The following is a 54,281-nucleotide window of genomic DNA, read 5'->3' on the forward strand; positions in this document are numbered from 1 at the left end:
CTCCATCCATATCGTTGATATCATTCATGTATATCTCCTGCCTCTGCCTCCAGAATTCTGGCTCTGGAAGTATACACCACCATGTCTATCTTCAGGGGCTCTTATTAGGAAAGCTTCGAGTTTTCCAGAACTGTCTTACCAGTTCTCAGACAGTATCTTATTGTCCAGTACTGAATCATGTAAGATGCAGGGAGACAGCCTGCTTTGGCTTCACAGTAGGAAACGTGAGAGAGAAAGGAGGCAGAAGATGGGTGCTGTTCAGGCCAAGCAGCAGGTCTGATTTGTGTCCTCTACAGGTCACCGTCCCTACTCAGGAGAAGCTCTAGCACCATCAGCTTTGAAAGGCAGGCAGCCTGGGAGCTCGTGCCATCTGCCTCAAGAGTGTACAGCCTGCCTTCTGAACTTCCCTATGGCACTAAGCCATGGCATGGGTTGGGTGGCCCCTGGGGTAGGGACAGTGGCTCAATGCTCCAGAGATGGATTGAATCTACGGGTGGTTACGTTCCCCCTTCCTCTTGGCAGACTCTGTAGATGGTTCCTCAACACGGAAGCAATTGGGTAAGTCAGACAATGCAGCCTGGCTTCTGAAATGCCAGGGGCTTAACTAGGATTAGAAGCACTGATAGCATGTGGTATTATAAGCATGGCTCAATGCAGCTGGCACAGCTTGGCATTTAGGATCACTTTCATCCAAGGGGTGTTTGTTGTTCTGCAGTGGAGGCTGGGAATGAGTCGTCTTTGACAATGACAAGCAGCTGGGACTCAACATTCACTTTCGGTTGGAATCTACTGTTCACTTTTTCTTCTAGGGTGTATGGGGAGGGACGGGGCTTTGAAAAACATCTTGTCACTTAGAGCCAAGACTCTACAGGACTGTGCTGTGGGCCTAACATGAGTGCAAAGTAAACTGCTCTCAGAGAATGCCTTGGTTCTCAGCTTTCATTTGGTTGTTGAGATATCACAAGAAGCCTGAAGCCTTGAGCTTGGATTAAGGGAATTTCGGATAACCAGTTCCCCTAGATGCCGACCAGAGCAAATGAAGATCTTACCTGGAAGGAGATGCTATCTTAGGTCTCAAATAAGTTCTACAGATAAAGTTTCAAGTCTGATGTCCAATCACAATAAAAGTATGCAAATGAGGAGAAGAAGGACACAAATGAATATGAGCCAGCATGCACAAGAGGCACGAGTGCTCCTCCTCCTCCCCCCTCTTCTTCCTCTTCTTCCTCCTTTCCCTCTTCCTCTTTCTTTTCCTCTTCTTCTTATTTCTCTTTGAATTAATCATTATATCTTCACATTGCCTATACTGCACATGGATTGTATTTCCTCCCCAAATTCCCTCCTCCCTCCTCAAATAATATCCCATTAACATTAATATTTGATATACCAAGTATATATTGTGATATCAAGATAGGTCACTAAAGAACGCAGGTATATGAAATCCCACCAAGGTGGTATATGTGAAAGTATATGTAGAACTCTCTGTGTTCCTCTCTACAGTCTTGTCTCCTGGGAGATACTCTTCTCATAACTATTTAAATTTATTTCTGACTGGTTATGAATCCTGCCTCTGCCACTTTCATGTCTTCCTATTCTGCTTCCCGTGTGTCTACTTGGTTCCTTTATCCTCTGGAGCCTTAGTGGGCTAACTCACTCAGGATGGCAACAGTTGTTTTAACTTGGGATTGTACCACAGTTACCTTTTGTATCTTCTGAAGGCGCATCACACCACCTCACATGGGGAGACACTAGGTAATTTTTACAGAAATAAGTAATTACAGAAAGCAAGTTAGTACCAATGAGCTATTTAAGTCATGAAAATGACTTAGATGATACCTAGTCTACCATAGCTCATAGGGTTACAGAGAGGTTCAGATGGGCTCACAGATCTGAGGGAACTTAAATTATGTAATTAACTGGAAAGAATGACTGGAAATGAGAAGCAGAGATGGCTCAAGTGGCCACTGGGGACTGAGAGCATGAAGAACACTCGCTCAATGATCAAGGATTTAGAAAGGTTCATTGACTTACAACAATGGTCAGTTATGTGGGCACCAGCTTAGTGAGATTCCAGTGTCAATTCACCAATAAATACCTAGTTTTTCTGATGGGATTATTTAGTTCAATTGTTTGTAAGCTTGAACATGTAAGGCTCGTCAAAAGACACACTGCTCACCCAGCTAGGATGCCCATGAACCACATCAATGTCCACCATCACAGAATAATCCTATGGCGTGCAGTAGTGGCACACATCTTGGTAGTAACCAATGGCTCTGTAATTGGACTTAAGACCCACTCAATAAGATTTCTGGTACTGGAAAGCTAGTTAACTATTCAGTGCTGGTGAAATTTTGGGTATTGAAGGAAAATCTACAACCACTAATTTACTAAACCAGGATAATTCCTAGCAACAACCAGTAAACCTTTGTTGTTTTATCCACAGATAAGTGTAGTCTTCACCGAACTTCATTAAGGAAACTTCTTTCTGCATGATGAAGACCATTATAGGAAACCACAACCAATCAAAATGCAGAGTTTTGCAGCCCAGTCCCAGTAAATGCATCTACAAAACACTCCTATGCCTCAGACTCAGGGAGCATTGCAGAAGACATGGTAGAACGATTGTAAGACCCAGAGGACTGGAGCCTTTTCTGTGATATGGTGTCTTTTAATAACATTAGAAGCCATAGCTGTGAAGTCTCACCAGTGTGACTGCCCAAACATGAGGAGAACAAGGAAGATGCCAAAGTGAATGGAGAGAAGTCCATGAGACCTCATCCCTAGACAAAGACCCACAGGCAACGGAGAAAAGCTGTGAGTGGAAGAGGTCGCTGTCCCCAGTGAAGAACAACCAATTGGTTGTCCAATGCCAAACTGTTAGCTCTGGAAACCCACATACAAGTAACATTAGGTGGACGAAACAGGTTATCTTTGGGAATATACACGTATATTCAAATACATATAGGCAGTTAGTGAAAAGGGGGCTGTGAATTTGAAGGAGAGCGGAGAGCGGCGTATGGGAGGGTTTGGAGGCAGGAAAGGGAAGGGGAAAATGTTAAAATTAAAATACAATCTCAAAAAACAAACACAAACCACAAGAAGAAGACAGACAGCAGGCTCCTCTCTACCTTTGGCAGGTCTAGGGTTAGCCCTGTAGTTTGCATTTCTAACACATCCTGAGATGGTGTCGCTGTTGCTGGTCTGAGATCCCTTTGAGGGCCACTGCTCCCTTGTCTACTCTCACAGGAAGAGTGGTGTGCACTAACCAAGCCACAGAGCTAACTCGAACAACCAGAGCCACACTGCCCTTTCTTGCTGAGTTGTCTTTTTCTAGACATCTCCACCCCCAGCAAATCTTGGTCTGGCTTTTGCCATCAACAAGGTAGAGACGATATAAATTTACATTAGAAGTCTCTCTCTCTTTTTTTCTTTAAAAAAATTATTAGTCAATTTATTTGTTTACATTTCAAATGTTATCCCCCTTCCCAGTCTCCCTTTCACGAATCCCCCACCCTATCCCCCTCTCCTTTGCCTCGAAGAGGGTGCTCACTCCTGCCTCACCATTCAAGCATCCCCCTTCTCTGGGGGCATCAAGCCTCCACAAGACCAAGGGCCTCACTTCCCACTGATGCCAGATAAGGCCACCTTCTGCTACATATGCAGCTGGAGCCATGGGTCCCTTCATGTGTACTCTTTGGTTGGTGGTTCAGTCCCTGGGAGCTCTGGGGTGTCTGGTTAATTGATACTGTTGATCTTCCTATGGGGTGGCAGTTCCCTTCAGCTCCTTTAACCCTTCCCCTAACTCTTCCATTTGGGTCCCTGGGCTCAGTCAGGCTGTGAGTATCTGCATCTGTTTTAGTCAGGCTCTGGTAGAGCCTCTCAGAGGACAGCCATTCCAGGATACTGTCAGCAAGCACTTCTTGGCATCAGCAATAGTGTCAGGGTTTCTTGTCGGCAGATGGAATGGATTGCATGGTGGGGCAGTCTCTGGACGACCTTTCCTTCAGCCTCTGCTCCACTCTTTGTCCCTGCATTTCCTTTAGACGGGGACAATTCTGGGTTAAAAATTTTTAGATGGGTGAGTGGCTCCATCCTTCCACTGGGGGTCATGTCTATCTACTGGCGGTGGTCTCTTCAGGTTCTAACCCCTTGCTGTTGGGTATTTTGGCAAATGCCATCACCACTGTGTCCTGGAACCTCTTGCATTCTTGGAATCTGGAACTTTCTAGTGGTTCCCCAAGTTGCCCAGAACCCACTGACACTTATGTCTATTCATTCTCCTGGTCCTCTGGACTTCTCTCCTGTCTCTTCCCATACCTGGTCCTGCCTTTCTTTTTCTCACTCCCCTCTCCCGCCTAGATCCCTCCCTTCCTCTATCTTCTGTGACTATTTTGTTCCCCCCTCTAAGTGGGTTTGAAGCATCCACACTTTTCTTAAATCATACACATTCTTAAAGAAGGCAACAGTTTAACCCACCAGAATTTATCTATAAGAGTAAATTTTTATTAATATGTTCTTATGTGTTTGGGTGTTTTGCCTGCCTATATATCTGTGCACCACATGTATGCATCGTGCTCTTGGAGGCAAGAAGGGGACATCCGATATTCTGGCACTGGAGTTACAGATGGTTGTGAACCACCATATGGGTGCTGGGATTGGAATTCAGGTCCTTGAGAAGAGAGGTCAGTGTTCTTATCCTCTAAGTCAATGGTTCCGAACCTGTGGAATGCAACCCCTTTGGGGGTTGAATATCATTTTCACAGGGGTTGGCTGCATATCGGATATCCTGAATATCTGATCTTTACATTATCATTCATAGCAGTAGCAAAATTACAGTTATGAAGTAGCAATGAAAATAATTTCATGGTTGGGGGTCACCACAACTTGAGGAACTATATTAAAGGGTCTTAGCATTAGGAAGGCTGAGAACACTACTCTAAGCCATCTCTTCAGCCCCATGTAAGAGTGAATTTTTAAAACAATAGTAAAAATAGTCTTTGATAAATTCATAAATACATACAATGTACTCTTTACATTGTGTAAGAGTTAGTTTTGTGCAGACAGTGGCTATCTGGCCTTTCACTTCCAGTACGTCAGTGCCTTACCTCTTCTCTTCCCTTGACTTCCTCCTGCCCCGTGTAGAATTCCACACAAAGCCTTCTGGTTGGTCTCAGCCCAACAGCTCTGTCTACCTATAGGGAACCTCAGACTTGCCCAGCGCAAACAGATACAATATCCTGCTGAAGAATGACTTCTTAGGCTTACTGAGTTCTCTGAGACTTTTGGCTTATAGGATATCACTGTATCTCTCTAAGGTAAGTTTCATAATAGTGGGCTGGCCAGTTCAAGTTTCAGCTTGAAACAACCTAGAATCATCAGAGAGGAGGGAGCATCAATTGAGAAAATGCTTTCATAAGATGGGGCTATAGACGAGCTTGTAGAATATTTTCTTAATTAGTGATAGGGGAGGGTCCAGCCCAGTGTAAGTGCTGCCATCTCTGGGCTGGTGGTCCTGGCATCTATAAGAAAACAGGCTGAGTAAGACGTGAGGAGCAAGGCAGTCAGCCCTCCATGGCTTCTGCATCAGCTCCTGCATCCAGGTTCCTGCCCTGCTTGAGTCCCCGCCCTTACTGCTTTTGTTAATAAAACTGTTAAATGGAACTGTGAGTGAACTATTGTAGGTAACTTGCAAATCTTGGTCATGGTGCCTCATCACAGCAGTAGTAACCTAAACAAGACAAATAGCAACTAATATTATTACAGTTAAGAGATGACTGCTGGAGAGATGGCTCAGCGGTTAAGAGCACTGACTGCTCTTCCAGAGGTCCTGAGTTCAATTCCCAGCAACCACATGGTGGCTCACAACCATCTGTAATGCAATTAGATGCCCTTTTCTGGTGTGTCTGAAGACAGCAACAGTGTACTCACATACATTAAATACATACATACATACATACATTCATACATACATATAAAAAAAGAGATGACTGAACGATATGGTTTCCCTTAGCCCATCAAATGATAACCACACATTTTCCATCTATGTTGTACTTGAATTAGCATTGTGGGACATCTACACATGGACAACAGACACTTTCTTCTGTCCAGGAACCTAAAGATAATGTTGGGAAGGGAAGAGAGGCTGAGTGCACAAGCCATTCCACCCCATGGCTTTGGAGCCTATCTAGAAATGATGCAGATGCTGAGCTGTGAAGGTCTGAGGTAAAGTAATTTAAGTGGTCAGTGTCAACTTCAGAAAGGTGGTGTGGTTGGGAGTAGGCAGGTGTCTTAGTCAGGGTTTCTATTCCTGCACCAACATCATGACCAAGAAGCAAGTTGGGGAGGAAAGGGTTTATTCAGCTTACACTTTCGTACTGCTGTTCATCACCAAAGGAAGTCAGGACTGGAACTCAAGCAGGTCAGGAAGCAGGAGCTGATGCAGAGGCCATGGAGGGATGTTACTTACTGGTTTGCTTCCCCTGGCTTGCTCAGCTTGCTCTCTTACAGAACCCAAGACTGCAAGCCCAGGGATGGCACCACCACAAGGGCCCTTCCCCCTTGATCACTAATTGAGAAAATGCCTTACAGTTGGATCTCATGGAGGCATTTCCTCAACTGAAGCTCCTTTCTCTGTGATAACTCCAGCTGTCAAGTTGACACAAAACCAGTCAGTACAGCAGGACTGGGTAGCCATTAGCTCAGTGTTCAGGAGAGACAGAACTGTGTTGGTTGGAAGCAAAAAGGAAGTGAGGTAAAGTAAGATACAGTGATGGTGGGTGGGGAAAAGGCTCCTATGGATGGGAAATGCATGTCTGTAAGTGGCAGCTCATCTCTAGTAGACTCCTATTTTTGTGTGTTGGGTGACAAGTGACCTTGGTAAGGCCACAGGATGTGTGACCTTGCTTCCCGGTTTGGCCCCACCTGAGACCTAGAACAAAGAGAGTAAGAAACCCAAGGACTCCAGCTTTTCTGTTTCCTCCAGAGCCCCTGGAAAATGGCACATGATCTGGGCAGGCACACCCCAGGAAACAGGAAGCTATTTGGGATTTCATAAACAGCTCATAATAGTGGCGTTTGTCTTCTTGGGGTGGTCTTTTTTTTATTAAGGAAGCTGTTGGTACATGGCTAATGGCTTAGTCAACCCGGCTGGGTGGGTGTGAAAGAACTCTTAGTTTTTACCAGTAAGTTCTTTGTTAGTAACCAGAGAGGGGCTGGGAGGGAAGGATGGGGTGTGTTGAGACCATCATAAGAAAGAGCATTTCCACAGGAGGGCTGATGTCTGTGAGACATTCTCAACAACATCTTGTTCAAAGGGAGCTGTTACCATCCCTATTATCAAGCAGCTTACGAGACAAACTTATTATCACAGGAGGATAATACCACTGGATGGCAGCTAGGAAAGTCCTAGTTTAATACAGGATCTTAGTGGGAAGGAGTTGCTTTCAAAACATACTTATTTTCAAAATTGTATGTGTATGAGTGTTTGCCTGCATAGGATGCCTGGTTCCTGAGGAGGCCAGGAGAGAGCATTGGCTCTCCTTGGATGGGGGTTATATAAAGTTGTGAGCCACCAAGTGGGTGCTAGTAATGGAACCAGGGTCATCTGCAACAGCAGCAAGTGCTTCTAGCCACAGAGATGCCTCTCTAGCCCTGAATACATTAATATTTTTTTATTTATTACAGTAAATTTTTTTTGCCCCTGAAATGTAATGAAACATGTAATATCATATCAAAGGAGACAAGTTATTATTGGATTCAGAAGGATAAAATATTAATGAAGACCTTCTTCCGGGGGAAGGGAGTGTGAATGGCTGTCTCACACCTGGTATAAAATTGGTGGTCATCTTTTGGCCTGTATGTGAACATGTGAACTGAAGATGAAGTGGTCAGGATTAGTATGGCACTCTTTCTCAAATGCTGTATTAATGTCTCCCCTCATTTTAGAGGAATTTTAAGATGTACCCTTAGAAAGATACAGATCTTACTGGCCACAAGGCAAGAGTAACAGGAGAGAGAATGGGGGAGGAAGAAGAAGTCTAAGGTCTGGGCATGTTGAGGGAGGGAATGTGAGAGATGACCTACAGGGAGACGATTGATGATGTCAGAGAACCCTAAAGAGCACTGGTGGTTGGGGAGAGCATCAAGGAGAAGTTTGACGGCTGTTCTAGGCCGAGCATGGGTATCTGGCTTTCTGCTGTAGCTTAGCAACCACGCAAACACTCAGTGAGTTGAATCATCAAATATTTTGTTATATTAATGACTGAGAGTTAGGTGGAATTGGAGGTCACCTGCATAGTTCTGAGTGCAGACCTACGAGAGTGATTTCATGGTCTCTGCCCTCTTCTCAGAGGAGGGAGAAAAGAAACCTGCTATGTAAGTTGACAGCACAGGCCCTGGAGTCTGAAGGGCATCTATTTTCCTACCTGCGTGGCCTTACAAGGGTCCTTTAACCTGTGGATGTCAGCTTTCCACACCTGTAGAATAGGAAAACTTCTGTGAGGGTTTTTAATGGGGTTTACATCATATATGCAAGTACTCATTAAATCTATAATGGTTTTTTTTGAAATAATATCTATTTTTGTATGAGGGTGCAAAGATGTAACATATACAGTCCCCGTTGTCAAGCAGCTTAGGAGACAAGCCTAATATTGCAGATGGCTAGTATAATTGCACAGTGGCTGGGATGGGGGCTAGTGCAAGGGAGATGACATGGTCCTGGCCTGGTAGCCTTCATGGTAAGCATGATAACACAGTTAGCTCCCAACTTGATTACATCTAGAACCAATAAAAAATGTAAGATTCTGGACCTGCCTTTGAGGAATATTTTTGATGGGGTTGTTTGAGGAAGGAAGACCCATCCTAAATCAGGACCACACGTCCTGATAATATAAAAGGTGGCTTCCCACATAAAAGACCATGCTAGAAGGAAGGTTTTGCCCTTGCCCTTGCCCTCACTGGCAAATTCATCTACTCTGCTACTAAGGCAGCCCTTCACGGATATTAGAACTTCTTCAATATTCTGATGTCCACTGAAGATTAGCAGTTCTCCCAGAATCCTCTAGGGCTCCAGGGCCATTTTGGGATGGCTGAGACATCCAGCCCTGTTGACTTGATAATTACAGGATTCTTGGCCTTTCCATCACGAGACAGACATTGTTGGGCTGCCAGATCACAGCCTGTAAGCCCATTTAATAAATTTCCCTTCCTTCACAATCCCCACACGAATATACTGCATTCTCGCAGTTCTGTTCTTTTAGAGAACCCAGACTAGTATGCTAGGCAAGTATGTCTTTAACTGAACAGAAGAAGGAAATTCCAAACTGTGGGGAAAGTAAAGAGACTAGGCAGGGAGGATAAACTGGTACGCTAGGGTATTAAGGAGTTTCTGAGGGCCTGGTGATGAGCTGAGCCCAGAGGGCAAGTGGGGCAAAGGAAAAGTTCTGAAATTTCATCCTGAGCCCTTTATCCTGTGGTCTGTATTCTGTTTATACTTTGCTGCTGAAACATTCTAAACCATAGCTGGATAGAAATCCCAGGCTTTATTTCAGAAATTCATGAGGCAGGCTTTTGGTGTGGTATGGTGGTATGGTGGTGTGTGTGTGTATGTGTGTGTGTACGTGTGCTTGTGTGCACACACATGCACACTTACATGCTTTGCTTGGTGATGTCTCCATGATGGCTCTTAATATAAAAGAACTTTGACTACTTACCGTTGGATAAAAGGTCAAGTCCCATATGATACCCTTCAGATTTCATTCTCTCAGGTTCCACATTGCATTGCCACAGTGGGTTTTCTGATCCTGGTACAAGGTATGGTACTGTGTGGACATAGACTGGAGTGAGAACAACAGCTCTCTCTCTCTCTCTCTCTCTCTCTCTCTCTCTCTCTCTCTCTCTCTCTCTCTCTCTCTCTCTCTCTCTCTCTCTCTCTCTCTCTCTCTCTCTCTCTGTGTAGGGGGGTATGTATGGACGGTACAAGCTATGGTATGAGTGCACTCAATACTTTGAAATGAGGGGTCGCTATGAGTGGTGAGGAGATAACTCGTGTTTGCAGATGTGAGATGAGACCTAGTCTGTGTCCTTTTGATCACCCCATAGACTTTCCTCACTGAGAGGATGGGTTGTTGTTATTCAGGCGCCTGCCTTGAGAGTGCACAGGATTTGGATAAAAGAGATAAAGTACAGAAACCATCCAAGAGCGATTGCACCCAACGGAGCCCCAGGAAATAAGAATCGGCCTTCCCAGTGTCTTTTTTCTTTATCTCCACATTTTCCTGCCTTACATCTCCTGCATGACAGAATGGAGTAAAGTATAGATGGATGGAAGGAAGGAAGGAACAAAGGAAGGAAAAAAGGAAAGAAGGAAGAAAGAAAGAAAAGAAGGAAGAAAGAAAAGAAGGAAGAAAGAAAGGAAAGAAGGAAAGAGCAAAGGAAGGAAGAAACAAAGGGAGTAAGGAAGGAAGGAAGGGTTTCAGTCCCCTCTTTCAAACAACATTTCCCCATGTTCCCAAGTCATTTAGCCTCAATTTAGTTTTTGGACCTGTAGACTGGGAAAACTTTGTTTATTGGTGATGAGATTCTCATGCAATCACACACAAGCGATTAACAAATCCAAGCCTTCTGAATTATCCCAAGGGTCTCATATCTTTACATTAATTACCCCCTTATCTAAAGCTACCACATTTTGTTGCACATTTATTAACCAGTGGACATCCAGGCCAATTCTATTTTCTAGATATTGTAAATAGAGCAGCAACATCCATGGATGCACAGTATGTCTGTAGGACAATATGGGGACTTTTGGGTGTGTCCTTGTTGGAGTTGGTGTGGCCTTGTTGGAAGAAGTGTGTCATTGGGTTAGGCTTTGGGGTTTCAAACCCAAGCCAGGCCTGGTGTCTCTCTCTTCCTGCTGTCTACAGATCCAGATGGAGAACTCTTAGCTACTTCTCCAGCATCTGCCTGTGTGCACCATGCTCTCTGCTGTGATGATAATGGACTAAATGGCTGACACTGTAAGCAAGCCCCAGTTAAATGCTTTCATTTATAACAGTTGCCAAGGTTGGATACCTATTCATGGCAAAGGAACATTGACTAAGATAGGGAGGGCAGTCAAAATAAGAGGAGAGAAAGTGGGGCTGCAGAGATGGCTCAATGGTTAAGAGCACTGGATGCTCTTCCAGAGGACCCAGGTTCAATTCCCAGCACCTACATGGTAGTTCTCAACTGTTCTATTGTTCTGTTCCTGGGGATGTGACTCTCACACACATGCAGGTAAAACACGAATGTACATAAAATAGAAGTAATTAAAAAAAAACAGTAGAGAAAGTAATGAAGCAAAATAACATGGGGGATGTTTGAAAAAGTCTTAGGAATCATAGTATTTTCTACTTATTCCAAATTATATATAAATAAATGTTTGTGTATACATATAGAGGTTTTTGGTTTTGTTGTTGTTGTGAGCCTAGCCTTTAAGAACTAAGCCATTTCTCCTGCCCTGTATGTAGTTTAAATGAAGAGAAGTCACTTGGGCTGACAATGCTCCCCCCCCCCCCAACAGGGTCATAGAATATCTGATAAAAACCCAAGCACCAGTCATTGGTGGGGAGTGTGGGGGTTCAAGAGATTCCTAAAATAATTGCTTTTGCCCTTGGTTACCTCCAAGAGGTGGAAAGTAAGTCCCTATTGTTGAAGACATCATGTACTTCAGATGTAGACCCCAGCAGATCCAAGCTGGATGTCAAAGCTTCCTCCATGAGGACTATTTCATAGAACCAGATGATGCTGCACCAGCCACCAGGAGAGCGAGGCAACAGATAGTTTTGGCCAGCTGCGACTCCTGTGAACCACCACAACCATGAGCATGGCGAGATATCCCTAAAGGTGCAGTGGTGGCTGCCACTCATCCTGGCAGTAGCCAATCGCTGTCTGACACAACTTAAGGTCCTCTCAGCTGGAAGGAAATCATGCCCAGTACTGCAAAGCTAACGACACAGGCATAGTGATGGCATGGATCTGAGAGCAGAACCTACTACCACCGCCACTTTACAAAAGCAGCCTGATTCCTAACTGCATTGCAAATATTTATCTTTGTACCCACAGATAAGCGTAGCTCCCAAGCCCTACCAAAGAAGCTCCTCTCTGAAACAGTTGGAGACGGTTAGAGAAAACCACAAGGGCTCAAAATGCAGAGATCAACTCATTGTATGGTATCCAGCTCTGGCAGAAATGTCTACCACACAGCTCCTGTACCTAAGGCTCAGGGAACACTGAGGGAGAGGGGGTAGGAAGACTGTCAGGGGACCAGGAAATCTGATGAGGGGTTGTGACTCCTGTGACTCCTAGAAATGACAGGGAAGCTTTACCTCAACAATATGGCCGCCTAAAGAAGATCTTACCGGAGACACCACCAATAGACATGTGACAGGGGGAGATCTCATGGGACTCTCCCCCTAGATAAAGAGCCACAGTCAACTGAGATAAGCTAAGATCGGGAGTAGTCTTCCCTCATGAAAAAGCCCCTAATTGGCTACCTAATATCAAGTGGTTGGCCCAGAAGTCACATACATGTTACATTGAATAGACTCTGAAGGTTGCAGCTATGTGTCTATATGCATATAGATGTATATATTATGCATAAAGTATAAAAATCAATTATGGATGAGAAGACCAGGAATTTGGGAGGGAAGGGGACATGAGGGAAGCCGGAGGAAGGAAAAGAAATGGATGAAAATGAATATAATTCTATTTTAATAAAAATGTTAATTAAAATAGGCTACCAGTCCCCCCGACAAAGTCCAAATGAAGTAAATTTAAATTATTTCATCTCATTTCGGCGAACCCAAAGTGTTGTTACTTTAACATTTAATCAATTTGAAACTTTGGTTGATATTTTAACCCCTTTTTCCCCATTGAGTGTTTGAAATCCAGTATGTTCTTTGCATTTGAAGTAAATTTCAGCTGAGACTAATTTCTCTTCCAGGTTATCCACATTACTCTCTGCTACTGTAATCCATCAGGTGGAGAAAGCTATGACTGACAGGCCATCCTGAGGAGGGGCTCTGAGATGGAGAAAGACCCCTTTGTTGGCTGGCCAGTGTGGTGTGCTTATTGCTTCAAGATGCACTTGGCCTTTGGGAACCTGACTCATCTCCCAGCTGCCATTGTTTCCTCTGAGATCATTAATTTTAGCCAGGTTCCTGGAACTGCTCCAACTTTCCTCTGTGCCTCATTTCTTCCCTTCAGGTCCTTGCATGCCACAGCGATGTAATTCAAAGCTCTGTCGGGCTGCAATCCAGTGGACCCAACCCAAACAGGAAATGGGATTTCTCATTGTTTATCTGAGACCATGAACCAGAAAATGTCGGACACTTGTTTTTAGTGCTTCGTTGAGCTGGCAATGAAAGGAAATGCAACCATTTCCAAAGGTTTCTTGATGTGGAATGATTTAGATGCTTTGACCATTAGGTCAAGATGGAGGGCCTGTGAGATGGCTCAGTGGGTGAACACTCTTGCTAACAATCCTGAACATCTGAGAGGGGAAGGAGAAAACAGACTCCCCATAAGTTGGTTCTCTCTCTTCTTCCTCTCTCTCGTACACATAAATAAATGAATGCTATTTCTTAAAGGTAACTATTTAGACCATAGTTAGCCCCATGCTTTCCTTATCTGATCATTATGTTTCATCCTTTGCTACAATCTGTTAGTAAGAGAATGCATAATCTTTTGATGAGGCTGCGGCATCCCAACATACTCTGGGAACATTCCAGCAAGCATTCCATAATCAATCCTTTGGTAAATAGGTTTGCTGTAGGCTTCTTCCTCAGATTCCTCTATAAGCTCTGTAATCAGCTCTCTTGTCTGTCACCACACCAGCATGCCTGGCATGGGACATAGGTAACATGGGATGTTGGGGATGGTCAGTTAAGGTACCATATGATGTCCAGCATGGCTATACAGGCACCATGTGATATATGGTGGTACTTTATGCCATCTAACAGACATGTGCTCTGTCTGTCAAATAGTTTTCTGTTTTGATTTTTCTCAGCACGATAGAGCCCACCCATTGCATTGAAAACTGACAATACCACACACAGGCTTTCCTAAACTCTTGTAGCCAGGAGTGGGTAAAAGATATTCTAGATACACATAACTTAAAGCATTAAGGGAAGAAGGGATACAAATCTCATTCTTTTGTTAAAAACCAACTCACGTGGAAACTCACCCCCTCCAGGACATTAATTCATTTGTGAAGATAGAATCTTCATGACTAATCTCTTAGAGGCTCCACCTCTTAACCCTGCTGTGTTGAGGATTAACCTCCTAACACAGTTTGGACAGTTAAGACACTTAAGCCATGGAAGTGTGCGTGTGTGTGTGTGTGTGTGTGTGTGTGTGTGTGGCAAGCAAAGTGATACCTGTAACTTATAAAGGTTTATAGTATTTGGGGTTTCAAAATGTCTCATCTTTTTCTCTCAGATGCAAGGGACATTACATGACAATATCACATTAGAAAAATGTTTTGATACAAGTAGATAGAGATCTTGTTGCAACAGAGGGCATTTTGATGGGGGCCTCCCATGGTGGCTCCTTTAACCTTTTGTGTGGGATTTTGTTATCACTGAAACTTGTTGAGGTGTGTTTCCAGTCTCACTGTGTTTTAGACATGATAACCATAGCCAAAGAAGGAGGAGGAGGAGGAGAGGGGGGGAGGAGGAGGAGGAGGAGGAAGAGGAGGAGGGGGGGAGGAGGAGGAGAGGGGAGGAGAGAGGAGAGGGAGAGAGAGAGAGAGAGAGAGGGGAGAGGGAGAGGGAGAGGGAGAGGGAGAGGGAGAGGGAGAGGGAGAGGGAGAGGGAGAGGGAGAGGGAGAGAGGCACTTCTAGGAACAGAGGCAAGTCTGGATGGAGCAACTCCCCATAATACACATTCTGAGAAGTGGCTTTCTCAGAGGGCTGACCCTAGCTAGGGTTGGCACTGATGGGATGGGGGTACCCTAGACCAATGGCTTTCAGGACACTGACCTCATAGGGTTAGTCAGGAGCACATCCCAAATAAAGCTGCCCCCAACAAATGAATCTCATCCCAGAGTTAGGAGAACAGTGAATAGTTGAGAAGATGGGCAGACCTGTCCATCTGTAACTGAGCAGAGTTTGACCACTTACCCATCTGATTCTGTTACTTGAGATTTTAGGGTCAAGGCCTATGCTCTGGCTGTTTCAGGAAGCTAAGCATGCCATCCAAAGAGACAAGGAGGAGTGGAAGGCATTGCAAGGATCTATAGTTAAAGTAGCCACCCAGGAAGAGGAAGAAAGAGTCTGTCTTAGGGGTACTGACCCGAGGTTAAGGTTTAAATGAAGCTAAGAAGTACATATAAGTAAGCAATCCTGGAGCAGATATGGTTCTTCACGTCATCGCCTGGGCATCAGTCTGTCCTGCAAGGGGAGCCACAAGTTGTGAGAACTGAAATTTCTTCTGGGGAACAAGCTCCTTCTCTGTCTGGCCCCAGGCTTCCCCCTTGCGCTTCCACAGCATCATGTAGGGAAAGGGAAATCTCAATCTTTAGGAGCCCAGACTTTGCTAGCCAAAAGAAGGCCACAGATGTCTCTCTCTTTAGAATATTTTCTTCTTCTTGTCAAGCTAGTTATAATTCTAACTCGGAAAGATAAGAGACACATACTTATACATGTGAATGCTCCTATCTATATGTTCGCATTAATAAGTATAAAGACACATGAGACTGATCTGAGCTGTTAATATAATTTATTCATATGTTTACACAGGAGTCTGTTACACAGACAATAGGGGGGAAAGTACAAATGTCCCCTAAGAGTTTTCTCTTAACTTTATGATAATACTTAGTAACAAAAATACCTTGAAGACACTAATATTACACAAATAAAACAGTGTAGAAGGTTTCGACTTGTTCCTGTTTTTAGGTCTGAGACAATGTTGCCTTAGGTGAGTTAGAGCTTTGTTGCTGGCTGGGGCTCGGTTGTTTTGTAGACGCTTTGGTCCACTCTTCTCCAATCCAGCATCTTCACTTCCCAGTGGGTCTTCGCATGCACATTACTCTTGCTGACCCAACGTTTATTCCGCAAACTCCAAACAGGAAACTTTCAGCTCAAATACTGGAAAGCCAGGCTTTCCATAGGACAACTCAGGAATCCGTGACAGCTGCAAATCCATGGCTTCTAAGGGTTTTGGTCACGAGATTTTAAATTATCACAGATTTCGATTTGTTTCCTGAGAAGAGGGAATGTGGCTGTCCCCTGAAAGTGTCTGCACTACAGTCTGACTTCAGCCGTCCAGCAAGCTGCGGATTGCCTTCTCAGCACTATTTTCTGCTTTTGGTGTTTGAGACAGGGTTTCTCTGTGTAGCCCTGGCTGTCCAGGAACTCTCTCTGTAGACCAGGCTGGCCTTGAACTCAGAGATCAGCTTGCCTCCACTGCCACTGCCTGGTTAACACTGACTATTGAAAGAGGGGGGGACTTGTTTATGTGTTTGTTCGGTTGGGTTTTGGAGATAGGGCCATTAGTGCAGCCCACGCTGGCTGCTCCTAAGTTTGTGCTCCTCCTACCTCAGTCTCCCTAGTGCTGGGATTTGGGGCACAAGCAACATACTTGTCAGGAAAAAGAAAATATTTAGGATTTGAAATTTTCACTTTTCCAACCTCCCAATAATAAATTTCACTGGACAGGCAGCAGGCGGTCAGTGAAGCTTCAGCAAGACTGGATGTAGAAGGTTTGGGGGTTGTTTTGTTTGGTTTTTGGTTTGGTTTTGTTTTGTTTTTTCAAAAACCACAACTTTTACATTAAAAATTTACAAAAGAAACCCAGAGAATTCTCTATCTGTATTTCTGTAAGGTGGTTCCGATACTATTAGTTTGCTAGCCAGAACATTAGTGTGCAGGAAATAATGCCTTAAAAAAAAAGAAATTAAATAAACAAAAGAAAGAAAGAGAGAAAGTAAAGAAAAGAAAAAAAAAAGAATTAAACTAAAGAGCTCTCGTAAACGCTCTGTGAGTGCGGCTTAGTTGCTGGTGTTTAGACGAGATCCTCAGATTCATTCAACTGTGGCTTCAAAAGGCTCTCGAGGTTGATGAAGTTGCCTTATAAGCACTTAAAAACCCAACACACAGCTCCGGTGCTTAGGGAATGGAAACAGGGGATGCTGAGTTCTAGGCTAGCCTGGGCTACATAGACAGCCCTCTGTCAAACACTCCCTCAAAACTAATATATAGTAAAGCAAGTATATAAACCAAAAGCAAGTATGCCAAGTATTTTATGCATTTATGCATTTTATTTACTGTCTAAGAACTGGCTAGCTGCAAACATATATCAGTGGGCAAATGTTTTCATAAAGAATAAATAAACTCTACTAGGTTTTGCAAATTCTGAGTGTGGCAGTGCAAAACTATTTTGGCCAACAAAGTTCTTCCCACAGCTCAGTCAGCTTGGAACAAAAAGCCAACTAACCTTTCTCATTAAGAGAACATCACCACCCTGCTGGAGAGCTGGGGACTAGAGCTCTGGTCAACCTGCCCCACTGCAATGTTGTTATGCGGTTGCTATGAGCACTGATTCTGAAAGGAAAAGGCCTATCCGAGAACCCTGGGCTGCTTTGTTTCTGTGCCCATGGATTCTGCAAGGCTTACATGGTTTACAGAGCTTGACTTTTAATACTGACATCAAAGATAGCTTCAAATAACAATAATTGTTGCTGCTTCCATTCCTTCTGTCTGTTGGAACATTTTGATTCTCTAAATGCAGTCTTAGTGATACTCCCGCCGACCCCCAATGCACAGTGGGGTTTAAATTTCATTCCAGAGAACATCAACTGGACACGGCTCTCATGTGATTGATAATATACAGTCAAAGAGAAAAACAAGGAGCAAGCAAAAGAATGGGTCGCCGAGAGTATGAAAGTTGCTCCCAGGGAAGAAAAGCAATTGCGGAGAGCCTGGAAGTCAACTGGAGCTGCACTTAGAACTGACTCATGACCATGGCTGTTGGGCGGCACTGCTCTTACAGGGGGCTTTCAACCATCCTTTTCTTGTTTTGGAGGTAGAAGATGCGGTTCTCCTCAGAGTAGGTAACTTTGCTGAGGGGCATCCTGTAGATGTTGGGATTTTTCGTGGTCAGCAAGAGAAAGAGTAGTGTGGCCAAACAGAAGGACCAGGTACAAGCTGGCAGGTGAACCTGGGGGAGAAGAGACAGGCCACACAGTTGTTTTTTTTTGAGATTCCATTTTAAATTGAGTCTACACAGCAGACCACCAGAATTTTCACCCCAGAGGATGATTGGTTGGGAGATGGCTCTGGATTCTGCCCACAGAGTTGTATCTAAGATCTTAGGGCACCTACCATTTGAAATGTTTTCACTAGTCTTTTACAGTAATCAGCTTTATCTCTTTCGTAGGTCTGTGTAGTTTCCTCACCTATTCAGACTTCCTGCACATGGTGTGCCAGGATGACACTGGACATACAGGGTGGCAGTAAATTGCTAATATCCCCTGGCTTCTCAGCATACCCACAAAGGCCTTCTCTGATTGGCCAGCCATAGTGACCTCCTGATCTTGACTTCTCCGTGGTCTTGAACTCTCCTTATTTTTATTTCTTTCTATTTTCTCTCCTTAATAGACTTTTCAGTTTGGGGGTAGGTACCATGCCAACTCACATGTCTCTGAGTATATCACATTGGTTAGCTTTAGCCTTTTGTATGGATCTCATAAGTACAATGGGGACCAGGGTACCAAAATCTGACTGAACATCAGAATCACCTGGGGGAGTCTGATAAACAAACAATCTACACAGGATCTACAAATCAAGAGATGGGGCTTAGGGTCCGAAGCTTTCTGGAGTTCCTAGCTAACTCGGGGGTAGAATCAATCTAGTTCTAGTCCCCAGTGCCTTTGTATTTCCTTTGTTGGTTGTGAAGGACTCCACAGAGTTCTCATAACAAGCCTGGGGACTATAGGTTGGACTAGGGTTTCTGTGATGTCCAAAGGTGGGAATGGCTGAGATCTACACATGGAAGAGTTGTCGGTGGTGAGGGTCCGTGACAGATTGTGCAGATATACACTAGAATCTTGTCTTCCTACCACAAAGATGCTACAGAGTGAGTGTAAGGCCAGCCTGGGCTAAGGAGGAAGTATGGCAGGAGAGAGCAAAGATTTGCCTAGAAATAATACAAGTAGGAACTAGGGTTGAAAGGTCTTATTGATATGTAGGTGAGAGTTCAACGAAGACTAGAGATATAAGAAAATTGCCTGGATTTAAAACAATACCTGTTCCTTTAGTCAATTACCCTTGTCTGCTCTTTTCTGGCTCCTCAACTACTCATGGGTGTGCTTTTTGTAATAAGTAAACGATATTCTAAAGTCAACTTCTCGATGCCAGAGTTCCACCGTGGATGTGATAACGTGGTATCGAGTTATTGATAAGGCTATTGTTAAAGTTATTCTTTAAACTGAGCAATCTGACATTTGTAACAAGCCTGGCGAGTATAGTTTGGACCAGAGTTTGCTGTGATGTTAGAGAGTGCGAGTGACTGAGAGCCACCTCATGGGGGAAGCCATGGTGATCATGGTCATGGAGCCTGTCACTGGGTGCTGCCTGGGTAGGCATCAGGGCACTGGCAAGAAGACTCACCACAGCCATCAGGTGTGCCATACAGGCTCCGAAGTAGGCAGTGAACAGGGCTACGGGAAAAGGAGAGGACATCAGTTGGTAGTTGTTCTTTTCATCAGCATCCCAGAGTGTTCCGCATTCTACCAGCCAGCCCACCCCAGTTCCCTAGTCATAAATGTGGATTTAGATTCAGACTTTCTGAGTTCAAATCCCAGCCCATCCCTGCAGAACTCACTGGCCGCATCTCTACGCTCTGTCTCCTTGGCCATGCCGAAGAAGTCCTGAGAGCAGCTCTTTCACAGGGCTGGGTGAGCGTGGAAGAAGTAACATATATGCAGCACCCAGTAAGGGCTCAATAAAAGTACTCTTGTGGTACAGTTTTTTTTCTCTCTCTTTTCATTGTTGTAGTAATGCCATGGTATTTTCTATACCCATGACTTCTCTACAATCTTGTTTGCATCTAAAAAGGGAGCTTGGTGCTTGGAGCTTGGCAAAAGCAGTCTATAGCCCTGAGTCCTCCCTCACAGAAATGCCTTTTCATGTGCTAAAGGTGGGCAGAAAGATTAATTAACAAGCACTGGACATTCTTATTTACTTTGAGAAAAAATAAAAGCTATAAAAGGGCATGTCCACAGGTGTGTCTTTTACATGCAAAGCAACAGAACCAAGGGCTTAACTAGCTAACTATCAGTCTTGGCTGAGGAGGAGGCTGGGCAGAGAATGTCCTCAGGTTTTCCAGAGTCAAACTGAAGGATGACTTTCCTGTGATGTCCACAGAGCCATTTGGCTACTGTTAGCCAGTAACCAAATCAATCGATCAATCAGTCAATCACCTATCAATCACGTGAGCTGTCTTGGTCTTACGGCAGGAACAATGAAAGAAATCTCTGGTCCACATTCTCTAAACTAAAGACTGTCTTGTTTTACTCAGCACTTTGTCCCTGGCACTGTTCCTTCAAGGGTTCAATGTATCCTCCCATGTCCTAGCTTCTCAGGCTAACGAGGGCTCATCTTCAGAAACAGCTCTGCTTTCAGATCCCAGCTCTGCCTTTTCTTCACTGTACAGTGAAATCTCAAATGCCGTCAGAGCACTGGGAACCCGTCCATCTGGGCAGGGTGCAAGGATGCTACTCTGAGAAGAAGGGTGTTCATGGCTGAGGTGGGAAGACTTCTCTTTGTATCTATCAATTCTAGTCATCTTCACGATCTAACCCACCCATTCAGCGTGTATCCCGTGGCCCTCTGCTCAGCACAAGCTGCATTCTGGCCTCCTCGCTCAAGCATTCTCTCTTTAGGCACACCAGGAATTATCATCTCTTATTCCACCACATGTTGGTGTGGAGGTAATTCCCCTGATTGCATTAGAAGAAGGCTCTTAAGCCTCAGAAAGAACCTGGATTTCATGGACAATGCCCCTGTCAGTGTGCTGTCATGGGTGAGTTCTACCATAGTAGCCCAACCATTGACAAGTAGCACAAAATGTGTGTATAGCTTCTTAGCTAACATAGCAAACAAGACTAGTGCTTGGCTGCATGGCTCCTTATCTACAGGTAAGGAGGGCAGCCCTGTCAGATGCCATCATAGGCTCCCAAGTCCTCTTCCTGATAGAGACATACGGAATGAAGAAAGGAGCAGTTCTGTAATCAGTGTCTGCTATTTATTGACCTTGGCAGACACACTTGGACTTTTGTTTGACAGTGACAGGGCAACGTGAGCAAGCTGAAACTTGCTGTGGCTTTTTACACAAGAGGCTTGCTTTGCAAGAGGGGCTGGAGGGCTGTCCCAAGAGTTCATGTGTGGCTATTAAAATGTCAGGTGTGACACAGTGGGGACAGATTCAATACTCTCATACCATCAGGCTCAGAAGGACCTGCTAAAGCTCTCTGGGAATGAACGCCACATCTATGGACATCAGGATTGCCACTCCCTTTGCACCATCAACTTTGCTTTTAGGAATATGTTACAGAAACATTAGTGTAATGTACATTTGGCAAATTATACCAAATGTATTCAGTGGAGCGGTGTCTTTAACCACTCCAAACTAGAAGCCATGTAAGTACCTCTCAGCATCACAAGCTTGCCATATTACCTCTAAAGGATCCATATTACCTCAGCCAGCAGAGGCCGAGCATCCTGAGAGGTGGAGCCACAGTCTTCTGAGAAAGACCTTGGCTTCCAATCCTATTGAGAGTTGTCACTTAAACAGCTGGAACCCATGGTAAACAAGCTCTGGGGCAAGGAAAGGGGCCATCCAAGGAAAGCAAGTGCCAGGAAAGACAGATACAAACGGAGCGGACACTGCAGGTGAAGTTTAATCAAAGCCAGAAGCCAAACCACAAGGGATGACAGGATTAAGCCCAATGAAGAGAGCCAAAAAATGGGAGTTCTTGTGAAGGGATGACACAGAGAAACTACTAAGAAACAAGTCCACAGTGATGGAAAAGCCCACATAGAACTAGCTCACCAGGAGAGGAATATTTGCAGAGGATCATTAGAAAGTCAAAAGCAGACAAGTTCCCAGAATTAAAGAAAGACAGGAGAGATCACACTGAAAGGATTTGATGGGGAACCTTCACAGTTAGTCAGGCAACAGAAAAATATAACTCATATGCGAAGATGCAATTCTAAATGTCCAGAGAGAAAAATAAAACGAACTTTTCACAAGAATTAGGTTTGTTTTAGAAGTTTTCATGGTGGTTTGGGATGGAAAAAGGCATTAGGAGTCTTTGAGGACAATTTTCAAAATGTTAGAAAAGAAAAAAAAATCTTTAAGTCTAGTTTTGTTTTCACTAAGACATAAATCAGGGAGAAAGGAAGCTGTTCTCAGGCACACAGTGCCCTAGAGATTCCCCCAATAAAAAAACGCCTGGAAGAAACACTGTGACAATGTGGTACGAGCTTCAGGGCAGGGGTGAATACACATCACTAAAGGCAACAGTTACTAAACAGAGAAGTGTGAAAGCGCCTGTTTACATGAATCCAAAGTGAGAATTCTTTATAGTAGCAAATTGGTTTCAATGGTAGTTGCGGGTGGGCCTCTCAGAGGAGGCTGAATTGAGCCAAGGTATGTCCACACTCAGAAAGAAGACGAAGATATGGATGATAAAGTTAAGACACTGAGAGGGAATAATAAACAAGGTTAATTCTTAATAATTTATACCAAGCCATCAGGAAAAAAAAAAGCATTTTTCCATGCCTTCAAATACTGCAAATAAGTGCTGGATAACAAGTACGTTTCCAGTTATTTCTGTGCACACTGTTTAATCCTAGACACATCTATGGGACACCTCAACCCCTTTAAATGGGGAATCTTAGGCTCCGAAGGGTTAAGAAGTCTGTTGGAATCAAGTTCCTGGTAGTCTGGAAACAGGGTCAGGATTGGGGTTTTGTTGTTGTTTTCTTGAGTCAGGGTCTTACTGTGTAGCTACTGGCCTTGAACTTATGGTCCTGCTGGCTCACCTCTGAAGTTACAGCCAAGGTAGAGTAAGCATGGCGGCTCCCTACTGGGTCTACATCCTGATCTCCAGAATCCATGATCATGAAAAGGGGCTTAGAACTGTGGTTAGGTGAAAGACTTTCAACAGAAAGATTATCAGGCATGATGTGAGCAGATCCATGGATGGAGGTTACAAACCTGCCGGAGGCAGGCACATGGGAGTATTTCCCTTTCTACCTCCTACGTCTTTCTTTGTACTTTATACGGACTGGACCATGAAACTGTACTATAACTACAAATAAAATAGCAAAGAAAGATTCCCTGTTGGGGGAAACATTTGCAGAAGTCTTAGGTGCCGTCCTTTCGCTAGCCTGCCAGAACCAAATCCACTTTTCATGAACTCAGAATGCTTGCCTGCCTGACTCAGGCTGTCCATGTGCTAACCAGGACCATCGTTTCCACCAAGTGGACTCCTCTCCTGTGCTAGAACTCACAGAAAAGCCACCTTCTCCAGGCAGCACTTCCTGAGAACTAACTATAGACGCCGCCCCGCCAACAGATCCTGTCCTAGAGTTCTTGTTGTTCTGTTACAAACGTTGAAAGTTCCACTCAAGACCCCTCTTAAATCACCTGGTTCCTACTTTCCACTTCCGAGTGCTCTGCTCAGAGTTACAGGGGACCCAAAGCTTCTAACCCTTTGTCTTTCTAAGATATTTCAGGGTACATCACGGATATATAAATACAGTTAATGCATTTGCGGCTACGGCATACACAGAACCGTAAAGTATACGCTCCCAATACAGGAGTGAAGACAATCTCAAAATAAAGGTGGGGGCCTGGGAAGATGAGGGCTCTTGTTCCAGCTAAGTTTCAGAATCTGCCCCACAGCCCTGCCTACTTTGCCCTGAACTTGGCAAAAAGTAACAAATACTGACAGAGCTCAGCTGAGTCCCTACAGACACCATGACAAAAATGACATCTGATAGCGCGCTGCAGCTTGAGATCTGCTAACCTCACCATGGCAGAAACCCAAACTGAGCAGTGCTCCCTACAAACCCCTGGTCACAGCCCACCTCCTCCACTCCAGATCCTGGCCAGCTCATGGTCTACCACTTGGCAACTTCTTAGATAGCCGAGGTTGAGCAGCCTGGTGACAAAATGACTTTAGACATATAGCACATGAGCCTAGAAACAATTTCTCTATAATTGAGGATCCCTTTACCTTTTTGTCCCCATGGGGACTCCTTCCACTCCAGAACTACCGTTAATGTTTTTACCTTCATTGAAGTAGGGATAACAAAGGCTCTGGGTTCCTCCTCCTCAGCAGCACAGAGAACCCACTGGCTTTTCAAGCCCAACGCTCTTGAGGCTGACCTTATGTTAAGGAGGCACCACAGGCTACAGCCAGAAAGCGCCTAGGGTGCAGATATGGCTTCTAGGTTTGGATTTAGTTCTCCACGACTTGACGCACTTCAGCACTTCCTTAACCGAAGTTCAACAAGAAGGGTGGGTTTGAGGGTGCTAGGGTCTAGTCTAGCTCTGCAGGCAGGGTCTACTGGGGATCAGGAAGGGCTCACAAATTAGTTCTCAGCCTGTGGTCTCCAGGCCTCCCCGTCAGAGATGCAAGTTTCTCCCTCTAAGCCTCCATCAGAGGCTAAGGGGAACACCTAGGGGAAGTCTGTGTCTTCACCAGCATTCCAGGTGGTTAGGGTACATGCTCAGGTCAAGCAACATAGTTTGATATTTATTTTTAGTTTGGTGGGCTAAACAAAATCACACACACACACACACACATACACACAAACCCACAGTTCAGGTCATGAATCTATTTCCTCAAATATATATCGAACAGAATGGCTACTGAGAGTCTAGCCTTTTCCTTCATAATAACCAGTGGAGTAGGCAAAGATAACTTTGATTCTCCCAGAGGGGAACATCACTTGCTCTGTTCACACAGTTAGCTAGTGGTAAACTCAAACCCCAATCCTAGTTTGAATTTCTCATATGATCCTTTCCATTCTTTAGGTAATTATTTGCTGCTTGCCCGTGACTTTGATGGAGTCCTCATAGACACCCCTCTTCAACACCGTCTGTAGGATACTCACCGCAGGCAAGAGCCAGGAGGTGGGTCTGCCAGGTGAGTGCCATGAACATCCCTCCAATTGCAATGCAGGCCAGAGAGCTGTTGAAACCCCAGAGCCCAAAGTAGATGTCTTCAAATGGAGCTGCAAGACTGAGTCCTGTTAAAACAAGAGCCGTCAGAGCTCGGGACAATGAGCAGGCTGTTCTGCCATGAGTTGTGGGGTCAGGAGAAACATCCCGAGAGTTCCCGTTGCTCAGAGATCTCCGGAAAGCTCTGTAGTATAGAGGATGCCTGGGACATGCGTGGTGTGGAGAAGACGCTTATATGAGGTTGAAATTCTTATGCTCACCCGCGATGACACCCAGCAACGATCCAATAGCAGCGTGCAGGCACATGAGTGGGGAGGAGAGCAGGATAGCACATAGGAAAATGCCGCCTGTCCATGGATTGTCACAGCCATATATCTGACCGACTCCCACCGGAAGAGACTTCAACAGCTGCAACAGAAAGGGTACAACTGTAGCCACACAAACAACAACTGTAGCCACACAAACAACAGGCAAGAAGCCCACTGTGACCTTATACAATGTGAATTATAGGTGCACATGTGTGAATTTCAGAATTTTTACAATTAGCATATCTTATCCTTCAAGATTTATTAATACAGGTGCGTGCAGAGCAAGGCTCCTCCAAACCTCCTGTGCTCACTAATGTTCTCACTAGCTCTGATACTTGGCCACTGTGAGGCCTCCGGTGTGGTCTCACTACTCCTGCCTCTGAGGACCTGCAGATCTTCTCTAGTGTGGCAGGGACACAGGCCATGCGTCAGGTGCTTCCTGCTGTGTGTCAGCACTGGCTGTCACCCACTGCCCTTCCACAGGCTGTAGAACTGCTATCACAACTGAGTTGGCTGCTCAGACTGAAAGACCAGCGGACTGAACAAGATCAAAGCGAACTGAACCAGGTTATCTCATCCATAATTTAGGAATAATTATAGCCAACTTTAGGAATGAAAAATCACACTGGCACTTCTGATACTAAGGGGAACACGTACCATATAAAAATATCCTTAACTTAATTTAGTTATCAACACTTGTCAATCAGATCTCAAAACACGAGTCAACAGACAAACAAACAAACAAACAAACGCAAACCCAGCGGTGCCTCTTTTGTTGTCTTTGACTTCAAGTGTCTTATTTTCAGAAACATTAAGTGAGGGGCTGAGAGGCACAGTGGTAGAGCATGTGCCTGACACGCACGAAGCTCTATTGCAATCTGTAGACACACATGTGCACACGTATGCCCACATGCATGTACACACACACACACAAATTTCCTCTAGAAATATCAGTGGGACAAGGTGGAATTCAGCCTAGGAGAAGTGGGCTTTTGAAAGCACACACTCTCTCTATGGCTATCTGTAAGGAGATGCACCGTATCTACACCCTGAGACTCAGTGGATCTCACATTCTATCCTCCAGTACAGTTTGGAGGAGTTTGTTGAAACAGGTTCCCAGGCCCCGCTACACCTTGAGAACTCTGAGTTACGGTTTGTATTCTGGACTGAGCCAGAACAGCAGGTTCTGCATAGCCCAAAAAGTACAACATCCTGTTCTGACTGGGGGATGCAGATCTCGAAAGCGCTAACCCCAAGGGAGAGACCTCCATCCTGGAGGGTGGTCCCACCCACCCAAGCAAGGGCTGAGCTTCCCACAGCAGCCGATTTCCAGTGCGTGGTTTTACCTCCAGGGCGCTGAGCTCAGACCACGTGATGTTGGGCACGGAGCTGACTGGTGTGAAGAGTTTACTTGGGAAAAACGTATTGTAGTGTCCTGTGGCTGACAGGTACATCGACAACGCCATGTTGAAAGGGAGAGTGAAGACGGGCAGGTCCCACTTGCTGAGCACGGAGCTCAACGCGCTCGAGAAAACCGGGCTAAAGGAACAGAAACCCCAGAATGAGAATCCATGAGGAGCAGCCATACTGAGCACCCCACCCTCCAGCCCCTCCACGGGGGAGAGGGGTGTCTGTCCTGCTGCAGTTGCTAACATGCTCTGAAATTGTACTAGCAAATCTCCCATGGGGTGGGTGGAGGGTTGGGGAAGCCATGGTTGATTTCATCGCAGAGACAACTCTCATACGCCACAATGCCAACTCTTGACTTTTGAGAAAACAAAACACACACACACACACACACACACACACACGCGCACGCACGCATGCACCACCCTGAGATGGCTCAAAGTGAGTTATAATCAAGGTTCTAAAAACATTTTTGAGGGGCTGGAGAGATGGCTCAGTGGCTAAGAGCACTGACTGCTCTTCCAGAGGTTCTGAGTTCAAATCCCAGCAACCACATGGTGGCTCACAACCATCTGTTATGGGATCCAATGCCCTCTTCTGGTGTGTCTGAAGACAGCTACAGTGTACTCATACACATTAAATAAATAAATCTTAAAAACAAAAACACATGTTCGGAGCTCTTAATAAAGTGAACTCGTATCTACAGAGTTCCTGGGGTCCTGGGGTCCTGGGGTCCTGGGATCCTTCCTCCCCACCACAGTCACTGCCATCCTGAATTTGGAAGACATTACTCTGCATGTCTTCCATATGTATATCTGTTTTGGAGAAGAAAAGAGAACAACTTAGGATTCAGTTGGTGCAGGCTGGAAAAAGGCGCCTTACAAAGGGTCACTCTCAGTTGTTGACCCAATGAAGAAGCATCCTTGTAGGATCAGAACAGATCCCTAGTTGGGGGAGTGTGGGTCACCCGATGGCCATGGATCCTGTCCCATTCAGAGGAGCCCCCAACCTCCTGGGGGGAGGCTGGCACCTAAGGGAGCAACCAGGGTGGAGGCCTTCTGCAGGCAGGGCCTGCAGTATGCTCCTTAAGTTCCTCTGTGAGCATATTAGTGCTTTATTCTTTAGATATGATAAGGAAAGACAAATTTGTTTCTAGAAAAAGGAACTAAGGTGTTGTCAGTATAGAAGCTAGCTTTGAAGGTCCAGGTTTTGTAAAGATGGGATTGAAGTTAAAGATCTTTTTTAAAAATTTATTTATTTCATATATGTGAGCACACTGTAGCTGACTTCAGACACTCCAGAAGAGGACATCAGATCCCATTACAGATGGTTGTGAGCCACCATGTGGTTGCTGGGAATTGAACTCAGGACCTCTGGAAGAGCAGTTGGTGCTCTTAACTGCTGAGCTATCTTTCCAGCCCCAGATGGGAGTGAATTTAGAAAAAAAAAGGAGGGCAGCAACTTGGTTGATATGATTCCACTGATGGGGGTGGGCATCTTTGGCTATACTTTAAAAGAATCACCTGAGGAGACTGGAGATTTAACTCCGTCAACACTTAGGCAACATCCCAGAGCAGTCGTGTACACTAACTGTGCAGTTGAGGCTGTGAATGCCTGCCTGAAGGGGCCATGCAGGCAGACTTTGACATAGGAACAGATAACTGGTTGTAAGGAAACCCAACACCTCTTAGAGTGGTTGCTTTAGTTTCTATAACCAAAGGTAGAACTTGGTTCTAAATCTTTTAAGTATTTCTTTTTAATTTGTGGTTAAAAAAAACCCCACAGAACATAAAAATTAGCACTTATTATTACATTGTTGTTTTGCCTCTCTAGACAGATTATTAGCCTGAAAGTCCCTAGGCTGACCTCATGCCTACAGCCCTTCTCTTCACTTAGCCATTGCTGGCCCCCTTCAACCATTTTCTCTGTTACGTTTAATCTGTGTTTGTGTGGGTGAGCATATGTGTGTGGACCTATGTGTGGATGTCAGAGGGAGACTTGGGAGTCAGTACCCTCCTACCTTGTGGGTTCCAGGGCTAAAACTCAGGACGTTATCCTTGGCTTCAAGGGTCTTTATCCAGTAAACCAACTTGCAGGCCCCATTTAGCCATTTTAAAGCATAATGTTCAAGGACACGCTCTCAGTGTTATACCACCACCACTGACCCACAGACTAGTTTTCATCTTACGAAAGCGTGCTCACTAGAAACTGATTCCTCCTTCCGTCCACCCTCCACGGGCATTTTGAAAACCCAATAGAACTTACCAAGTCATAGACATAGTAGATACAGGGAATATCAGCCACCAGAAATAGTCGCCCTTGTTTGAGAAGACAGCCATGAGGATTCCTACTAGGGTGGCATTGTAACCTTGGAGCCCCGCTGCTATCGCCGATCTGCAGGCGGGAGGCACAGCACAAGCATCACCTGGGTGAACTTAGGATCGAATGTGAGCAGTAGCTGTAACTTCCACACATCATCCACTTTAAAGAACCATCAGACCTGGGCGCGTGTTTCAAAGCCTTGTAGGAGTCATGCAGATACAACTAAACTGCTCACTCTGAAGTGTGCACATGGAACAACTCCCTCCGAGCTACGTTGCAAGACACAGGAAGGAGAGCGTACGGTGGGGAGGGGGACGGTGGGGAGGGGGGGGGCGAATAAGACTATCTGCTCTTCGTTCATTCTTTCATAAGAAGATTCTTACGTCTTTTAAATCATTAAGGACCTCTCTGGAACAGGGCTTTCAGCATTTGAAACAGTCTTAAGTGATTTCTCAGTGAGACACGCGTTTCCTGGAAGGCAGATCCTTTCATGGTGTATTTAGGAACACCCAACTTCAACTTAGCACGCATTTCCGTGTTCTTCTGATTCCACTCTGCCGTCTCCAGGTTATTGCAGAGGAAAATGGTTACTTTGACTTGGCCAGGCACCTATTTAATGATGTGCACTCTTAGCGCCTCTTGTAGACACCCCTCAGTGATGGTAAAGTATTTAGTCTGTCTCCTCAGTTTGTCTAGAGAACCTTGACTAAGGCACCCCCCTCTGTGCTTGGCCTTGAACCTCACTTCCAATGTCTTATATGTCAGCTTCTAATGGACTCTCTGTCAGGAACTATAGGGGCAACTAGAAGCCCAAGAGAGCAAGGGGAAGATTTCTGTACAATAGGCCCTTCATCTGACAAGCTTCAGATTTTCAGACCCCGAGAGGTGGCAATGGATGACACCATGAAAGACAACAGTGTTTATGTCCAGCCTGACTCTCACAGGCCATGACCATAGGGACCTGTGAGGTAAAGGTGGTGAAGTGGGCTGGTTAGGTCAGACGGGCCTGAGGGGCGAGGCGGCAGCCAGTGAGTGCACTGCAGCTGGTGGGAGAGTTTTGGGCTTTTTATCTGAGTCTGTGTCAAGGCACAGGTGCACCAATAAGCTGCTGTCATATCTATTCCCTGGGCTGGGGACATCAGAGGTTGGATGCTAATTTCAAAGTCCTTTGTCTTTCTTCAGTAAACTTCCAGAAATTGAGGTTACGTGTGACAACCACGGAGAGCTCTGTAGACCAGCTCTCCCATAGCGTTTGTCGGTGGGTGAAGAGTGGCAACAGCTACAAGTCAAGAGATGCCACCTTTCTAGCCCTAGGAAGAATCGGTCACTTGAATGGAACTGCCACTTTAATATTTTTATTTAGAACTAAGAAAAGTAAAAGGAACTTGAGAAGTAACACATATAAATATAAAAAAGTACATAAATATATAAAATAGGACTGTCTTCTAAATACAAATTGCCAAGGGAATGCGGGTGCCCGTGCCAATATCAGGGATGAAATGCAGGCCCTTGTACGTACATGCTAGACAAATGTCCTACCAATGAACCTCGTGCCTAGCCAGTAGTCACCTCTCACTGCAGCAAACACAAAGATGGACTAATCCTAGGATGTGAGGCTCCTCAGCAGCCCAGGAGCTGAGCTGGCTCTGCCTTGCCTATGGAGGGAGATATCTCTGCTAAACTAACGGCGATCCCAAGATCCAAAGGGGGTTGCTAAGCCGCTAAGTCTTTTCAAACACTCAGAAGCATTTTGCTTAAAGTTGTAATAAATAATTGAATCACTAAAGGAGACTTCAGTGGGCTCTTTCCTGGTGATGGGTGAGCTCTGGCTACCTCATACACCAGCTATTATTCAGACTGGCTCCTTATTCAGATGAGGAGAGTAAGAGACTACAGGTGATTCTCTGGCCTCTGACTAAAGGCAAACAGAGCATTCTGTGGAATAAAGGTTGTTTTCCCCGGGAGGGTGTGGCTTTCTCACTGCCACTCATGGCAGCTGCCCAGCTAGTGTCTCAGAGAGGGGGCTGCCCTATGAGGGCTTGCCTACCTGTCTTGGCTAAGCAAGAGGGCTGTCAGAGTGGAGACCACAGTTCCTACACAGCCACAGAGAGCCCACCAGGGATTCTGGACCAGAAGTCCCACCAGAATCAGGATTCCACTGATGGGGTTGCTGACAAACACCACCTGGGATATGCCACGAAGTATCCAGTCCATGAACTGGAGCACCACGGGTTTGTCTGGAGAGAGGAGAGGAGCAGAGTTAAGGAAGAGACAAAATAACACTAAGGTCCACCCTGAACAAAGTCACCAGAATCAGTCGGAGGTGAAACTCTGGGATATTTTGTGAGGCCTCCCTTTGACCCCTTAGTTTGTTTAGTCAGTCCGCAGCGCCCCTCCTGGGATCCGTGCACCTGTTTAGCATGCTCAGAGGTACAAACTAAGCCGAAGGAATGAATTGCCAGGTGTTGAACTTTCTTTAAGTATGGAGTTTATCCTTTCATTTCATAGGAGTAGGGCCCTGCCCCCTGCACGCTACTACAGTGAAAAAGGTGTGAAGAGGCTTGTAAATTAGAAGATGCAAAACAGGAAACAGAAAAGTGATGTTTGGGAGTAGAGCTAACAACACAGGGAGAAGCACAGGCAAAGGATGTCCTCAGCTGCTTCCCCGGCTCTCCAAGGAATGGATGTTTATGCACATACCTTTAAGCCAGTTGGCGAATTCCTTCATGTCACCCGTGACGTAGCCAAGTACTTTGAAGCCACACCTTCTCCCGCGGCATGATAAAATCTGGTTTTCACCCCGGTCTACTTTAACCATGGTGGGACTATCTTCCATGGCTATCTCTTCCTCTGGCTCCTTGAAGGAAAGACAGGGTTAGTGAATAGCCTGAACCAGAAAGAACTCTACAGTTGGCTGGCTTAGGCTGTTGTCGTTGCCACAGAAGATGAGCGTGGAAGCATTCACCTACAGCAGTGGTTCTTAATTTCCCTAGCGCTGTGACCCTTTGATACAGTTCCTCAGGTGGTAGCCTCCAACCATAAAATTATTTTGTTGCTACTTCATAACTGTAAATTTCCTATGGTTATGAATTGTAACCCAGATGTCCGTGTTTTCCAGTGGTCTTAGGTGACCCTTGTAAAAGGGTCATTTGACCTCCCAAGGGTTCTCGACTCACAGTTGAGAACCACTGGAGTAAGCTATGGCAGTGTCATGGCTCTGAGAATGCTCTCCTTCTTCCTGGAGTACCATTGAGGAATTCATTACCCAGACCCCAAACCACATGACCTTTGCCCTCGATGTCTTTAATGCTGCTATGAGAAGGTTCTTGTCTACACCCTCATATGCCTTGGTTTCTGGGAACTTAGTGTTGTTGAGAAGAAGAGCAAAATCAACCGAACAAGTCAAGTAATATAGAAAGAGCTAAAATAAGCAAGCTTAAATCTGTATTTTTCTTTCTTCTTTTCTTTTACAAAGTAGCAGTTATAAGCAGGCGTTGTAGCATAAACCTGTAATCCCAAGAGGCAGGAGGATTAGGAGTTTAAGGTTAGACTCAGCAACATAATGGTTCAAACATAGCCTGGGCTATATGAGATCTCTATCCCAGAAAAGCAAACTGCCAATGTTAAAAAACAAACAGACAAACAAACAAACAACCATCTAAACTACTGAATTTATTTAAGAATTCTTCAAAAAAGAAGAAATTGTTAAAAATAGATGGTGTGTGTTGAGACAATCTAAGAACCCTCTAACCTGAGTCCCTCTAAGAATAAGATCGCTAGAATCCGTTCTTACATCATCCAGCTGTCTCAGATAGTCTGCAGTTTGGAATCTGTCGTAAATGCATAAAACAAGCAAGAAGGATACCCACCGAGGTGGACAGCACTGATTCTCAACCGGTGCTTAGCACTCCCTTGGAGGGTCAAACAACCCTTCTACAGGGGTCACCTAAGACCACTAGAAACCACAGATATTTACATAACAATTTATAACAGTAGCAAAATTTCAGTGATGTAGCCACAATAAAAATAATTCTGTGGTTGGGGTCTCCACAGCATGAGTGATTTCATGAAAGGGTCACAGCATCGGCAAGGTTGAGAGCCACTGGTGTGGAAATGGAGACAGGTAGAAATGGACAATGCTGTCAAAAGCTGAAGATGATGATGTGTATTTCACAGTGTAAGAATGCATGGGGTTTTATTATAGTCAGAATGCAAACACCGTAACTGTAATGTGCTACAGGGCTGGCTACTTCATATATTAAGTATGTAACAGGAGAGAACTAGTATTGTTGCATTTGGTACCCTGGGACACACCATGAAGGGTTCATGGTTGCCAACCACAGATGTAAGGGCTACAATGACACACTCCTAGAGTTAGACATGTGGAGAGGGACAAGAGCCAAGCTCTTGGATGTAGTAAATAGAACCCTGGTAGGCTCAGAATCAGCCGGAGGAACTCTGTTGGTGGCCTTGCCGTGAGGAGAGATGAGCTGGCTTATGTATGCAGCTTTGGGTGTCTCTTTGGTTTTGCCTTTTGTGGCTGTGGCTTCCACATAGTCCCCACTTTGATTTTCACAACCAAGGCTGATGATGGAGCTACTCCACTTCCTTCTTACCTGTCTGTATTCTGTGCCTTTTCATACATTCTGGGTAGCTTGGCTCTTGTCCCTCTCCATGTGTCTAACTCTAGGAGTGTGTCACTGTAGCCCTTACATCTGTGGTTGGCAGCCATGAACCCTTTATGGTGTGTCACAGGGTACCAAATGCAATGACATTAGTTCTCTCCTGTCTGAGAACTTACTTTGTAGACCAGACTGGCCTCGAACTCACAGATACCTTGTCTGCCTTTGCCTCCAGAGAGCTGGGATTAAAGGCATGTGCCCTTGCCACACAGCTTAAAATTATGTCTTCTAAAAACACAGGACTCTAGTTTTGACGTTAACCACACTACAGAAATCAATGTCTTATCACTAATTTATTACTATATAACAATTCTAGTTTTCACTATAGCTTAGGCTGGCCTTGAACTTGCTATGTTTCTCCTGCCCCTGCCACCCAAGTGCAGGGATTAGAGGTATGTACCACCATGCCGGTCTATCTTCCTGTTTTTTTTTTTTTTTTAAACAATGGCACACCATTAATCATCATACGAAGTTGGAGCTGTTTCTACAATGCATTCCACACTAAGGTCATTCTGTCCTGGCAACAATTCTATCTGACATTTGTGAGTCTATTGGAGAATCTTTGTATTGGAAATTTTTAACACTGAAAACTCCTGGAGACACGGAACCTGAGCCAAGTTCACAGAACACGGTTCACTCTGCTCTGTACTTAAAATCCCACAGATCTGTCTAAGTAAAGCAGCACTTATGAAAAATTTATTTTCATTTCATAAAATAGATATAAATAAATAAAATTTCTTTTATCCAAGCAACAGCTACTGCATCTTTCAGACTGCTCCCTCTTTAGATCTCATGATTAAAAATAGGCCTGGTTAGCCCCTGCCTTGGTGATAGTGACCCCTTCTCAAAGCCGTACCAAGGTACAAGAGGCTTCAGCTTTGAGTCTAGGACATGATGAGGAGAAGCTCAAGGGACAGGTGTCCCGAGATGCTGTAACTGAACCAACTGAGCCCTGAAAGTGGCAGTTTCCATCCGCCACAGAAATCAAATCCAGAATACATAAGCCTGTGCTCTCAAAACTTCCAGCCTGTATTTATTTTAGAGAGTTTCGAATACCACATCACCCCAGAGATTCGAAACCTGATAGTATAACTGGCCAGACATGACTGGGAACCTGAATGGCCTGTGTCCCGTGGAACCACCCCAATTTAAGACTAAATGACTTTCGTGCAATCTACAACCCAGCCTACATCTGTGTCTCCAATATTCCTGTGTAGGGATGCACTACGTGGCTGTAACATTGTTCGCCACTGTCCCACACCTCAGAGGGTGGCTCCTCCTGACTAAGCAGATAGTGCCTATGTCTCAGAGTCCTCAGCAGCCATTTATTCTGAGCTGCCGATAGTCCTGTAGCTCCTGGGATCACTGATGCCTGTTCCAGAACTCCAGCCTCAGAGCTAGTTAGGAGAAATCAGTAGTTTCAATGTGGTTCACTCTAGAATGTTATCATGCTAGGAAATCTGTGTCTGTTTTTGGAACTTGGATGCAGCGCCCAGGAGAGGACCCTTCTAGATGACGCTCACACTGCATAAAAGCCCATTGCATTCCCATGGAACGGAGAGAGCAATGGAGAGAGTTTTCATCTAAGAGAAGCAGGAGATTCGTGAAGCTCCTGACTTGTGCTTCCTTTTGTTTTTTGTTTTTTTTTTTTCCCTAAGGCTTTGCAACTGCCCTAGCTCAGTGGTGAGCCTCTAAGCCTATGGGAGTAGCTCAGGCCATAACCCCATCCTCTGTAGAGATGGCTGACCATCCATGCCCCAGCCTCTGCTCAGAAAAGACACCAAGCTGGGACCAGTCTCCCAGGTTGCCCAAGGAACAAGCTGCTGAAAGGGAGCCTACCTGTTCTCGCCACCTTTGTGCCAGGGCCAAGCTTAGACGTCTGAAGCCTTCTGGTGCTGCCTTATCGCCTCTATTTCCGAAAGGGTCTATCCAAAGAGGACCGTGATGGGCGTCATCAATGCCACCAGTCAAAGATTGTCCATTCATCCTCCCTTCTCCATACACGACGAAGGGCAAGGAGACGTGAATCAGCAGGTGTCCTGGCTCTGGGGAGCACAGGAAAAGCCAGACTAGGGGAGAGGGACAGGCCCTCTCTCTGTTTCTGCTAAGGGAAGATGCTCTCTGGCTTGGCCCCCTGGAGCAGCAGTGGGAGGGAGAGAGGAGGACACTGACTATGGGGTGAAATTAATTTTACATTACTTAAGAAATGGTGGCAACCTCTGCTGATCAGTGGATGAGAGAGAGAGTGGGTCTCATGTTCTGTGTTTGACTGGCAGGGGGTGGCCCATCTGAGACCTGCTGCAGAAAGGGATGGTGGCTTCAGGCTCTGAAGCACTTGGATAAGCTATTATGCTCTGTGCTAGGGACCAGCTCTGAGGCAACACAGTGTCTCGGCCTTGTTTCTTATGAGACAGGAGAGAAGAGAGCCCCTGGGTTCTGCTTCCTGTAGTAAGATACTAGTGACACTTTCTGTGCACAGCAAAAAGCTCATTCTAGAATACTGACAAACGCCATTTGTCTTATAGTAAGTGATAATTATGGAATACGGAATATCATTTTGTTAACAAGAAACAATTCTGAGTTAAATCTAATAAGAGTGTCAGATTTTAATAATTTCCTTTCTTTTCCCCCTTTCCCCTTTCATTCTACTCCCCTCCCTTCCTTCCTTTCCATTGCATTCAGAAAATAGGTCTTCATTCAGAAGTTCTAGAATGTTCTATGTGTGGTATTTGTCTCTTCCTTTTTCCTCTGTATTTCCACATTCGTCTACAGACTGGGAGTGAAACCTGAAAATTTAACCAAAGCGACTCGAAGAATCCACAGTTGTGGAAAATATTTCTGACATAACTTACGGAAAAGTGTGTGTATGTGTGTGTGTTTGTGCGTGTGCACTCACGGTAAGCTTTCTGGCTAGTTGTAAACTGATGTTCCTGGTGAACAGTTTCTGTTGGTAAGAAGGAAGAAAAGGCAGCCCCACAGCAAGGATCTTATACTAAGTTAAAGGCAGGGGAGGGGGCAAGAGAGGAAGAAGAAGAAAAGAAAAAAATGAATGAAAGCAAAAGGAAAGGAAAACTCAAGAAACACAGGGGGGAGGAGAGGTCCCGTCCCTCAGGTAAGTGCCTGCCGCTTTGCTCTTCCCTGTCTGCCTTCCTCCACATACACTGCACACAGAACCATCTCCACAAACTCAGCATCAATATATTCTCAAAGACAGAAATAGACAAATAGGCAAACAAGGTAGGGTTTGGAGGCCACATGGTTGAAACTTTCATGTTATAGAAAACTGAGGCTCTATGGTGCCTCTGAAGTCTACCAGGCCAGAGGCAGGCAGAGCCAGTTTATGTAGGCACTAAGTCCTGCAGCTCTCTGTCTTCTGCTTTAGGGCCAGGCAAGTTAATGCCATCCAGAATTTTACCGAAGTCAACAAACGACAGGAGCAGCTTCTGCATGGAAGGGTCTGAGGGGAGTGGCAGGGTATAGCAGCCTGAATTCAGTCACCTTGGAGGAACTCTGGGCTATGGGGTTGAACAAGAAAGAAAGGGCTCAGTGTCCTCTATGGGATCCATGACTGTCTCTTAAAAGTAATACCAGCAACTCCTCAAAGCCAGCCACTCCCGTGCATTACAGATGTGGCTACAAGTTAACATCCAAAAATATTCTGGAAGCTGTACATGGTAAGTCTTGTAGCAGGAGCTTCGAAGTATGTTTCAGAGCCCAGATCACCAGTGAAATGAGGCAGTGCTCAGTATTTTAATTTGAGACAAACTTGAAGGTGTCACTTCGACTGTCTTCCGTCTTTTATTACACACAATGAAACTCATTGTGTTGTAGCCTGTATTAGTAATCCGCACAATTGGAGAGACCTGAAAGCCCTCAATTTTCCACGCCTCGAGTATCTCTTCAAATAATACTAAGTGTTAGAGCCGGGTTCCTTGAAACATTTTCATGTTCTGTCATAATAAAAAGACTCCCTGTGCTGACACTTATTTGCTACTTTGTCTAATCTTTATTTTAGGTCATTTTTGATCACAACAGCAGGAACTGCTCAGTTCTCCTTAGAACTGTAATCAGAAACAAAGAGCTGCTGTCAGGTATTCCTGCCCTCCCTCCGAGGCAGACACCACTCCTCAGAGCCTTGAAATGTGTACAGCGACAGAGTGACAGAGCAACATGGCATGATGCAGGAAGCCACCAAATCTCTGGCTATGCTTGTGACTGATCAGAGTTCCCAATGGGCACACAAGCACACTCCCTTCAGCAGGACAGCACATGCACACAGGAGCCCTAAGCCCATAAGTGGGAAGGGCTGTTCCTAGTACCCCACGTTTTCTTGTGAGTCATATAAACGCCTCTGCTAGCTTTGCTTAGTTTTCCAAGAGCGTATCCTGATGAAACTGTGCTGATAAGTCAGGGCCATTTAGTACAGAGTGGGCACCCTGTGGAAGCTCTCTTCCACACCAGCCCAGGGCAGCTTCCACCCTCTCCAGGGATCGTAACAAAGCCACCACTTTTAAGCTTCTGGGAAGAGGACTGTGGCTTTGGTAAATAGCCTTCTAGTCTACCAGATCTCTAGCTGTTCAGTTCCAACAATTAGAGACACATCTCACCATTTAAAAGAGAGCAGAATTGGAGATGGGAAGGCAAGAGAGGCCAGAAAGGAAGGCGAGCATGATCAAGACAAAGTCAGTGTGTGCGCATGTATACAATGTTGCAGTAAAGTCCAGTAACTTGTAACATTAAAACATATAACAATAACCAGAACAAAAATAGAAAGTGTAGGATCTGGAGTCAGACACATCTAAGTTCAAACCCCTTTAAAAAGAACGGGGAGGGGGATAAGAGTAAAGAGGACGAAGGCAGCCCTCAGCAAGGACTCATTGGCAATCAACAGAAATGAGGATGGTACTTACGCTCAGGCTGGCTTCCTGGTGGCAGAAGGCGGCTCCAGATAAAGAGCAGCCAGGCTCTCTTAAACGGCAGGCTTAGTGCTGTGGAGAGGTGGTGCAGAAGAGGCGCCTCACCCTTTTATACCCACAGGCTGCTCTTCAGGTCTGTGAACCGGTTGCCTTTCTCCTCCCACTTCAGCCTTGGACTCCAGACCATTGCCGATGCCGTTGGGGTGGGGGATGGGGGTGGCCCCTGGCTTCAGTGCCTCCTGTCTCTCCCTTGCTCTCTCCTCTCTTGATATGGTGCCAACCATCTTGTCACATCTGCACAGCATCTCAGGGTCTTTCCTTAGTGATAACCAAACTCAAATTCACCTTTTCAATTCGATGCCATTTCCTACTCTCAACTTGAACTGTTTCTGGAAAGATTTGTAAAAATCCACATAGTGTCATTGAAACGACAAAGCACAGTGGAGCGAAGTGGCTGCGCCTGCGATGGAAGTTTCTTGGAGTTGACATTTCTGTCCTGGTGTTAAGAGGGGAAGATCCAAGGGCAGTGGGAGAGGCAGACAGGATGAGGGGGTACACGTTATTTCTGGAAACTAGCTACCTGTTGCCCATGCAGGAAAACTAAACCCACACATGCTTCCCTGGTCGCTCCTCTTTCCAGGTAAAAACTCCAGGACACACTGCACCGCCTTTAAAACGTTAGCAGACAAACGTCCAGAGCAGACTCTAACATGAAAAGTTTCTTTCTTCCCCATTCTTCAATTTCAGTTTTGTGGCTTGTTTCTTTATGTTAGAAATATAGTAAAGTCGGGTGCGTGTCTGTGAATAAAGACTTAGAAAAACCCTCCCTGCTGCCAGAGGTCTTCCCTGCACACCCGCTGATGAACGGATTCTCCTTATCGGCCCTCCTTCAGGCGGCCTCAGACTCTCGGGCTCCACCCACTGGACGCAGGCCAGACCGCTGCGCTCCTTCTCTGCAGGGGGCCCCAGCAGAACCTAGGACTGAGCTGATCCCAGGAGGGAACCGGTGGGCCCAGGATCGCCATGAGAACTTCGAGATCCCCGCAAATCTCTAACACCCCCTCCTTTTTTTTTTCCTGGTAAAATAAGTAGAAAACGAATCCTCTTGGTTGTCCTGCAGCTGGTGTGGGGCCAGCTTGGGAAGGAAGACTTTTCTGATGTTTGTTAGGCACTGGAACCACAATTTCTAATAATAATAATGATAAACGATAGTGATAAGAACGATAAGAATGACCCAAAAGGGTTGAGTTTCCTCTGGTTGCCAGCATTGTGTTAAACACCTGGCAGGTATGAATCATTTAATCTCCTCCAAATCCCTATATGGAATGCCGGGCTGTACTCTGGTAGAGCGCTTGCCTTTCATCCTTCAGGCCCTACGACACAGGACTGCAAAAAACCAGCACCCTCCTGCCCCCAAATGAACAATGTGCACCCCCCTACAATATAGAGAAAATGAAGCACACCCTCTATAGTGTCATTATTCCTGATTTGCGAGTGAGGAAACCAAGACTCCGAGAGCCGAAGTTCACTTGTCTGGAGTCTGGATGTCAGCTGTGCAAGCTCTGTCCGCTATTTATTACCAGCTCTTGCCTGTGGTGTGTTTGCTCTCACGACATGAGCCATCACAGCCCCTCAGCCCCCATGCAGCTTCTCCCTCTGGCTGTTATCAGGTGGAGTGAGTGGGTTGAGCATGTTTCAGGTCTTTTGGACAGAGTCACTTTCCCCAGCGCCAGCCAGGACTGGCCTCTGCTCCAGTCCTGCAAAGCCAGCCACACCTTAAGTGCCTGTCACAAAATGCAGCCCTGACTCAGACAACGCAAAGGAGATGTGTAACCAAGGCAGCCAAACCTGAGTGTGAATCCTGGTTTTGTCCCTATGTGACCTTAGATGTGCCATCCTTTCAGAACTGTGAAATGGGTGATTTATGTCCTTTAGTGGTTGTGATGAAGAACGACGCAGGTTGAAACCTGGACTCAGGTGGCTGGTGTACCCCCGATCTGCCTTCCCCATCGCTGCCCGCACTGCCTTGGCTTCCAACATCCTTCAGAGCCCTCTCATCTGGCTCTTGATCTCAGACTGGGTGCAATTCAGGGAGCAATGTCAAAAACTCCCAAGTTGCCGAGTGTGGTGACACGTACCTTTAATCCCAGCACTGGGGAAGCAGAGACAGGTGGATATCTGTGAGTTTGAGGCCAGCCTGGTGTATATAGGAAATTCTAGGACAGCCAAAGATAGATAGATAGATAGGTAGATAGATAGATAGATGATAATCTTGCTTCAAACAAAAACAAACAAAAAACATACAACCCCTCTGAAACAAAACAAAATAAACAAAACCCAAACTAAAGTTTTGGATAGTCATTGATTGGGGTTTGTTACAGTCTCATCTGCAAGATCTCTAGAAACCATGGTTGGTTCTCTCCAGATGCTGTGGCTAGTTCTGAGCCAAATGAGTGTTTAGAAATGTGTGTACACATATGATATCAGAGGAAAATCGGAGACAGCTAGCTCCCCCTGGGAGCCCCTGGGAGCCTGGGTGTATTCCTGGTGTCTTAAGACAGCCCATTGCACAACTCAGTGCTTTAACTCAGTGCTTCTGTGATGCCTTCCTATGCCACTAGCCAGGTAGCCAAGCATCTGCTGTGCAGTGCTAACACCCCACTACTGTTCTGGCCATGCCTCCCTTGGCTTCCCACCCCCTCTCCTCTGCAGTGAGTCTTTTAGCCCCACTCCCATCTTGGCTCTCAAACCCAACTTCCCTCCTCCCATCTGTACAAACGTGCAAGCAACGCGGGACTCTCCTGTTCTCCTTTTACCTTGGAGTTTCCACCCCAGAAAGTTCTTTCTAGTCTTTTCCTGCCCATCCTCTGCCCAAATCTATTTGAATTTCTCACTGAATTCTCAGCAACTTGAAACCATCTCTACCTATCCCTTGCTGGTCAGGTAAAATACAGGCGAGTCCAGCAACTACTCTGGTATTTCCTTCTAAATGCTTCCTGGGTGAGGGCTCACACTCCTGCAATCACAGCACATGGGACGTTGAGGCAGGAAGACTATGAGTTTGAGGCCAGCCTGGTTACACAGTGAGATTCTATCCCAAACACTCCAGCCTTTCAAATGTTGTCCAGTCCCACTCGGTTTGGACGGGGCTGGACAACAAGATTAGGATCCAGCAATTCTCTTTACTCATGACGAATCTCTCTCTTTCCAGAATGATTTTGGGAAAGTTTATTAGATATCTAATGTGAGAGGAGGGAAGGACTGGGTAGCAAAATGGAAAGAGGACAATGCAGGAACTGGCTAGGGACTGTGTAACATTTCCCTATGTTATATCGTGTATACACATTTCTAAATATGCATTTGGCTCAGAACTAATCTGACACTATTCTCTTTCAGTCACTGCTTGACATGGACCCTTCTACATGCAGTTAACTCTGGAAATACAAATATGCAGCAGGGCTGTGGCCACAGAGAGATTCTATAGAGAATGTCTCTATAGTCTCGTCTGCATCTGAGCACCACTGTCCTGAAGGGCAGGGAAGGACATTATTTCTGCTTCTTTCTCCCCCTCACCGCACAGCAAGAGAAACAAAGACTGCAGTGGAATATTCCTTTGCAGCATGCTCGGATCCGAGAATATTTGGGTTTCGTAAACAGTCAGGTAAAAAGGCATCAGATGAGAGTTAAATCGATTACTGACCCAGAACACCACGTGCGCTCCCTTTGTGGAAGGTGTTCTCTAGACGTGGTGCTTTGGGGCCAGCAGGTTCACAGTGCAAAGGTCTCACTGAGGCTACTATTGCCTGTCCCTGCCCCTGTTAGGGGAGCGTGCTGATGGCAGGGGTGTGGGTGGACCTGCAGCTCTTTCCTCTTCAGTGCAGTACAGTAGTTAGCTTCAGTGAGCACAGAGCCAAACGACAAGGAGCCTCAGTTTCACCCACAACTTTTGTCAGACACACACACAAGCAGCATTTACATGACAACTCGACCAGTGTAAGACTCAGGCATCTTTGGATACTGATTAAAGCTATGAAGGTTATACACTGATAAATGTACGAAGTCTAAGGGGCGATCACGAACATTTTAGATATGTATGTATTTCTAGCAACACAGTTCCTAGGCACAGACATGTCTTGAGGGTGTTGGGCTGCCTTTGACAAGGGGGACATGGGAACTAGCAATGCCTTGCTGTTGCATTTGGTTTTCTAGGATTGAAATGCTGTTTCTCAAGAGGAGTAAAAGGGAAAAGGGTAGGGAGAGAGTGGTTTTGATCTTAGACAAGGCAGAGAAAAGGAAAGGGAGAGGGAGGGGGAGGGGGAGAGGGAGAGGGAGAGAGGAGATTAGGGCTCTGGGAAGAGAAGGACTGGACTAGCAGCTCATAAATCCTCAGAGCCCCATCTTGAGAGTAATTCACCAGCCATTGGGATGGTTCCTTGTGTTGAAAGACAGACACAAGGAGGAAGGATATTGGTCCTCAGCGGAGGAAGTGTTGTTCCTCAGCAGTTGGTTTGGAAAGAGAAAAATGTGAGTCAAATGGAAGTCTCTGGGCCATTGGGGGCCAGGCCACTCACCAGAGTCTGGGTGAAATGGGAAGAGTGTGGGTTAGACAGAGGCCCGGGAGGCAGTCGCTGGCTTGGGTTCTTCACAGTTATTCCAGATGTCTGTAGGTTTAATATCTGCTGGCTGAACAGCCTGAACTGAACCCTTCATGGTTGTTGGAAGTGTCTTTCTCTCCCTTCCTTCCTTCCTTCCTTCCTTCCTTCCTTCCTTCCTTCCTTCCTTCCTTCCTTCCTTCCTTCCTTCCTTCCTCCCTCCCTCCTTCCCTCCCTCCCTTCCTTTCTCCCTTCTTCCCCCTCTCTTTCTTCTTTCCTCCCTCTTTCTCTCCTCACCTCCCTTCCTTTCCTCCTTCCCCTCTTCCTCTTCCTTTTTCTTTCCTATTGTTAGTATCAGCCAAGGCTGGATGGAGTTAAGGCCAGAACAGAACATTCAGGCAAATGATTCTGGTTCGGACCAATCCTCATATCATTGGTTCTTAGATTCATGAAACACCCGACCTCAGGTATTTTGTTATATTAACGGAAAACGTTGAGTAGCCGACATTATTTATACAGCTACCTCCTTTGACCTCACACTTTTATAGAGTTGTAGGCCTTTATAAGCTTAGATTTGGCTACCATTCAAGCTCAATAAATGTTTGATAACTTTTTATCTCAAATATCTAAACAGAAAAACCCTCATTCTAAAACAGTACTCATGACAGTCTTGAAGGGTGAAGTCACACCAGGGAAGCCATGGGGCATGTCAGGGCAATCAGGGCCCTGCTCAGCTCATACCTGTGATTTATGGAGGAGAAGAAAGTTTCATACTCAGATCGTTGGCTCAGTTATGCAAGAGACCATGCCCCGAGGTCCCTAGGAGAGCCTCATTTCTTTTCTTTTGCTTCAAAAATCTTATTTCATCTGTTCATATAGTTGGTCCAGTCCATCTTGTTATTTAAAAATAATTCCAATCTTAAAAAGAGAACCTTGAAGCATGGGTTCCTCGAGGCAGCTGTTTCCTCTCACCCTGCTTTGGTTGCACCCTGTGAGGTAAAGCTTCCTGCGGTTTATTCTTTTGCTGAGTCCCAGTGAGACTTGTATGCTTGGCTTGCAAGCTTTCTGGCCCAGTAGACCCACACCACTTTTCTTGTCCCCTATATTTTCTCACCGTTCACTGTGTTCTGTGGACTAAGAGCCAGAGGTTTCATAGATGAGTGGAACACTCTTAATTTTAATGATCTGGGATCGGCAAACTTTTCAACTGCTCTGGATCTTGCAGCTCCTGGATGTGTGGTGTCACTCTTATTGGCTTGAATTCTCAGCCCGTCTCTTCGACGTTTCCCTTGGTAACTCCACACCCACCCTCAGTCCACTCTGCTTCCTCCCGCAACATCACTTTGTTTAGCTAGCTCACTGGACGGAGTCCCAGGGTAGGCATGGAGACTCACTAGACTGACAAAATGGGCAGTTCATCCGCTGGCATTTCAATTGCCTCACTTGTTAGAGGATGGCCTGGCTACATCAGTGATTCTCAGATGTGGCTGTGCATCGCAATGACCCAGAGAGCTTTAAAAGCACGCTGTGCCCCACGTGGTTGGTTTGAGGCAGGAGGATTGCATTGTGCAGGCTGCAGTGAGAAAGTGAGCCTGGATCTCTCTAACCCTGGGCTCTCAGTTGGTGCATCAGGGAAGTAGGTTATAGGAAGGTAGGTGGAGATTCGCAGTTAGAGGTTCAAATTCCAGTCTGCAATCAATTCTAGGGGAAACTAGTTAGTGTTTGTGAACTTTAATTTTATTATAAAATTAATGGAGCTTAAGGATGTCCACCTTGCCAGATGCGAAGATTTCGAGCGACCAAGGCACACGATAGGCGTTTGAGCAAAGGTGACTTGATTGGTTTCTCCTTAAAACAGTCCCTGACTATGGCTTCTCATTTCTGCCCGTAGCACCATCAAACATCAATTCTGAGGCTCAGAGGGACGCTTCCCTCCGGGTGTGATGACACACACCTTGTGATCCTAACCCTTGGGAGGCTGAAGCAGAGGGATCACAAATTTGAGGACTGCATGGGTTTGCTGGGGAGGACAAAATGGTAGCTCAGTATCCACTCCTCCCCACGAAGTGCGGATGGAGGCTTCTTTTCATTCATTCCGGGTAAGGTTCTTCACAATCCTTGCTATGCAAAGTGTCGTCCACCACCAAGCGGCTCTGCAGCTCCCGGGGACTTGTTGGACATGGCCTCCTCAGTCCCAGCAGGACTTCCAAATCAGAACCTGCATTTCAGCTCCATCCCCAGGGAACCTGAGTGCATGTGAACTCAGAATCTGCACTAAGGCATCTCAGTTCCTTGAGACTTGGTACGGGGTAGGGTGGTGGTGGTGGTGGTGGTGAATTCAGGCTCCTGGAGTGGTAGCAGTTTACAAATTCCAATGCCTTGCTTAGAGACACACTGGTGAATCCCAGTGAGTCACACCAGTTGGCACTGGGAACATCTTGACCTTGGTTGGGCCACGCCTGTGAAAGGCAGCGCTGTAGGCAAAGCCTGTCAACCCCGCATCCCATTACACTCCATCAAGTCCCCACCATGCTCGCCCTTGCCTAGTTAGGCTTGGTGTGTGCGTCAGGGCCATCAATCACCAAGAGATAATACCACAGGTCACGGAAGCGGCTGCTCACACGCAGAGGAGCAGGGCTTCCTCCAGCCCAGGAGCCTGGCAGCAGCTCCTACAGTCTGTTCAGAGACCTCTGTGTCATGCTCATCCACGGAACTGACATCTACAATTGCAACAGAAGTTCTCAGACTCTCCCAAGCTTATCTGTAGGCTGTACCTTTGATTTTGTCTTTTCCTTTCTTTTATCTGTCTGTCTGTCTATCCATCATCTATCTTCTATCTATCTATCTATCTATCTATCTATCTATCTATCTATCTATCTATCTATCTATCATCTATCTTATCTATTATCTATTTATTATCTATCTACTATCTATCATCTATCTATCTATCTATCTATCTACCTATCTATCTATCTATCTATCTATCTATCTATCTATCTATCTATCTATCTATCATCTATCTTATCTATTATCTATTTATTATCTATCTATTATCTATCTATCTATCTATCTATCTATCTATCTATCTATCTACCTACCTACCTATCTAATCTATTATCTATTTATCATCTATCTTATCCATTATCTATTTATTATCTATCAATCTATCTATTACCTATCTATTATCTATCATCTATCTTATCTATCTTATCTATCTACCTATCTATTATCTGTTTTTTGTGCCCAGCTTTTTCTGAATATCCCTGGAGGTCCTAGAACTCACTCTGTAGACCAAGCTAGCCTCAAACTCAAACTCAGAGATCCACTTGCCTCTGTCTCCTGAGTGCTGTGATTAACAGCATGTGACACCACTGCCTGGCCACTATTTTGTATTTGTATCTCAATCCTCAGTCCTTGGAGTAAATCCTACACTTACTCCGTATATTATTCCTGTAGCTAAAATCTCTTTTAGGATTCCCTGCAACTCTACATTACAGCAATAAATGTGTTGAATTCCTCTTTGCAAGGAACACCTTCCCTCCTTCCCAGTTGCTGCCCCTCACACCCAGGGCAGGGGTGGGCTAACCGCTGGGGCGATGTCTCTCCTTAAGATTGACTGACGAGAAAAGCTGAACTTGCAGGCTACAGCTGCAACCATCAGCTGCTCAGAGTAGCTTGATTTTTTGCCACGGTGTTCATCAGTATTTACAGTTATACAATTTTACTTTATTATGCTTGCCTAATGGCCGGCAAGCTTCCCAGAGGGCAGAGTCTGGCCTGGTCTTAGCCATTGCTTAGTCCTGGTATTGGGTTCAGTGTCTGCCACTGACGTTCTCAGAGGCTTATTTGCTGAGTCACTGGAATGCATGGGTGATTGACTTTGGGGATTTGAAGGGCTAACGGGGATTTTGTGAAGTATTGAGAGGAGGCAAGGTCTGGGGGCAGGTGGGTGGGACTTCTCCCAATCACAGGCCCAAGAAAGGGCTTACAGCATCATACCAAAGACATGGAGCCATGCCCCTGCCTTAGGTCAACCAGCCTAAGGTACAAGCAGCCAGTACTCAATTCTATGCTGTGCTTACAGTTTTGGCTGCCTCTAGGACTGCCCCCAAACACCTAGGCCCTTTGAGGACTGCGGGCAGAGAGGAAACCTGGCTTTGCAGAGCCTCCTTGGTATAGATCAATGTGATAATATAAGATAGCCTTAATCCCAGCTGCTAAACACAGACCAAACCAAACAGCTGGAGTCCTCAAGGTCTCAGTGTGAGGCACGGCTGCCTCTCTTCCCTTAGTAGCCTAGCTGTGGCTTCAAATTCATATGACCTTGGCCAGTTTGCCACCTCTTAGTGCTCAGGATTCAGCCCTCTCATCACCTGCAGACCACACTGCAGCCTCCTTCCATCATCTGTTCTGTCCTTCTGGCCTCTGGCAGACGACGTGTATAAGGTAGGTCTTGTGTCTGGTACAGCAAGGGGAATCAGTTACACTCGTGTCAAAGCCAAGGTTGTGTCATCAGTGATTAGTCTGTGTGTAGAACAGACCCTAGCACAGTAGGACTTCTAGTATCTGAAGTCTAAGAGGAAGCCTGTTCTCCCAGCTTAAAGCAGAGAGGGCCAGATTCTTTTTAAATAATACCCATGATGCACTGGATTGTGGGCAGGTATGATTTAGGGTTAAATGGTGACTTACAAGGAAGAGAGGTGAAGGGATACAGAAGATATAGACTTCAAATCTGAGCTGCACTGAATGAAGGTGGCAGTAGAGGGGATGGCCTTCCAGTGGGAGGCCTGATCACAGACCCAGAGAGGCAGGTAACTCAGGGCCACTGGCAGCCTGGGATCAATCTGCAGGGTGTGTCGTGTGAGTCATGGCCCACGAATCTTGTCTCTGTTGTGTCCACAGGAAAGCAACTCCTGTTTGTGTTTACAGTAGGCATCTGCCAGCCAGGTGAGACAACATCATGTCCAGGCACAGAGCCCCCCCACTCCTCACCCCCAATAACAGCATAAAATTAAGAATAGACACAGCAAAATGCTACATCATAACAGAAAAGGCCTAAGTAGAAAAGACCTTGATGGACATTTAAAGTAGTGAAATTCTTCTAAACTCTAAAATATTGGTAATATTAATATTAACCCCAACCTGGTTAACGTTTGAAGTTCTGCCAGCTTCCGATCAAAACCTTCATTTGGTTACCACTAATGAAGAAGCAGGGGCTATTTTTAAAAAGTCACAGAGCACGTGCTTGCCAAGTCATTAGGGTTTCTAACAAGTTCTTTACAATGAGAGACTTATGATAAACAGGAGTGTTGGGACAAGTGTTCAGAGCTGCTGCCGCCTCTAACTCTCCTGCGTGCTGGGAGGGACGCGGTTCTGAAGGACTGCTGATATAAAGAACATAATATCTGGCATCCCAGATTTACCAGAGGAGGTATTAAAGCACCGGGAAAATTTAAAGCCTTGAATCCTGAAAGGAGAGATGGGGTCAGTTTGATTGCTGACTGGCTTATGACTGGAGAATGTCAGACAGGACCAACAAACAGGCCTGGATCTCAAGAGCCGGGGACAGTAGAGTTCTGTATGATGTTGGATGCTTGTGTGTGTACATAGGAGTGGACCACAGGCCCCAGGGCAAGACAGCTCAGGGGAAAGGGCTGCAAACATGAGATAACTCAGGAGGAAAAGAACTATTGATAGGCACTGGGTACCGGAAGAATGAATCAAAAGGGCATCACACATTGGTGAGGAAGTGGTGGCCCTTGGGAATGGCTGGCAGCCTCTGTTAGAAAAGACAGGCGGCTCTGTCCCAGGTCTATATACAGCAATGCCCAGTGCAAACAGGCTCAGAAGAGCCACAGGGGGCTGAGGCAAGTGCCCCTCAACAATGCAGTGGCTAAATAATGACAGTTTGACAGCCAAGGCTTGCAGCTCCACTCTGGTGTGAGTGGATCTCACCTTGTTAAGTGAAAACAGCCAGCGGCAGAGGGGAGCGGAGACTGTAGGATTGCGTTTATACCAAGGTCAAAACCTGGGGTTAACTCACTGGAGTCAAGGGTTCAGATCCCACTGGAAGGGGCACATGGCTGCTAGCGATGTTTGTTTCTTTATTCAGATGCTGTTTCCTTGGGCATGCTGGTTCAAGGATATCATTAGGCTGTTTACGTGTGATGGGTGCATTCGGTTTATGTCTATCGTGCTTTATAAAAAAATGGAACGGCATGGAGTATATAGTAAGTGCTGCTGAGAGTCTATTTGCGGTGCTGATTTGAGAAGCCAGGACAGGCAGGTGGAACCCCAGCATGTGGTGAGAGACACATGGCTTTGCGCTAGGTAAGACTCGAGGGCTGCATACGCTGAGGTTGGAGATCGTTTGCAGAGAACAACAGGGCAGATGGGAGCAGGGCTCTTCGTGAGAACAGTAGAGAAGCAGATGAGAATGGGAGGAGGAGGAAGAAGCAGACAAGCCAATCACATTAGAGACCATTTCAGCACCCTTGACACATCGATGGGACTCCGCTGACCATGGAGCTTGTGGGGAGATGAGGTAGACACTCTTTTATTTCTTCAGGTGACACTGTCCCCACCTCCCTCTAATTTATTTTCGTGGAGTTGCTAGGATGAAATCTAGAGCTCCACGTGTGCTAGGCAAGATAACCTCTCACTTAAAAAGTGGCAGGAACAACCTGAGCAAGATATAGATGTTTATAATCCCAGCATTTTGGGGGCAGAGGCAGGAGGACCAGGGTTCAAAGTCAGCCTCTTCTATGTAGTGTTCAAGGCCAGTCTCAATAAAACAAATGGAAGGAAGAAAAGAAAGAACACAGGAAGAACTGACCAGTGAACTGTCCAGGACTAGTGAGGTGTGGAAGGAGGGAACACCCCAGTCTTCCATATCTAGGGTGTCTCTGGCCATAAGCTTCAAACATCTTAGAGCAGGAAGGCTACTGGTCAGCTTGGCCAGACTCACTAAAAGTCCTTGAAGTTCAGCCCAAGAAGTGTTGGGCAGTGTGCTGCCCGGCACTTTTTCCCTGAAGCACAGAGCTTCTTGAGATTAGAAAGATGTGCAGATGCCCCAACAGCAATGCGGGCTTGTTTTACTGCCTTGGGAAGCGCTGTGCTTTGCTAGTAAGCACGTCAGGTCAGAAAGTCAGGGCATCATCCTAAACACCTGTGTGGTGCTGGCGGCTGAGCTGTTGTGCCAACAACAGGAGCCGTATGTTTCCTCTAATGGAAAATACCAGGTGGGAGAACTACGAAGCCCCAGCACAGCATCGAGGCATCTCAGAAATGCAGAAGAAACACCTCTCCTTCTGCTTCCCTGCCTGCACGCCTCCCCCGGAATGCTCACCACCATGCATGGAAGGGTAGGAAAGGCCAAGAAGCTGATTGGGTGACTGGAACAGAGGAAACCCACTGCTGGGGTTTACACTCTGAATATTCTCCCCAAAGGCCCAGAAGGCTTGGTGATGAAGCCATGGTGCTACCACAAGGAATGAAACCCTCAGCAAGTGGGGTCTAAGAGAAAGAAGTTAGGTTACTGGGCCTGCTCTGAAAGAGGCTGTTGGGAACCTGCCTCTTCTCTTCTTCCTGTCTCTGCTTCCTGGTCATCATGGGGTGTGCAGCCTCTACAGGTCTCAAAGTAGTGTGGCTCAGTGTCCATGTTCTGCTACCTCTGGGATCAACCATCTCCTTATGTGTTGATTACAGCAGGTAATTTGCTGTAGATGAAAAGCTACCCAGCCTTGGCTTGTGTTCAGGGCCTGATGTCTACCCTACTCTACTATCCCTAACTCTCATGACTTCTCAATGAGACTTTACATGGAAGTGTCATGTTCTCTGAAGGGGAGTGTTCCAGTACAGCTGTCCCCATCCCTACCTAAGCCTGTGCTGTCCCTTCTAGGATGATGCTAGATGATTGAAGTCCTGGCACTGAGATTTCTTAGCATAATAACATGAGAATTAGGATAATTCTATGTCACCATAGCCTTTTTGTCTTTAAATGGTGTACTTGCTGGTTTTGTGTGTCAACTTGACACAAGCTGGCTTCATGGGAAAGGGGCCTCCCTTGAGGAAATGCTTCTATGATATCCAGCTGTAAGGCATTTTTTTCAATAATTGATCAAGGGTGGGAGGGCCCATGGTGGGTGGTGCCAATCCTCTGCTGGTAGTCCTGGGTTCTATAAGAAAGCAAGCTGAGCAAACCAGGGGAAGCAAGCCAGTAAACAGCACCCCCCCATGGCCTCTGCATCAGCTCCTGCCTCCAAGTTCCTACCCTGTGTGAGTTTCTGTCCTGACCTCCTTTGGTGATGAACAGCAATGTGAAAGTGTAAGCTGAATAAACATTTTCCTCCCCTACTTGCTTCTTGATCATGATGTTTTGTGCAGCAATAGAAGCAATAACTAAGACAAATGGGATGGACACCTCAATGACACCAGAGAGACAGCACCTGTGGGTCCCTAACCCAGAGACCAGCAAGAACTGGAAGGCAGACAACCATTCGTAGTTGGTTTCAGTCTCATTCCTATGAGCCCCTCCTGGGATGCTCACATCAACACGGTGTTCTCCAAGCATCGCTCGCCATTTCCCTCAGGGAGGTAGAGCATCTTCACTTCTGCCACCTCTGATACATCTATGCACATATTTGAAATGTCCTAGCTCATTTGTCACATCGCAAGTTTAAATAGAAACGCAGTTGTAAGTACAGTTGTTGCAGGACATCTGCCTGGTTATAGTCTGTTTCTCAGCCTGGGCGGTGGTCACACAGGTTATGTTCATTTACGGGGAATTTATTGCCAAAATGCTCCACTTACATCGATTGACTCTTCTGGATACATATTATACTTTAATAAAATGTAAAGAACAAAATAAAATGGAAACTTTTGTTATAGGTTGTCCGAGTCCAGAACACAGCTTGCTTCTTGCTCAGTCTCACAGTAGGAATGTGAGACTAGTGGGATGGATTGGCATGACATGTGAGGCTGTGGGATGGATTGACATGACATGTGTGACATGTGAGGCTGTGGGATGGGTTGACATGACATGTGAGACTGTGGGATGGATTGGCATGACGTGAGGCTGTGGGATGGATTGGCATGACATGTGTGACATGTGAGACTGTGGGATGGGTTGACATGGCATGTGTGACATGTGAGGCTGTGGGATGGGTTGACATGACATGTGAGACTGTGGGATGGATTGGCATGACATGTGAGGCTGTGGGATGGGTTGGCATGAGGCATCTGCTAGTTTCCTAAAATGTCCTTTGGGGAGGATGATTGGAAGGCCACCTCTGATGAGCAAGGAGATCCCATCAACTTCTTAAAAACCAAATCAGGAGAACATTAAGATCAAGTGTACGCAAGTACTATGCATGCATTGAAAAAAGGTGTTCAATTTTGTCTAGAGAATCAGAGAAGTCCTCGTAGAAGACGCTAGCTACACGTGAGCTGGGTGTTGACCATGGATGGAGACGCATTTACAGTGGATAGTGGAAGAAAGAGATGAAAAGAATAGAAAAAGAAAATTAAGGTGTATTGAAACCAAGGCGCAGGAGTATTCTAATGATGGAGAACTCTCTCTCTCTCTCTCTCTCTCTCTCTCTCTGTGTGTGTGTGTGTGTGTGTNTGTGTGTGTGTGAATAACTTGCATGTCAGCCAAGGGTTTGGGTTTTATCCTTCAGTCAGGTGGGCTCTGGGCCCGCACCATTTTGTTTTCCACCATTTACAGTTCTGCCCCAACCTTGTCATCACCATTCCCCCACCACTAACGCTGCCGCCACCTCTATCACCATCACCACACTCCTATTATAACTGCTGTCCTAGAACTCATCGACAGTAAACATGTTAAGCACTACTTTGTGACTCAAGGTTTCAGGGCTCTTAGCAGTGCAGACTGCTGCCTCGTGTTAGGAGCTCCTCAAGGGGCTTCACCTCCTTTCCCTGTGAAGGTAACTTAAAGTAGGTATGAGCATTCCTTTCAGGAGGAGAAATACCCGCTTAAAGGGGTGGACTCCTCAGTCCCAGGGATGCCAAGTGTGCTCTTTAGCAGCTGTGCGCTTGCTTGCATGTATCCTAGTGTCCCTTTGGGAATCACTGTAGCAGTGAAGTGGGGACAGACAAGGAACATGGAGCGAGCGACCTCTAGATGGCTTTTGGAGGTACTTTGGCGCCCTCTAGTGCGGGCTGCATGCCTGAGCCCAGTGATTGTATGTTAGCTTCTTAGGGTATAGAAGATTCTCTCCCAACATAGGAAAATGGGCGGTGCAGAGGCCGGTTAGGTAAAAGAAAAGATTTCTTAGTCCTCCGTGTCTGTCACCTCTGTCCCCTTCTCTCTACAGACACGGGCTCCTTCTGGATTGAAGGATAAACACAGTTCTTGAACTATGATACCCACAGTGTTCATCGGGGACTTTAGGGTGCAGTTTAGGGTGGGTTCTAGCCCCAGAGTCTGTGGTTCCTTGGTCTGAAGGGGCTATAAGAATTGTATTTTTGACCATAATTAAGTGATTATAATTCAGGTGGGTTTGGACTGCATTTTCAAAAACCAAACCAAGTGAATACATTGAAATTACAGCAGGTCCAGAGGAGTTGATACAGCTGGGGGTGATTATGCTGATTATGAATGAAATAAGCCACACTCGGAAAAATACCACGTTCCCCTTCATATGTGGACTGTAGATAGATGTGCATGCGTATGTGTGTACATGCGTGCGTTCGTGTGTGTGTGAGTGTGTGTGAGTGAGTGTGTGTGAGTGTGTGTGTGAGTGTGTGTGAGTGTGTGTGTGTGTGAGTGTGTGTGTGTGAGTGTGTGTGTGTGTGAGT

At 45.8% G+C, this 54,281-nt stretch overlaps 1 protein-coding gene across 4 annotated transcripts; it reads right to left on the reverse strand.

The window, feature by feature from the left end:
• Positions 1-15,737: 15,737 nt before the first annotated feature.
• Positions 15,738-39,609, reverse strand: Slc14a1 (solute carrier family 14 member 1 (Kidd blood group)). 4 transcript variants are annotated; one of them, XM_029472290.1, is made up of 10 exons: positions 38,863-39,609; positions 35,792-35,943; positions 31,971-32,127; positions 31,318-31,507; positions 29,214-29,342; positions 26,888-27,080; positions 25,494-25,641; positions 25,167-25,301; positions 19,647-19,696; positions 15,738-18,195 (listed from the first exon to the last, which is right to left on the reverse strand). In XM_029472290.1, the coding sequence occupies exons 2-10, from the start codon at positions 35,936-35,938 to the stop codon at positions 18,022-18,024; spliced, it is 1,323 nt and encodes a 440-aa protein (XP_029328150.1). In that variant the 5' UTR covers positions 35,939-35,943; positions 38,863-39,609; the 3' UTR covers positions 15,738-18,021. The 4 variants fall into 4 exon arrangements, with proteins under 4 accessions (XP_029328150.1, XP_029328149.1, XP_029328151.1 ...); XM_029472289.1 differs by having other exon boundaries at positions 35,792-36,086; XM_029472291.1 differs by having other exon boundaries at positions 35,792-35,877; positions 38,863-38,967.
• Positions 39,610-54,281: the final 14,672 nt, after the last annotated feature.

This window comes from Mus caroli, chromosome 18 (assembly GCF_900094665.2).
Source record: "Mus caroli chromosome 18, CAROLI_EIJ_v1.1, whole genome shotgun sequence".
Lineage (NCBI taxonomy): Eukaryota > Metazoa > Chordata > Mammalia > Rodentia > Muridae > Mus > Mus caroli.

Excerpts from the sequence above, each read along its gene's own strand:
- Slc14a1 (XM_029472290.1), bottom strand. The coding sequence starts at position 35,938 with ATGAATGGACAATCTTTGACTGGTGGCATTGATGACGCCCATCACGGT. Across the intron at positions 25,642-26,887 it reads CTGAGCTCAGCGCCCTGGAG|CTGTTGAAGTCTCTTCCGGT; the intron begins GTAAAACCACGC and ends TTTCTGTTGCAG. Across the intron at positions 18,196-19,646 it reads TGGCACACCTGATGGCTGTG|GTTCACCTGCCAGCTTGTAC; the intron begins GTGAGTCTTCTT and ends CTTCTCCCCCAG.